General features: G+C 42.6%; 3 protein-coding genes across 4 annotated transcripts in view; 2 read left to right on the top strand and 1 right to left on the bottom strand.

Moving 5' to 3' along the window:
• LOC139414268 (ubiquitin carboxyl-terminal hydrolase CYLD-like) overlaps positions 1–92 on the top strand; it is an 8,287-nt gene extending 8,195 nt beyond the window's left edge. The window contains exon 13 of one of the 2 annotated variants that reach the window (XM_071162170.1): positions 1–92. This exon is cut by the window's left edge and continues 249 nt beyond it. The gene's annotated coding sequence lies outside the window, so the exon portion shown is untranslated. The other variant, XM_071162169.1, reaches the window with a different exon arrangement.
• A 22,639-nt stretch (positions 93–22,731) lies between these two features.
• On the top strand, positions 22,732–44,078 carry LOC139413372 (DNA topoisomerase 1-like). The gene is made up of 21 exons (XM_071160663.1): positions 22,732–22,903; positions 23,362–23,386; positions 30,223–30,310; positions 30,618–30,726; positions 30,896–30,933; positions 31,039–31,122; positions 31,386–31,464; positions 31,548–31,642; positions 31,830–31,945; positions 32,064–32,185; positions 32,305–32,427; positions 32,586–32,773; positions 32,934–33,078; positions 40,691–40,834; positions 40,924–41,109; positions 41,263–41,331; positions 41,528–41,642; positions 41,870–41,997; positions 42,236–42,330; positions 42,422–42,571; positions 42,776–44,078. Exons 1-21 carry the CDS (start codon positions 22,871–22,873, stop codon positions 42,876–42,878), a joined length of 2,235 nt encoding a protein of 744 aa, XP_071016764.1. The 5' UTR covers positions 22,732–22,870; the 3' UTR covers positions 42,879–44,078.
• A 1,385-nt stretch (positions 44,079–45,463) lies between these two features.
• Positions 45,464–62,372, bottom strand: LOC139413371 (zinc fingers and homeoboxes protein 3-like). The gene is made up of 3 exons (XM_071160662.1): positions 62,093–62,372; positions 50,726–53,623; positions 45,464–47,073 (listed from the first exon to the last, which is right to left on the bottom strand). The coding sequence occupies exons 2-3, from the start codon at positions 53,434–53,436 to the stop codon at positions 47,040–47,042; spliced, it is 2,745 nt and encodes a 914-aa protein (XP_071016763.1). The 5' UTR covers positions 53,437–53,623; positions 62,093–62,372; the 3' UTR covers positions 45,464–47,039.
• Positions 62,373–72,089: the final 9,717 nt, after the last annotated feature.

The raw sequence follows: 72,089 nt of genomic DNA, 5'->3' as shown, positions 1-72,089 counted from the left end.
GCATTCTCACAACAATGCTACAATAACCCTGGTTTCAGAGTCGCCATGGCGTCAATTCATTTTCACAGAAATAAAACTGATGATTAGCTGAAGACCTTGAACTTTATAGGCTTTCATGAGAACATAAATATTCACCAAGGTCTTCTCAAATATTTTTCTTTGTCAATGTAGAGGTACTTTGTTTCAATAAAGATTGATTGATGAGGTTGGGGTTAGGAAGGGCAAGTGAACTATATTATTTTTTCCCCCCTCATTGCCTACACCAACCATTTCCCACTCACTGCTTGTATTTTGGCAATGTTTTATTGCTGCCAATGTTATGTAAACATACAGTATCGTATACTCTAGATCAGTGGTTCCCAAACTTTTTATATTCCATACCCCTTCAAACATTCAACCTCTAGCTGTGTAACCCCTCTAGCACCAGGGTCAGCACACTCTCAAATGTTTGTTTTTTTGCCATCTTTGTAAGCCTGCCACACACATTATACAATACATTATTTAAACATAAGAATGAGTGTGAGTTTGTGTCACAACCCGGCTCGTGGGAAGTGACAAAGAGCTCTTATAGGACCAGGGCACAAATAATAATAAATCATTTTGCACTTTATTTATCCATCTTACATATAAAACTTGATTTGTTCATCGAAAATTGTGAATAACTTACCACAGGTTAATGAGAAGGGTGTGCTTGAAAGGATGCACATAACAATGCAATGGTGGGTTGCTTTGGAGAGAGTCTCAAGTCTTAAATAACTTTCCACAAACAGTCTGTGTCTGTATTTATTTTTCATGCTAGTGAGGGCCAAGACTCCACTCTCACATAGGTACGTGGTTGCAAAGAGCATCAGTGTCTTAACAGTGCGATTTGCTAAGGCAGGATACTCAGCGCAGCCCAATCCAGAAATCTGGCAGTGGCTTCTGATTAAATTAAATTTTCACATAACCGCTTGTTGCAATTTCGATGAGACCCTCTTGTTCAGATATTGGTAAGTGGACTGGAGGCATGAAAGGGATAACGAATCCAGTTGCTTGTGTCATCCGTTTTGAGGAAGTACCTGCATAATTGCGCACCCAACTCCGGTGCTTTGCTATATGACATTTTACTTTGTCCGTAAGCTTGAGTTCATTTCCACACAAAAAAAATCATACCTGTGTGTTGTCCTTGTTAATGCAGACATAGAAGAGCTCCAACTTCTTAATCATAGCCTCAATTTTGTCCCGCAAATTGAATATAGTTGAGGAGAGTCCCTGTAATCCTAGATTCAGATCATTCAGGCGAGATGGGTCAGTCGTGAGAGAAACTCGACATCATGCAAGCGGTCAGACAAGTGAAAATTATGGTCAGTAAAGAAAACTTTAAGCTCATCTCTCAATTCAAAAAAACGTGTTAATACTTTGCCCCTTGATAACCACAGCATTTCTGTATGTTGTAAAAGCGTTACATGGTCGCTGTCCATATCATTGCATAGAGCAGAAAATACACGAGAGTTCAGGGGCCTTGCTTTAACAAAGTTAACCATTTTCACTGTAGTGTCCAAAACGTCTTTCAAGCTGCCAGGCATTCCTTTGGCTCGGTGATTGCTGCAGTGTACCCAAGTGGCGTCAGGAGCAACTGCTTGCATGCGCGTTACCACTCCACTATGTCTCCCTGTCATGGCTTTTGCGCCATCAGTACAAATACCAACACATCTTGACCACCAAAGTCCATTTGATGTCACAAAGCTGTCCAGTACTTTACAAATATAATCTCCTGTTGTCCTGGTTTCCAGTGGTTTGCAGAAGAGGATGTCTTCTGTAATTGACCCCCCATAAATGTAACGGACAAATACCAGGAGCTGTGCCAGGCCCGCCATGTCTGTTGACTCATTCAGCTGTAATGCATAGAATTCACTGGCTTGTATGCGAAGTAGTAATTGTTTGAAAACATCTCCTGCCATGTCCATGATGTGTCGTGAAACAATGTTGATTGATGAAGTAATTGTCTGTATAGCTTTTTTGGCCTTTTCCCCCAGCGTTGTCCCAGCCATATCTGCGGCAGCTGTCCTAGCCACTCGGTAGCTCACCATATAAGACACTTCTAGTGCCTTCTTCTTAACCTCTCTAGGGTATGCGTCCCACCTGGCCAACATCCAGTGAGATTCCAGAGCGCCAAATTCAAATACAGAAATACTCATTAGAAAAATTCAGAAAAGATACAACTATTTTACATAGGTTTAAATATGAACTTCTTGTGAATCCAACCACGGTGTCAGATTTAAAAAATGCTTTAAGGCGAAAGCATACCTTACGATTATTTGAGAACATCGCTCAGCAGGCAAATCCTTACAAACAGTAACCAGCCAAGTAAAAGAGTTACACAAGTCAGAAATAGAGATAAAATGAATCACTTACCTTTGATGATCTTCATATGGTTCCCCCCGAAGACATTCATTTATTCAGTAAATGTTCCTTTTGTTCGATAAAGTCTCTCTTTATATCCAAAAACCTCTGTTTTGTTCGCACGTTTTCTTCAGTAATCCACAGGCTCAAACGCAGTCACAAACAGGCAGACGAAAAATCCAAATTGTATCCGTAAAGTTCATAAAAACATGTCAAACGATGTTTATATTCAATCCTCAGGTTGTTTTTAGCCTAAATAATCGTTAATATTTCAACCGGACAATAAAGTTGTCAATATAAAAGGCAAACAAGAAAGGCACTCTCTTGGTTGTGCAATTGAAAAAGCTCTGTGACACGGCAGGGTAAACTCATTCAGACTGCTCTTACTCCCTCATTTTTCAGAATACAAGCCTGAAACAATTTCTAAAGACTGTTGACATCTAGTGGAAGGCATAGGAACTGCAATTTGAGTCCTAAGTCAATGGATACTGTAATGGCATTGAATAGAAAAAAGGGGGAAAAAATCCTACTTCCTGAACGGATTTTTCTCAGGTTTTCACCTGCCAAATCAGTTCTGTTATACTCACAGACACTATTTTAACAGTTTTGGAAACGTTAGAGTGTTTTCTATTCAAATCTACCAAGTATATGCATATCCTATCTTCTGGGCCTGAGTATAAGGCAGTTTAATTTGGGCAGCTTTTCATCCAAAATTCCAAATGCTGCCCCCTACCTTAGAGAGGTTAATGGTATCTGTTGCTGTTATACATGTCTTACTACTCGAAAGTCCGCTTAATTCTCGTTCAAAAAACTACTGTGGCTTATTTTTTAAATTGGCATGTTTTGTTTCTAATTGTCTGCACAAAAGTGAAGGTTTCATCGAGTTGTGAGATATAACTTTTGCACATATAACACACTGTGGCTGAGGAAAAGCACGCGATGGACTCAATGGACGCGAGCCTTACTTTTTTAACCATTTGTCAATTTTCGAGCAAACGGAATGAGCAGCAGCTACATTTGGCTGCATACGGACCGTTAGTGGAATTCCCGTGAGAGAGTAACGGTGAATGTGATTGTATGTTAATTATTTGACTAGGCTACCTGTATTTGACATTGTGTTGTTATTTCGCTGAACACTAGATGGTTTAGTTTTATTTTTGGCAGTGAAACGTGGCTACTCAGGCAAGGAAAAAAAACTCACCCAAATGTATAGCCCCGTTGAAAATGTGAAGAAAATACTTTTAAATTAAAAGTGAATCACATTTTTATTTGGCGTACCCCGGATGGCATTCCCAGTTAGGGAATACCTGCTCTAGATTTATGGAATTGGATCTATGATTAGGACTTGTGGAATTCTATTAAATGTCAGTGTTTTTCAGCTTTTTTATATTGAAGGAATTAAATAATTAATGACATACTCTGGTACCTTTTCATGTTGTATTCACTGAACATGCTGTTGAAATGACAATGTTGAGTTATCCATGCCTAGTTAAACTTGATTGAAACGGCGCTCGAAATGATCAGAATTTGCATTTAAACTATTTTTAAAAATGATGGGATAATGAATTATCTGTGTTTTCTGATTTCCTCCCAATTGTGCTTTATATACACACCCAAGTTCTTAAATAACTGATGATAAATGTGTTTTGGGTATGGAAAGGAGATGGAGAGATGCATGCTGTAGGGGTCTCCAACAGGTCGATTGTGAGCTTGCAGCCCACCTATGAGCAGTAGCCATGTGTGGGTAAAATCACTGGGGAAGCCAAGCCAGGGAAAAAAAAGCCACATTACAACTTATGTGTTGTGATAATTGTGTTGTTTGCTCTATAACCTGTATGTCATATATATGCTTAAGGCCAAGACAATAAGAAGACAATATATTCAACCACACCTTTGTTTCATCACAAAACAGGAGAGCAACCTGTCAGGTGGAGTCCACTAAGCACATTGCATGTAACAAACAGTTACCTACAGCATGGTCAATCAAGTTAATGTTTCCGACATTTTTGAACTACTAAACAACTATTGATTTAGAACACCGGAGAGTTACTGCAAATCAAAAAGAAAACAGGAGCTGCCTCCACTATTCCAGAACCATTTCAACTTCAACATCATCAAATCACCTATTCTTAGTCTAAGACAGTGACAATAGATTCCAAAAACAATTTAGTCCAATCAATGTAAGCTAAATATAATTTGGCTGTCAATGCTACTCATTTCTCTGTCCATCTCTATGTGTGTATGTCTCTCTGTGTGTGTAAGTAGAAAAAGCATGTTGACTCACCTTAATTGTAGAGAAACGCCAATGTCAACCTCCAATATTTCCTGTTGCCAAAATGGTCTATGACTATCATACAGCACACGCTTTTAGTTTTTGTTGTCCTATACTACCTAGCTAAAATGCTTGCTCGCTAGCCAAACTTCCTTTCATGGGCAACAATTAGCCAGTTTGGTAACATTAGCCTACTGTTACTAAAAAAATAATCATCATCTTCAACATATAAATGCTACCAAAAGGGGCCTCCCGAGTGGCGCAGTGGTCTAAAGTACTGCATCGCAGTGCTAGCTGTGCCACTAGAGATTCTGGGTTTGAGTCCAAGCTCTGTGGCAGCCGGCCGCGAACTGGAGACTCAAGGGGTGGCGCACAATTGACCCAGCGTCGTCCGGTTTAGGAGAGAGTTTGGCCGGAGGGGTGTCTGCGCGCACTAGAGACTCCTGTGGCAGGCCGGGCGCAGTGCACGCTGACACAATTGGTAGGTGTACGGTGTTTCCTCCGAAACATGGTTGCGAGTGGCTTCCGGGTTAAGTGGGCATTGTGTCAACAAGCAGTGCGGCTTGGTTGGGTTGTGTTTCGGAGGACGCACGGCTCTCGACCTTCGCCTCTTCCGAGTCTGTACAGGAGTTGCAGCGATGAGACAAGACTGTAACATTGAGGAGAAAAAGTGGTTTTAAAAAAATCAATAAATAGAAATGCTACCAAAAATAATTTACTGAAACTTGTTGCAGATGAGGTGAACCATTATTCACCAAACAATATTTTGAAAGAGGAAGCAAAGTACTTTAAGCATATGTTTTCGTTTCAGTCTCCTCCATCTCCACTAACCGAAGATAATTGTAAGGATTTTTCCCCCTATTAATAATGTAAAATGAGCAAATGTACATAAAGACTCATGTGAAGGCCAAATTACAGAGGAGGAACTTCTTGATCCAATTAAAGCCTTTAAGTCTGGGATAACTCCAGGGATTGATGGCATACCAGTTTAGGTATATCAAACCTTTTTTAATGTACTCAAGAGGACCGTTATTAGCATGTTTTAACCACTTCTAAAAAAATGGTAGATACTCAACAAGAAGGTCTGATTTCATTATTACTGAAACAGGACCCAAGGGGTAAATATAAAGATCCAGTCCAATGAAAAAATTGGAGGCCCCTTACACTTCAGTGTTGTGATGAAAAATTGAAATCAAAGTGCATAGCATATAGAATTTAAAAGGTATTGTCGGATATTATTCATCCTATTCAGACAGGTTTTTTATATGGACAAAACATTGAAGATAATATAATATAGATAATATAAGACAAGTACTGGAAACAATAGAACACTTTGAAAAATCTGGAGTAGAATCTGTTAGACTTGGCGCTGCAGTACCGCTTCCCTTGCGGTAGCAGAGAGAACAGTCTATGACTAGGGTGGCTGGAGTCTTTAGAAATGTTTTGGGCCTTCCTTTGACACCGCCTGGTATAGAGGTCCTGGATGGCAGGAAGCTTGGCCCCAGTGATGTACTGGGCCATACGCATTACCCTCTGTAGTGCCTTGCGGTTGGAGGCTGAGCAGTTGCCATACCAGGCGGTGATGCAACCAGTCAGGATGCTCTCGATGGTGTAGCTGTAGAACTTTGAGGATGTGAGGACCCATGCCAAATCTATTCAGTCTCCTGAGGGGGATTAGGTGTTATCGTGCCCTCTTCACAACTGTCTTGATGTGTTTGGACCATGATAGTTTGTTGGGGATGTGGACACCAAGGAACTTGAAGCTCTCAACCTGTTCCACTACAGCCCTGTCGATGACAATGGGGGCGTGCTCGGTCCTCCTTTTCCTGTTGTTCACAATCATCTCCTTTGTCTTGGTTACGTTGAGGGAGAGGTTTTAATCCTGGTACCACACTGCCAGGTCTCTGACCTCCTCCCTATATGCTGTCTCATCATAGTTGGTGATAAGGCCTACCACTGTCGTGTCGTCGGCAAACTTGATGATGGTGTTGGAGTCATGCTTGGCCATGCAGTCATGGGTGAACAGGGAGTACAGGAGGGGACTGAGCACCCACCCCGGAGGGGCCCATGTGTTGAGGATCAGCGAAGCAGATGTGTTGTTACCTACCCTTACCACAAGCGGATGGCCCATCAGGAAGTCCAGGATCCAATTGCAGATGGAGGTGTTTAGTCCCAGGGTCCTTAGCTTAGTTAAGCGCTTTGAAGGCACGATGGTCATGAACGCTGAGCTGTAGTCAGTTAATAGCATTCTCACGTAGGTGTTCCTTTTGTCCAGGTGGAAAAGGGCAGTGTGGAGTGCAATAGAGATTGCATCATCTGTGGATTTGTTGGGGCGGTATGCAAATTGGAGTGGATCTAGGGTTTCTAGGATAATGGTATTGATGTGAGAGATGACCAGCCTTTCAAAGTAAATAATGGCAACTTTTAAAATAGTAAATAATGGCTACTTTTAAAATAGTAAATAATGGCTACTTCTCAGAAAGTATTACACTGTCAAGAGGAGTAAAACAAGGTAGTCCACTATCGGCATATCTATTTATTATGGCCATCGAAATGTTAGCTATTAAAATCAGATCCACCAATAATATCAAGGGCCTGGAAAACCAGGGCTTAAAAACAAACGTCTTCGTACACTGATGATTCATGTTTTCTTTTATTAATCCACAACTTGGTTCCCTCCACAGCCTCAGATGATCTAGATACTTTTTCTAACCTCTCTGGACTTCAACCAAATTATGATAAGTGAACTATATTACGCATTGGCTCACAAAAAAATATTTTTACATTACCGTGTAGTTTAACCAATAAACTAGTCTGACGGTGAAGTGGACATACTCGGTATTCATATCCCGAAAGAAAGAAATCATCTCACTACAATACATTTTAATAGAAAGTTGGCAAAAATAAACAGGATCTTGCTACCGTGGAAAGGAAAATACCTGTCTATTTGTGGAAAAAAATCACCCTGATTAACTCTTTAGTCATATCCCAGTTTACCTTTGCTTATGGCCTAGCCTAGATGTAGCAAATTATTTTTTAAATGATATAAGCAAAAAATAATACAATATTTTATTTGGAATGGCAAGCCAGAAAATTAAACGGGCCAATCCATATAATGAATATGAATTCGGAGTGCAGAAACTAAATATTAAAGTATTAGACCTCTCACTAAAGGCTTTAGTTATACAAAAGTTATTCTTAAATCCAAACTGGTTCTCTAGCAGATTAGTAAGAATGTCTGCTATGGGCGGTAACAATACCATGCTCTTTTTGACCAGACAGCATCAGATAGATGTGCTACACCTACAGAGAAAGAGGGGCGCTGTTTCGCTCGCTCGATGCTTTCTCCGGTGAGATACATTCAGGCTCTTGTGAATTGAAGTAAATTTATGAAATACAGAGAAACAAAAGACATTATTTTGTCTGTTGTTTAATTTTTTTCTAGGTAAAGTTTTTGAGGAAGCCTGGCTTCCCTTGGCATCCATGAATACACGCCACTGTTAGGACATGAATGTTACCTGGGCTAGTTGAAATCGTGGTATGCTGGCCATTGCCCAAAATCCTTATGTTCCATCCCTTCATGTCAGTGTCTTTCAGACAATCCCCCTATCAATGTTGGTCCTCCTCAGTGACCCCACAGCTAATGGTTTTAACTTTCCTCTTTAGAATTAGAATCAGATGTACAGTTGTATAGCTCATGGCTGCTTTGAGCAAAACATGTACAGTACCAGTAAAAAGTTTGGACACACCTACTCATTCCAGGGTTTTCATTTATTTGTACTATTTTCTACATTGCAGAATAATAGAGAAAACACATATGGAATCATGTAGGAATCTAAAAAGTGTTAAACAAATCAAAATATATTTTAGATTTTCCAAAGTAAAGTTTTTATTGCCTTGAGTACAGCTTTGCACACCCTTGACATTCTCTCAACCAGCTTCACCTGGAATGCATTTTTAACAGTCTTGAAGGAGTTCCCACCTATGCTGAGCACTTGTTGGCTACTTTCCCTTCACTCTGCGGTCCAACTCATCCTAAACCATCTCAATTGGGTTGAGATTGGGTGATTGTGGAGGCCAGGTAATCTGATGCAGTACTCCATCACTCTCCTTCTTGGTAAAATAGCCCTTACACTGCCTGAGGTGTGTTGGGTCATTGCCCTGTTGAAAAACAAATTATAGTCCCACTAAGCGCAAACCAGATGGGATGGTGTGTCACTGCAGAATGCTGTGGTAGCCATGCTGGTTAAGTGTGTCTTGAATCACTGACGGTGTCACCAGCAAAGCAACATCACACCTTCTCCTCCATGCTTCACGGTGGGAACCACAGATGTGGATATCATCCGTTCAACTACTCTGCGTCTCACAAAGACACGGCAGTTGGAACCAATAATCTCACATTTGGACAGATTTCCCCCAGTCTAATATCCATTGCTCGTGTTTCTTGTCCCAGGCAAGTCTCTTCTTCTTATTGGTGTCCTTTAGTAGTGGTTTCTTTGCAGCAATTCGACCAAGAAGGCCTGATTCATGCATTCTACTCTGAACAGTTGATGTTGAGATGTGTCTGTTCTTTGAACTCTATGAAGCATTTATTTGGGCTGCAATTTCTGAGGCTGGTGATTCTAATGAACTTCTCCTCTGCAGCAGAGGTAACTCTGGGTCTTCCTTTCTTGTGGTGGTCCACATGAGAGCCAGTTTCATCATAGCGATTGATGGTTTTTCTGACTGCACTTGAAGAAACTTTCAAAGTTCTTGAAATTTTACAGATTGACTGACCCATAATATGGACTTGGTGTTTTACCAAATAGGGCTGTCTTCTGCTTACTACCCCTACCTTGTCACAACACAACTGATTGACTCAAACGCATTAAGAAGGAAAGAAATTCCTCAAATTAACTTTTAACAAGGCACACCTGTTTATTGAAACGCTTTCCAGGTAACTAACTACCTCATGAAGCTTGTTTTGAGAATGCCTTGATGACAGCTTTGCACACTCTTGGCAAAGGGTGGCTACTTTGAAGAATCTCAGATATAAAATATATTTGGTTTTGTTTAACACTTGTTTGATGACTACATGATTCCCATATGTGTTATTTCATAGTTTTGATGTCTTCACTATTATTCTACAATGTAGAAAATAGTAAAAATAATGAACAACCCTTGAATGAGTAGGTGCGTCCAAACTTTAGACTGGTACTGTATGTAATATAACATATTCTGGGAGCCTAGTGTGTGTATGAACTATATATTTTGGACCATTGGCTTCCCTGAAAAGAGGTACTGGCAGGAGGAGCAATATGGGCCTGTCAGAGGTCGTCACGCTGGATGAGGATGGTGATGGAGGCTTTTGTGGTCTACACAATGAAGAAGCAGGTGTCCATTCCAGTGATGTGAAGCTGGCCTTGGACCTGGTGCCAGTAAGGATGGTCTTCACGGATGCGGTAAGACCATCCCTCCTTGATATAGATATCCTTCATCTTCAATGACTCTTCAATGGTAAAGTCCCTTGCACCATAGGGACACTTGACCTCCCCCACTGCTGTGGTTCCCACCAGACCATCTGGTGAGGCACCCAGGATCCCAGGATCCCAGACACTGTGACCCAAAGCCCTGACTCTTGTACATCCATTCCTGTAGCTATTTTGATGTCCTCCTCTTCGTTATCTGTGCCCCACTTTACATCCAACGACTGTGATCTGAGGACCCTTTTTAGCAGCACCACGGAGTAACGTGCTTGGCCCTAACTACTGCTCCATAATTGCCTACCATCAACCTCCCTCTCCTCATGGTGTGCCATTTGGGGTTGGTGCATTGTCCAACTATTGCCTGCCGTATATCCTCCTAGTCCTCCACAGACACCGCCATTCCAGCCAGGATGCTTGCATGCCCTAGCTGCCCGTGTTTTTTAACAATGTCTGGTACAGATAGGGATGACAAGGAGGATTGCGTTTGTTCTGGCTCAGGTTCAAGGAGACATGTCATTCCACTGAACCTGCCCAGAGACGGTTCCTTAGCCACTATAGATCCTCCTCTGTGGGCTCTCGGGACAGAAGGTTGTATTCTTCAACCGGGGACAGGTCCTCCACTGATTGCACCAGATTGGGCATGGCTGGCTTCCTCAACTCACATTCCACATCCATATGGCCAATATTGTGAACCGTCAAAATAGGCTGCATGGCTACACGTATGAGCTCCACAGAGGCATTCCCATGCGGTAGAGAGAATCCCCTGGTCACCTATAGAGACCTGCCAAGAGGATGTTACGTGCCAAATGTCAATATTATTCGCCAAAGTGCAATCATTGGACAATAAATTAGATGAGGTACGATCATGAATATCCTACCAACGGGACATCAAAAACTGTAATATCTTATGTTTCACGGAATGGTGGCTGAATGATGACATGGAGATTCAGCTTGCGGGAGATTCAGCTAGCGGGATATACACTGCACCGGCAAGAAGTAGAGTATCTTGTGATAAATTGCAGACCACACTATTTGCCTTCTCAGCTATACTTTTCGTGGCTGTTTATTTACCACCACAGACGGATGCTGGCACTAAGACCGCACTCAGTCAGCTGTATAAGGAAATAAGCAAACAGGAAACCTCTCACCCAGAGGCGGCGCTCCTAGTGGCCAGAGACTTTAATGCAGGGAAACTTAAAATCAGTTCTACTTAATTTCTATCAACATGTTAAATGTGCAACCAGAGGGAAAATCATTCTAGATCACCTGTACTCCACAAACAGAGATACGTACAAAGCTCTTGCTCACCCTCCATTTGGTAAATCCGACCACAATTCTATCCTCCTGATAAGTAAAAATTAAAGCAGGAAGCACCAGCGACTCGGTCTATAAAAAAGTAGTCAGATGAAGCAGATGCTAAACTACAGGACTGTTTTGCTATCACAGACTGGAACATGTTCTGGGATTCTGCCGATGGCATTGAGGAGTACACCACATCAGTCACTGGCATTATCAATAAGTGCATCGAGGACCGTCCTCCCAGTGACTGTACATACATGCCCCAACCAGAAGCCATGGATTACATGCAACATTCGCACTGTGCTAAAGGGTAGAGTGCCACTTTCAAGGAGCGGGACCCAGAAGCTTATAAGAAATCCTGCTATGCCCTCCGATGAACCATCAAACAGGCAAAGCGTCAATACAGGGCTAAGATTGAATCGTACTACCCCGGCACTGACGCTCGTCTTATGTGGCAGGGCTTGCAAACTATTACAGACTACAAAGTGAAGCACAGCCAAGAGCTGCCCAGTGACACGAGGTTACCAGACAAGCTAATCACTTCAATGCTCGCTTCGAGGCAAGCAACACTGAGGCATGCATGAGAGGTTCAGCTGTTCCGGATGACTGTGTCATCACGCTCTCCGTAGCCGACGTGAGTAAGACCTTTAAACAGGTCAACATTCACAAGGCTGCGGGGCCAGACGGATTACCAGGAGGTGTGCTCTGGGCATGTGCTGACCAATTGGTAGGTGTCTTCACTGACATTTTCAACATGGCCCTGATTGAGTCTGTAATACCAACATGTTTCAAGCAGACCACCATAGTCCCTGTGCCCAAGAACACAAAGGCCATCTGCCTAAATGACTACAGACCCGTAGCACTCACGCCCGTAGCCATGAAGTGCTTTGAAAGGCTGGTAATGGTTCACATCAACACCATTATCCCAGAAACCCTAGACCCACTCCAATTTGCATACCGCCCAAACAGATCCACATATGATGGAATCTCTATTGCACTCCACACTGCCCTTTCCCACCTGGACAAAAGGAACACCTACGTGAGAATGCTATTCATTGACTACAGGTCAGCGTTCAACACCATAGTACCCTCAAAGCTCATCGCTAAGGATCCTGGGACTAAACACCTCCCTCTGCAATTTGATCTTGGACTTCCTGACGGGTCGCCCAAAGGTGGTGAGGGTAGGTAGCAACACATCTGCCACGCTGATTCTCAACACTGGAGCCCCTCAGGGGTGCGTGCTCAGTCCCCTCCTGTACTCCCTGTTCACCCACGGCTGCATAGCCAGGCACGACTCCAACACCATCATTAAGTTTGCAGACGACACGACAGTGGTAGGCCTGATCACCGACAATTACAAGACAGCCTATAGGGAGGAGGTCAGAGACTTGGCCCGGGTGGTGCCAGAATAACAACCTATCCCTCAACGTAACCAAGACTAAGGAGATGATTGTGGACTACAGGAAAAGGAGGACCGAGCACGCCCCCATTCTCATCGACAGGGCTGTAGTGGAACAGGTTGAGAACTTCAAGTTCCTTGGTGTCCACATCACCAACAAACTATCATGGTCCAAACACACCAAGACAGTTGTGAAGAGGGCATGACAAAGCCTATTCCCCCTCAGGAAACTAAAAAGATTTGGCATGGGTCCTCAGATCCTCAAAAGGTTCTGCAGCTGCAACATCGAGAGCATCACCGCCTGGTACGGCAACTGCTCAGCCTCTGACCGCAAGGCACTACAGAGGGTAGTGCATACGGCCCAGTACATCACTGGGGCTAAGCTGCCTGCTATCCAGGACCTCTACAGAGGAAGGCCCTAAAAATTGTCAAAGACCCCAGTCACCCCAGTCAGACTGTTCTCTCTACTACCGCATGGCAAGCGGTACCGGAGTGCCAAGTCTAGGACAAAATGGCTTCTCAACAGTTTTTACCCCCAAGCCATAAGACTCCTAAACAGGTAATCAAATGGCTACCCGGACTATTTTTATTGTGTGCCTCCCCCTCCAACCCCTCTTTTACGCTGCTGCTACTCTCTGTTTATCATATATGCATAGTCACTTTAACTATACATTCATGTACATACTATCTCAATTAGCCCGACCAACCAGTGCCACCGCACATTGGCTAACCGGGCTATTTGCATTGTGTCCCGTCACCCCCTCTTTTACGCTACTGCTACTCTCTGTTCATCATATATGCATAGTCACTTTAACCATATCTACATGTACATACTACCTCAATCAGCCCGACAAACCGGTGCCTGTATATAGCCTCACTACTGTTATAGCCTCTTTACTATTATTTTTCACTGTTGTTTTAATTTCTCTACTTACCTATTGGTCACCTAGTACCTTTATTTTTTATTTTAATAAATTGCACTGATGGTTAGAGCCTGTAAGTAAGCATTTCACTGTAAGGTCTACCTACACCTGTTGTATTCAGCGCACGTGACAAATAAACTTTGATTTGATGACAGCTGTAGAATATTTAATGAACTGTAATTTTCAGGAGGACAAGTGCAGTTTTTCCCATAAACTTTTAATTGATATCTTGGGATTTTATCACTTGACATAACAGTCATATAGTGGGAAGGATCCTATAAATTAAGACTGTGTGAATGCATGTACCACTCTGAATAAAGAAATGCTGTGCCTTTTAAGATCTGTCACTGGTCATGCATCTACAATACTGGCTGAATGTCTAAACAAAGTCAATTCTGAATTTCAATAGATTTTTAGATTAATTCTCATCAATGACAACATTGTAGAACTGAGTTATCACACATCTACATCTGGTATCTGGGGAATCTGATCTATTGCTCTGCTAACTAGCTGCTAACTAGCTAGCTAAGACAGAGAAAGAGGATGGAAGAAGTTAAACACTATTCAATTCATTTCAATACAGCACATGGATTCATCATGGATTGGGCACAGGTCTTTGATCGCACTGGTGAATGGCAGCTGACAGTGTCGGCTAGAGATGACCTACGGGAGCTTCCTGCAGAAATTTGTAGTCTTGCTGAGGTCTTCTCTGTTGCTAATTAGCAAAAAAAAAAATAAGAGCAAATTGAGGTGAATATATTGATAAAACTCACCTTGTCTGAGAGAGAATTACACAGTTATCAAAACGTCATGCCAAGGTAAGCCTTGGTTTGTTAAATTCACTATGTGAAAAATGAATGGTGGAAAGACGATTGGAACCATTTCTGTGCTTGACCGCTAGGTTTTATGGGTATTATGAAGTGTCCGCTTTAATGGCGAGAAGGTGTAGAAAACAGGGAAAATATATGTGTACTTTATTCATGAAACACCATTGTCAACCCCCATTTTCGTATTTGGATGTTGCACACTGCGTTCAGGCAAGGCTACTATCCAATCAAATCCACATTGACATTATCCCACCCCTAGTTATCCACAATTGGCTCAAAAACTCATTTCCAGCAATATTGCCCCTGTATGTCTGTGTGGTGAGCACGTTTGTCTATCATTCATTCACTTTGTGTAGCCAGTTAGCGATTATGGCTGCAGTCCAAATTCAAAGTAGACATCCCTTCTCTCTAAACTCTCAGCCCTAGACTGACGATTTACACCGTCACATCCGAGTGTACCTTAAATGTCTCTTGCCCAAGTGAGGAAGAAATTGAACATTTCTTGAAATTGAGCTTTGGCAGCGATTAAAGACTCAAGTCTTCTTGGATATGACGCTAGAAGCTTGACACACCTGTATTTGGGGAGTTTCTCCCATTCTTCTCTACAGATCCTCTCAAGCCCTGTCAGGTTGGATGAGGAGCGTCGCTGCACAGCTATTATCAGGTCTCTCCAGAGATGTTCGATCGGTTCATGTCCGGGCTATGGCTGGGCCACTCAACTCCTTTGTTGTCTTGGCTATGTGCTTAGGGTCGTTGTCCTATTGGATGGTAAACCTTCGCCCCAGTCTGAGGTCCTGAGCCCTCTGGAGCAGGTATTCATCAAGGATGTCTCTGTACTTTGCTCCATTCATCTTTCCCTCAAACCTGACAGGTCTCCCACTCCCATCACCGTAGGGATGGTGCCAGGTTTCCTCCAGACGTGACGCTTGGCATTCAGGCCAAAGAGTTCAATCTTTGTTTCATCGGACCAGAGAATCTTGTCTCCTAGGGACGGTATGAAAGAGCCCTAATAAGTCAGTGACTCAGCCCCTGTAATAGGGTTAGAGGCAGAGAATCCCAGTGGAAAGAGGGGAACCGGCCAGGCAGGGCGGTTCGTTGCTCCAGAGCCTTTCCGTTCACCTTCACACTCCTGGGCCAGACTACACTCAATCATATGACCCACTGAAGAGATGAGTCTTCAGTAAAGACTTAAAGGTTGAGACCGAGTCTGAGTCTCTCAACTGGGTAGGCAGACCATTCCATAAAAATGGACCTCTATAGGAGAAAGCCCTGCCTCCAGCTGTTTGCTTAGAAATTCTAGGGACAATTAGGAGGCCTGTGTCTTGTGACCGTAGCGTACGTGTAGGTATGTACGGCAGGACCAAATCAGAGAGATAGGTAGGATCAAGCCCATGTAATGCTTTGTAGGTTAGCAGTAAAACCTTTAAATCAGCCCTTGCCTTGACAGGAAGCCAGTGTAGGAAGGCTAGCACCGGAAAAAAATTGGTTCTAGTCAGGATTCTAGCAGCCGTATTTAGCACTAACTGAAGTTTATTTAGTGCTTTATCCGGGTAGCCGGAAAGTAGAGCATTGCAGTAGTCTAAGCTAGAAGTGACAAAAGCATGGATACATTTTTCTGCATCATTTTTGGACAGAAAGTTTCTGATTTTTGCAATGTTACGTAGATGGAAAAAAGCTGTTCTTGAAACAGTCTTGATATGTTCTTCAAAAGAGAGATCGGGGTCCAGAGTAACGACGAGGTCCTTCACAGTTTTATTTGAGACTGTAAAACCATTAAGATTAATTGTCAGATTCAACAGAAGATCTCTTTGTTTCTTGGGACCTAGAACAAGCATCTCTGTTTAGTCCGAGTTTAAAAGTAGAACGTTTGCAGCCATCCACTTCCTTATGTCTGAAACACATGCTTCTAGCGAGGGCAATTTTGGGGCTTCACCATGTTTCATTGAAATGTACAGCTGTGTGTCATCTGTGTGTACAGCTGTGTGCCAACTCCCCACCAACTACCGGCTCTCACCCTAATTTTATGTTTCCCTCCTCAGGCCGGTGGTTCCTGGTGCCCTTGCTGATGCCTTCCCTCACGACATCCCTCCGCCTCCCCTGGACATTGATGGGTCCCCTGCCTATGCCGTCAGGAGTGGAGGAGTGCTGTTGGGTTCCAGCGGCCGACATCCTGGACCCCAACATTGGCCTGGATTTCCATCTCCGCCGTCCAGACCGGCCCGCTCCTCGCCCTCGTCGCCGTCCTCCTGACCGGTGTCATCCTGCGGCTGGAGCCGCGCATCGTGGTGGAGTAGTGTCACACCTACTCCAGTTCCCTCTCTCCAGCGCTGGACTTCGCTGGTCTACTAACCACCGGTCTACTAACCACCAGTCCTGGCAACCCACATTATGCACAGCTGGCAACAATCATTACGCACACTTGCTCCCCATCATTATGCACACCTGGACTTCATCATTTCCTTGATTACCTCCCCTTAATTTAGCCCTCGGTAGCCTCAGTCTTCAGGCAGTATTGGTTTAATTTACGCTCAGTACGCTACTCCTGTTTTGTTTATCTTCCTATTATTAAACTCACCTGCTTCTTGACTCCCTGCATATACGTCACAAATGTGTTGCCATCCCTACTGCTTCTGATCTGGCGGACTCACTAAACACAAATACTGTGTTTGTAAATGATGTCCGAGTGTTGGAGTGTGCCCCTGTCTGTCCATAAAAATAAAAGGAAATCGTGCAGTCTGGTTTGCTTAATATAAGGAATTTGATGTATAGCATTTTAGATTTTTATTTAGTCACATGCACAGGGTTGCAGGTGTAGTTGCAGTGTACATTTAAATATGTGAGCTCCAACAGTGAAGGTGTTAACTTTTAATTACAGTGGTGGAAAACATACTCAATTGTCAAACTTGAGTAAAAGCTAAGTACATTTAAAACCAGATACTTTTAATCAAGTAGCGTTTTACTGCGACTTTAACTGGTCATTTTCTATTAAGGTATCGTTACTTTTACTCAAGTATGACAATTGAGTACTTTTTCCACCACTGTTCATTTTTATCAATCAGGTGGGCTTTTGTTTGGCAAACTCTGTCATGATATATGCAGCTGCCAAAACATTACCAGACCATCACATTCCTCTCTCGCAAAATGCTCTATTAAAGGGGTATTACACTCATAAATGTGTTTCGTTTTTTTGCCCTAAAAAAAAGTATTCTGCTGTGATTTAATCATTGAAATGTGTTTATCTATGAATCATTGTAATTTTGAAAGTGACATTATTTTTGAAGTGCCTGTACTCAGCTCCTTGGTTATGCTTGAATTCTGGCATGGGCATAGCTAGTGATGAGGCCAGGGAAGTTGAAAGGGCTGAGGTGCCCTCTTGTGGAGAAAATGTATATCAAGAGAATTCAACTTCTCACACAGTACAAAAAGTAGTTATGTATGGAAGTGATTGTTCTTTCAAATGTACAATGACCTATGGACAGATAACTTCCAATCTTGATCTTAATGTTTGTGTGTGTGTTACTTTTTAAATAATTACATACCACCGAAACTGAATTAATTAAAACATGAGAGTAAGACATTCAGCATTTTAATTTTCACCTTGGTACAGCATGTCTGAAGATTTGAACAAGAATGTCCTCTCTAATGAGAGGAAGAGTTGCTGGTACCTCATGTTCCTCCATCAACCAACATAAGCCCCCACCTCATAATTGTTATTATTATCAACCTTGATAATCCTCTTAATGACATTTAGCCACACTGAACTGAGTGTAAAATGATCCACACACAGAGCAGAATGCTCTACTGGTCACTCTGAGAACTGAGGGGAAATATAGCAGAAACACCTATGTTTCACCCAAGTGTGAATGAGCCGCTGACGACTGGTCTCCACAAAAGTGTGTATGATCCATATTAAATGCATATGCACCACTAAAATGCCTCTTTTCACAATGTGCTCCAGTGCAGTATTGCCTCGACCAAAGTGCAAATACAGTAATACATTCCAATGTCCCACATTCATTTGGCCTTATCTTACAAGACATCCACAACTTTGCAAGCCAAATCTATGAGCCCTGGGAGAGGACTAAGTGGGATGTAAGCAGGGAGTTGGGCCTACTGCAATATTCCTGATGGACAATAGAGTGTAGTATATCAACACACTATGAAATATTCAATATAAAAATAGGCTTATATTATTGACAAACTAACTCAGTTGTGCACTTTGGATATGTGTTTTAGATGTACTACAGTTTCCAGCAGACCTACCAGTTTAATACTATTTGATTGCTCTTGATAACTGCATGCTCAGGTTTAGTGCACGCTGTCATGACAGTTATATCCTATGGACATTTTCTCAGATAGAGGTTGACTGCAGTATTTCCACTGGGGCCAGAACATAGAGAATGATAGAGGCCTCTACCGGCTAAAAGGCTGTTTGAGGGCTTCCACCATTTTACTACAGTCAACTGAGTGGGACTTCCAACTTCATTGGCTGATCCCTCCTGATGACCTGGTTGGATTCATGTTCCACCGGGTCATCAGGAGGGATCAGCTAATCAGGAAGAAGAAAATGTTGACACTCCAGATACTCAGCTAGTCTCAAGAAGATCAGTTTTATTGCTTCATTAATAAGGACAACAGTTTTCAGCTGTGCTAACATAATTGCAAAAGGGTTTTATAATGGTCAATTAGCCTTTTAAAATGATCAACTTGGATTAGCTAACACAATGTGCTATTGGAACACAGGAGTGATGGTTGCTGATAATGGGCCTCTGTACGTCTATGTAGATATTCCATTTAAAAAATCTGCCGTTTCCAGCTACAATAGTCATTTACAAAATTAACAATGTCTACACTGTATTTCTGATAAATTTTATGTTATTTTTTTATGAACAAAAAAAAGTGCTTTCTTTCAAAAACAATGACATTTCTAAGTGACCCCAAACTTTTGAACGGTAGTGTAGGTAATGCATTGATCTACCATGAAACTTCAATTAACTCTCAAATAGGCACCTGTCCCTTTTAATAGCCGGGCAAAGGCATGTATTTCAGCAAATAAACACTTGTTTCAAATAAATGGATAGTTTACAAGGTTAACATGGACACAGCTCTGATATTCCCAAAGTCATGTGCATGCAAAATATATGTTTTATTCTGTCATCGTTGCTATCCATGGCACCACCAAAAAGAAAACAGGACATCACCGACCGGTACCGCTCTCCATGGTGCTGAAGTGCAAAATCGGAGGTATTTGATTGACAGCCTAATCTTTGCAAGTCTGGTCTGCAATGGATGTGTTATTCTAATGTTTATACTGATCACAAACAGCATGGTAGTCTTTTCAACATTTTATTGAGAAATAGCTGAATGTGCGGGGGTACAGGTTAGTCGAGGTAATTTGTACATGTAGGTAGAGGTAAAGTGGGGGTACAGTGACTATACATAGATAATAAACAGCGAGTAGCAGCAGTGTCAAAACAAAGGGAGGGGATGGTCAATGAAAATAGTCCGGGTGGCCATTGATTCATTGTTCAGCAGTCTTATGGCTTGGGGATAGAAGCTGTTAAGGAGCCTTTTGGACGAAGACTTGGCGCTCCAGGTACCGCTTGTCGTATGGTAGGAAGGAGAACAGTCTATGGCCTGGGTGATTGGAGTCTTTGACCATTTTTTGTGCCTTCCTCTGACACCGCCTAGTATATAGGTCCTGGATGGCAGGAGGCTTGGCCCCAGTGATGTACTGGGCCGTACACATTACCCTCTGTAGAGCCTTACGGTCAGATGCCGAGCAATAGCCATACCAGGTGGTGATGCAACCAATGCTCTCAATGATGCAGCTGTAGAACTTTTTGAGGATATGGGGACCCCTGACAAGTATTTTTATTCTCCTGAGTGGGATAAGGGGTTGTTGTGCTCTCTTCACGACTGTCTTGGTGTTTTTGGACCATGATAGTTTGTTGGTGATGTGGACACCAAGGAACTTGAAACTCTTGACCCGCTCCACTACAGCCCCGTCGATGTGAATGGGGGCGTGTTCGGGCCTCCTTTTCCTGTAGTCCATGATCAGCTGTTTTGTCTTGCTCATGTTGAGGGAGAGGTTGTTGTCCTGGCACCACACTTCCAGGTCTCTGAACTCCTCCCAATAGGCTGTATCATTGTTGTCAGTGATCAGGCTACCACTGTTGTGTCTTCAGCAAACTTAATGATGGTGTTGGAGTTGTGCCTGGCCATGCAGTTGTGGGTGAACAGGGAGTACAGGAGGGGACTAAGCACGCACCCCTAAGGGGCCCCCGTGTTGAGAATCAGTGTGGCAGATGTGTTGTTACCTACCCTTACCACCTGGGGGCGTCCCTTAAGAAAGTCCAGGATCCAGTTGCAGAGGGAGGTGTTTAGTCCCAGTGCCCTTCGCTTAGTGATGAGCTTTGTGGGCACTTTGGTGTTAAACGCTGAGCTGTAGTCAATGAACAGCATTCTCACATAGGTGTTCCGTACAGGTGGGAACGGCAGTGTGGAGTGCAGTAGAGATTGCATCATCTATTGAGGCGGTATGCAAATTGCAGTGGGTCTAGGCTTTCAGGGATGATGGTGTTGATGTGAGCCATGACCTAATGATAGTGGCCTCTAGTGGCTTAAAGGCCAGAGCTTTCAAAATGTAACGTACTTTTTGGTGTCAGGGAAAATGTATGGGAGTAAAAAGTACATACTTTCTTTAGAACTGTAGTGGAGTAAAAGTAAAAGTTGTCAAAAATATAAAATGGTAAGTTAAAGTACAGATGCCCCAAAAAATTATTTTAGTAGTTTACACCACTGGATATTCTGTTTTAATGCACAAAGGAACCTGTATCTGATAACATGGCCCTTTGGTGTGTGCAGTGGCAATTTTAGCATGTAAATCTTGGTGAGGCAAACTCAACAACAACAAAAATGTAGATGCATTCATTAAAGACTGGGCTCCCGAGTGGCGCAGCTGTCTAAGGCACTGCATTTCAGTGCTAGGGGCATCATTACAGACCCTGGTTCAATTCCAGGCTGTATCACAACTGGCTGTGATTGGGAGTCCCATAGGGTGGCGCACAATTGGCCCAGCATAATCTGGGTTAGAGTTTGGCCGGGGTAAGCCAACATTGTAATGTGCTCACTTAAACATGAAGGTGGCGTGGCGGTTTTGTCATCGAAGTCTGGCATTCTCTGGATTTATGGTGGGAACTCGGAAAAGAAACACACAGCCACTCCATTGAATAGCAGTCTACTGATACTGATTGTTTTGCACTGCTTGCAGTTAGCCACTGATTCCTTCCAAACGACTCATTGTTGAATTTGCCATTTCCAACTTGTTGTGTAATCTTTATGTCCAATGGCCGATGAGCACCGATACGTTTCATCTATACATTTTCTTCATTATTTCTCTTCAAATGACAAGGATTAAAAAGGATTTGACAGTAGATTGTCGACTTGATTTATGATGATGACTGCTAGCTAAGACTTTGAAAGTAAGATGTTGACATGATCAGTCCAATCAAAGCTACTGTAGATATAACATGATTTGATGTCATTCTATCTGTGGCCAATGACATTGAGCCTTCTTGGATGGGCACTTCTAATATAACTCTATGGCAGAAAACAAGGGGCTAAAATGTTCGAGTTCTAACCTTAGACTTGGGGGTGACATACTGTCCCATGAACGACAGAAAACTGAGCCAATCATTACACAAAACTGAGCCAATCATGTGCAACGCTCTGTATTTTCTGCTGGCTTGCCCCACCACCACAGAAAGCACTGAGCTAGGCTGAAACACCTGCATTTTGGAGCTGCTTTACTCAAGAAAGCAAAACAGAGACCATGTTTTATTAACTCAATCCATTTTTTCTTGTTATATTGTTTGCAAACTGATATGTGACACGTATTAATGCCAAAATAACAAGCAAAACAGGCAAGCCCCCCAAAAATATAATTATTACTTTTTTAATTTACCTAAAAATGTGAGGTTCAAAACACCTTCCCTGAATGACGGGTCGCCACTGGGTGTGTGCTGTGTGGCACCTTACTTCTAGCTGGTTTACAGTAGTATGCATGTTCTGTGGAAACCAGAGGAAACGACATGGACCGAAGAACACTGTTAGAGGGAGGGGCTACAATTGGCCAACGCGTTTCCCCGCCCATTTAAAAGACATGAGCATGCGCACTTTCATAGAACTCGGACTTAAATCTTTTGCACAACTGTTCCTTTCTTCATACTGTCCGTGTCAATTCGCCGGCGTTTTCTTTCTGTAGGTTTCACACATTGTTTTTAACAGATCAAGAATTGGAAATGAGTGGAGATCATTCTCACAACGATAGCCAGGTAACATTTGGAATATTTTGCAGTGTCAGTTGTGTAGGATATTAAAACCGCTTGCTGTTTTATTTGCCTCAGCTACACTAACTTAGCTAGCTAACGTTAGCAAGTGACCTAGCTAGATAACTTGGCTAGCTAATCGCTGTGAACTGTATATAATTGGCTGCTACAAAGGTGACAGTAATATTTACGTGTTGTCGTACTTTTTAATCCTGTTATGTGATTTTCACAATGTCGTTAACGTTATGTCCACACAATTGTAAACTAACTTTAGCTAACTAAGCTAAGGCAGCTAATTGCTGTTGAAAGCCATATAAAGACCAGTCACTGGCCAGCCATCACATCAGGGTTGCTAGATAGCTGACGTTAGGCTAGCTAGCTGTTCGACAAAGTTCAAAGTTAAATATCTAGTTAGAAAGCCATCAACTAAGATACCTAATCAATCTTTGTTTTAAAATTTGCAGATCGACTCCGGCTCTCGGGTCAATGGTAAGTGTGATGTGTCAAACTGAAATGTCACAATGATTTTTCTCCTTCGAATTCTGACCTGTCTGCAGACTCCGCACAGTTAGCTAGCGATCCATTTTGCATTTTAATATGTGATCTTGCCTGTATGTACTTTGACTATTGCTAAATGAATGGCATTTTGAGGACATTTTTAAAGTTGTCTGAATCTATTTACTAGCTAGCTAGCATGTGCTAGTTCGCTAGCCAGACCGATAGTTTAGCAAAGGACAGAAATGGCGTCCAGAGACTAAGTCCTCTGCCTCACTCACAAGCGCCTATTGTTCAAATGGGTGGCTCTTTAATAGTTTTTAGACATTTTATAATCTCGATCTGAACATGGATTCATAAAGACCTGGATGTGTTTTATTGGTATGTCAAATTTTATTTTGTTGTTGGCCTTCGTAAAATGCCACATTCCGGGTCTGAAAGTAAGTGTTTGGGGGTTGAGGACTTAGTCTCTGCGCCATTTTCTTTTTTCTGACTGTAGAAAACATAGCTGAAGTGCAGATGGCGGTGATATGGAGGCGAAACACGCAGGAGCGTTTGGATCAGACATGATTCACAGTGCTGAAAGTAGTACAATCATCTGATAGCCCAATTTAGCTTAAACAGCATTCTGGTACAGTCTTACCTGAATTTATTATGGATAATTACTGTTTCTTCATAAAAAGGCATATTTACTTTAGCTAGTTGTAAACCTATGAAGTATTTAAGTAACACACTTGCCAGACTTCTTGTACAACATATTATAGCAGTACATATGTTACTACCATATGTCTATTATATATATTTTTTAGGACTGAATTCATTGATAGCTTTGTTGCCATGGCCTGACCCACATGGCTACTGAGATCTACCTAAGACAAGTAAAAACCCAGCAGTGGTATTTAACAAGTATGAATGACCTTTTGGCGGTTTCACAAGCTACATACTTCCCCTTGCCACTAAGTAAAAATTGCTTTTCTGAAAGGTTCTCTACCTGAACAATGCCAAACAAGTCATGTCAATATAGGATAATGTATTTCCTATGAACAAGGGTTCCACTACTAGGCCTTGGGACATCATGGTTGGCTGCCACAACATCCTACAGCTTTTGACCGACCAATAATCTTTCCCAAGGAGTCTTAAGTGTCAGCTTCTATGTCCAGATAGAGCAGGGGTGTCAAAGTCAAATGGACGGAGGGCCAAATAAAAAAATCAGCTACAAGACGAGGGCCGGACTGTTCGAATGTTCATTGAAAATTTTTTAAATGACGCATATAGTCTAGTGAACCTAATTGAACCTACTGAAAACCTAACAAATATATTACAATATGATCAGATAAATAAAGCAATATTTTCTTATGGCTCTGTCAGTAATCTTTAATTTTCAACAGACACAAAAGACAAATTTCCTTTATATAAATATCCCCATAACATGAACATTAAATGAAAGAAACCGGTATTCAAGGCACCATCAGTAGACTATATTTTCTATTTTAGCAAAAGTGGGCTAAATTTACTTCAAAGAAAAAACAATAATAGCAATTTTCTATCATCCACTCAACTGAAATATTTTTAAAATATAATTGGATTGAAATACAAAAAAATAAAGTGCAAAAATCTATTAATCAAAAACAACACTTTGTTTAAGGAGAAGTAACATGCAGTGAAAACAAATATTAAATTTTAACTTTTAAACTTGAACTGAGTAAAAACTCTAAATATGTGATTGCACAGTAATGTTCACTTGTTTGAGGTTGAGGGTGATACTTGGTGGTGTCCCATCTTTTCCACAAGTTCATCAATGTTCGGGGTAAGGCTCTGAGCTGAAGAAATCCTCAGAATTGAGTGGAGGTGTTCAGCAGTAAGTCGACTTCTGTGTGATGTTTTGTTCAGGTTCATCAAAGAAAACAGTTGTTCACACAGGTATGTGCTGCCAAACATAGACAACGTTTGAGCAGCCTGGATGCGCAGCTGGGGCATTGTGCCGGGGAGGAAACGGGCGAACTCCGCAGCACCCACTGCCGCATATTTTGCCCTCAGTGCATCATTGCATTGGAGGTCAATCAACTCCATTTGGAGGTTTGGTGGTGAGCTTTCCACGTCAACAGCAAATGGGTTACCGAGCAGTTCCAACCTGCTTTTTTGTGCTTCAAAGTCAGCAAATCGGCGTCGAAAGTCAGCGGCAAGCATACCTATTTTATCAGCCAACTGTGTGCTCGGGAACGCACTGGTAGAGAGCTTCTCTTTCATGGTCTGGCAGCTGGGAAAGTGGCTCAAATTTTCTTTCCGCATCTGCGTCTCCCACAGAGTCAGTTTGGTTTTAAATGCCTTCACTGTACTGTACATATCAGAGATGACACGATCCCGACCCTGCAGCTGCAAGTTTATTGCATTCAGATGACTCGTAATGTCACACAGAAAAGCCATTTCACACAGAAACATTTCGTCTCGGAGTTGTGTTGTGTCTTTCCCTTTGCTGTCCAAGAACAGACAAATCTCCTCACGAAGCTCGAAACATCTTTGAAGCACCTTTCCCTGGCTTAGCCATCGCACCTCTGTGTGATAAGGCAAATCACCATGCTCCGTTTCTAACTCCGTCAGAAATGCCTTGAACTGGCGGTGATTCAAACCTTTGGCTCTGATAAAGTTAACTGTGCGCGTGATGATGCTCATTACATGCTCCATTTTCAAGGCTTTACCGCACAACGCTTCCTGGTGTATGATACAATGATAAGCTGTCAGCTCACCTGTCGCGTTTTCCTCTTGCATCTTTTCCCGTATCTTCGCCACCAGTCCGCTCCTGTGTCCACACATCGCAGGTGCTCCGTCGGTTGTCAAACCCACGAGTTTTTCCCAAGGCAGCTCCATCTCATTTACACATCTTGACACCTCTTCATACAAATCATGCCCCGTAGTTGTGCCATGCATAGGACGTAAAGCCAAAAACTCCTCTGTCACGCTTAGGTTGGAGTCCACTCCGCGGATGAAAATTGACAACTGGGCAATGTCAGAAATGTCGGTGCTCTCATCCACAGCCAAGGAATATGCAATAAAATCTTTTCCCTTTTTCACAAGCTGCTCTTTTAGATTGATGGACAACTGGTCTACTCTCTCGGCAATGGTGTTTCTGCTCAGACTCACATTTAAAAAGAGTTGCCTTTTTTCTGGGCAAACTTCGTCACAAACTTTAATCATGCAGTTTTTGATGAAATCCCCCTCCGTAAATGGCCGGGCTGATTTAGCGATCTCTTCTGCCAAAATAAAACTGGCCTTGACAGCAGCCTGGCCTTGTGATTTGGCTTTTTTGAACAGAGCCTGTCGAGATTTGAGGCCTCGTTTTAATTCCTCTGCCTTTTGTAGCCTTTGTTCCATGTCCATATTCTTGTTTTTGTCCGCGTGTTTCGTTTCATAATGTCGTCTCAGATTATACTCTTTCAGTACCGCCACACTTTCTCCACACAGAAGACACACAGGTTTTCCAGCTACCTTCGTGAACATATACTCCGACTCCCACCTTGTTTGAAACCCCCGGTTCTCAGTATCCACCTTCCGTTTTGCCATTTTTGATGGGTATCTGAAAGTTAATTTTACTGTGATGCTGACGACTGCTGTGCCAATAAATATTGAAATGAAGCAGCCTACTGCTCGGTGCGTCACCTTTGCATTGTGGGAAATGTAGTATTGGTGCGTGTAAAAGATCTGCGGGCTGCCGGCTTGCTGCGGGCCGGTTCTAATAATAAATCAAGATCATCCCAGGGGCCGTAAAAAACCTTCTTGCGGGCCGGATGTGGCCCGCGGGCCTTGACTCTGACATATGTGAGATAGAGGGTGGGTTTTGACATGCAAAGAAGCCATCGCTCTCAATTCGGATGTAAAGTTGTTAGAACAGTGCATTGACCCCACTTTCTAATGTGGCATGTCGCATAACAGCCTTTTCTGTTACATTACAGCCATATATATATATATATATATATATTTTTTTTTTTTTAAATTGTGTTTCTCAATCTACACACTACCCAATAATGACAAAACGAAAACAGCTTTTTAGAAATTCTAGGGATGAGAAATTCAAAAAATTAGACATGATTTGGAAAGGCACGCCTGTCTAGATAAGGTCCCAGAGTTGACAGTGCATGTCAGAGCAAAAAACCATGCCATGAGGTCGAAGGAATTGTATGTAGAGCTCCGAGACAGGATTAGGTTGAGTCAGATCGAAAAGGCTACCAAAACATGTAGGCAGTATTGAAGGTCCCCAATAGCACAATGGCCTCCATTCTTAAATGGAAGGAGTTTGGAACCACCAAGACTCTTCCTAGAGCTTGCCACCTGGCCAAACTTAGCAATCGGGGAGAAAGGCCTTGGTCAGGGAGGTGACCAAGAATCTGATGGTCACTCTGAAAGAGGTCCTCTGTGGAGATGGTTGTCCTTCTGGAAGGTTCTCCCATCTCTGCAGTACCCCACCAATCAGGCCTTTGTGGCCAAATGGAAGCCACTCCTCAGTAAAAGGCACATGACAGCCTGCTTTGAGTTTTTTTAGGGGCAGGGACTAGGAGACTAGTCAGGATCATGGCAAAGACGAATAGAGCAAAGTACAGAGCTCCTTGATGAATACCTGCTCAAGACCTCAGACTTGGGCAAAGGTTCACCTTCCAACAGGACAACCACCCTAAGCACACAGCCAAGACAACACAGGAGTGGCTTCGGGACAAGTCTCTGAATGTCCTTGGGTGGCCCAGCCAGAGCCCGGACTTGAACCCGATCGAATATCTCTGGAGAGCCCTAGAATTAGCTGTGCAGCAACGTGACAGCTTGAGAGAATGGGAGAAACTCTCCAAATACAGGTGTGCCATACTTGTGGCATCATACCCAGCAAGACTCGAGGCTATAATCGCTGCCAAAGGTGCCTCAAAGTACTGGGTAAAAGGTCTGACTACTTACGTAAATGTGATATTTTTTTAATACATTTACAAACCTGTTTTTGCTTTGTTTATTATGTATTGTGTGTAGATTATTTGGGGGGGGGGGGGGATTAAATCAGTTAAAATACGGTTGTAATGTAACAAAATGTGGAGGAAGTCCAGGTCTAAATACTTTCCAAATGCACGGTATAAGATGGATTCATTCCTTGATTTGCACTGATGTCTTGCATTTAAGATCTACATGAAAAGCTGTAATGTACCCTCATCCTATTACTAGATATTTGTAAACAGTGCAAGCCACTGCAAGTGCTTGCCCCAATACTGTGATAGAATTTGATCATTTTATAGCTTGTAAGAACTATAGCCTACATTCATTCTGCAATCCCTAACTGTTTTTGCCTCTAGGGTAACTTTGTATCCTATTTGGTTGTAAATACAATATTGTTCTCATGATCTGACGATCAGAGATGTTTCGTTTATTGGTGTCTGAACCAGGAGCTTGCTGTAGGGTATAGAACCTTTTTTTTACTGAGTCACTTATTTTTAAGCCTCACACCTTTTCAAAACATGCCTTGATGGCAATACATGAAAGTAATTTAATGTATTAAGTTTCTTTGGCTGTCAGCTCGTTTGACTCAAGTGCCTGTGTCTGTCAACTAGAGAAGATTGGAATTAAGGATAATAAAATATGGACGAGCAATATCAGAGCGGCATAGACTAAGATACAGTAGAAGAGTATAGAGTGCAGTATACACATGAGATGAGTATTGAAGCTAGACGAGGCCTGTTAACTTGTCTTGCTCCCCTTTTTCTTCCATGTTGATACTGTGTCCCAGTAAAAATGTACCTTAGCTGTCACTGCGCACTAGGAGGAGCTGTCTTACCATGTAAGGCATATCCTCTCCCACAGCACAAATTCATAACTTCCTCTGCCCACAGTACTCCCAATCCTCAGTCTGACCTGAATTTGTGAACTTTATTTGTGAAGGGTGTTTTATTGATAGTGTTTGGTCTGTCATAAACAAGGGCCCGCAAATGTACCTCAAGTTAATGGGATAATACCTCAAGTTAACGGGATAAGATGGCCCTGATCCAAATGCTACCAGTACAAACCAGTCATTTTATTCCGGTTGACACATGCCCACACAATCTGACAGGCAGTATTCAGATTCCCACCTAGGTGGTGGATGAGGGCTCTGAGCTTAGAGCGGGATCGTGCCTATCTAGTCATGCATTCAGACATTACAACACTAGTATCTTCCCATGTCGTTTTATGCACTTGTGTATTTATTTTCTCACTCCGCCTGTTGGGGACTTTATTTTGAACTACCTGTTTAGTTTTCACCATGGAAATCTTGTCTGAACTTGTTTTGAGTGGTATCGTTTACCCGTTGTTCCTGGTGCGGTAGATGTCTTTTTGTTCTTTAGTTTTGGCCTGTTTTCACCTGCTGGGTTTAGAGATGGGTTGGAGAAGGTGGGTATTTTTCCTTTGGCAATAGAAATCACCAGCTCGTAGTCCTAAAACCCGGAAATTACTTACCTCTGGTTTGTTCAGCCATTCCTTTGGGGGAAATTAATGGGGGAAGGATATGGTTTGGGATAACCTCTGATCTTATTTCAGGGTTTAACCTGGGCTAGAGAGACCTTAGTCAAAGACCTTTATGAATTATGAAGCCTTTGTTGTTTTTTAATTATACAAATGCTTCTAAAATTCAGTGACATTTGGGGATTCTCGTAAAACAAAACTAAGGTCTCCTAAGCCTGTGTGGATTTTATCCCAAAACTCCATTTTTTTTCTCCATATGCTTTATGTAATGAACCATAGTGGAGTTGGTGCCTACAAAAAGACACCATTGCTATTGCTCTCTATGGTCATCATTATTTTGCTATTTTTCTCTTGTTTATATTTTGCAGATTCTCACAAGCATAAAGATAAGTACAAGGATAAAGAACACAAACACAAGGACCATAAGGAGCGTGAGAATTCAAAATATGGAAACAGGTATGAGTCACCACTCTTAAGCAGGGTTGCATAGGTAAATGAGTGTCTAGTAATGGAAGGGGAAACCTAGTGTGCTGGGGCAGTAATTTGACACCCAAACATTTGCTTTGACGTGCTCTTTAACGTTGGTGTTTGTATGGTCATGTGTCTAAGCAGGTTGTGCATGAATGAGCATAGGGCAAGAGTCACTTTTTGTTGCTCTAGTCTAGTAAATCCTAAACGTTCTCTAGTTAGTTGATTTCCCTATTGGTATTTAGGTCTAGTAACTGATCCTGATGGAATGTTTTTGTAATCTGTCAAATTCCAGTGACCATAAGGAATTCTCTGAAAAGAAGCACGGGGAAAAGGAAAAGGAGAGAATTAAGCACAAAGATGGCAGCACAGACAGACATAGGGAAAAAGACAAGCGGAAGGAGGTGAGGGTGCTAATTGTCCCATAGAGATGGCTGCATTGCTACCATTTTGGTTTAGATGTGCCAATCAGTATGTCCATTTTTTTATTTGTCCCGTCTCGCCTTCAGTGCAAACCGTAATTTATAGTGATTAACAATATGCATGTTTTAATTCTTCGTTGTCATCTTGCAGATCAAGCCGAAGAAGGAAAAAGAGAATGGCTTTTCCAGGTAAGTTTTTAGTTTGTATTGTGCATTTCTGCTGTATACAATTGCTGGTTATGTATCTGACTTCAAAATGCACAATGAAACTAAATGTTTGATTTCGATCACCAGCCCTCCTCGCATTAAGTCTGAGCCGAACAATGATGACGTCTACCACTCTCCCAAGTCCCTGAAGAGAGAGCGTGACCATGATGAGTAAGTAGATCTGGACTGACTTCTGTCAGCTGGCCCATTTTATTCCTTTGGCCCTGTTGTATTTGTACAATGAAGATTTGTAGTTTTAGTTGCCATGTTTTGACCAACCACATCTGGTTTGTCCTAATTGTGTTGGGAAATCTAATGTTTGGTCATTGTTGGCTTTGCAAGAACTCCCCAGCTTCCTTTTGGTGTAGAGAAGACCAAGATCGTTGTTGAATCTACCATTGCATTCCAGGCTCATCAGGTTATTTTTTTTCCAGAACTGAATTCAAACCCAAAAAAATTAAACTTGAAAATGACAAAGTGGACAAGAAGGCAAAGAAGAGGAAACAAGATGAGGTATGGGAAATCTTCAGATTAATATGGGCTCTATTTCAATGATCCCTTGAAAGACTCAAGTGTTTCTTCTGTTTATTGTAAAGGACATCAAGCCCAAAAAGACACAGAAAAACAAGAAAGGGGAAGTTGCTGATGGGAAAAAGAAAGCAAAGAAGGAGCCTGAGGAGAAGTGGAAGTGGTGAGTTTCATAGTTGCCCGCCAGCTGTGTTGCTACAGACTTGCTGTGAAGGCACACTGACTGAGTAGTGCTTTGTTATGGAATGCTCAAATATGGATGTTCTGTGTATCTTTGTTGGACAAAGTAATTTGTGCATCAATCATTTCCTTCTCACCAATCTACATTATTGTACCTGGTTGGACTACAGGTGGGAAGAGGAGAGGGCAACAGATGGTTCCAAATGGAGTTTTCTGGAACATAAAGGCCCAGTCATGGCTGCACCTTATGAACCTCTTCCCAGCAATGTCAGATTTTTCTATGATGGTAAGATTAATACTCAAGTGCTGCTAATTTAATGACACTTGGTCTATCTATGTGGTTAAGTTGCTCAGTGGAAATTGTGGGATTGGCTGATTTAACAAGTCTGTTGAAATCTATATAGGGAAGCAGATGAAGCTCAGCCCTGAAGCTGAGGAGGTAGCCACCTTCTTTGCCAAAATGCTGGACCATGAATACACTACCAAGGACACCTTCCAGAAAAACTTCTTCAAAGATTGGAGAAAGGTAGGGGATGTTCAAGGCTGTATACTTTGGGTTTGCAAATTACCTGCTTATTAAAAATCTCATTGGTTTTAATTGTATAGTAATTCATGACTTGTCTAACTTCGTCCCCTCTCCTACAGGAAATGGCCTCTGAGGAGAAGTCTAAGATTACAGACCTGAAGAAGTGTAACTTCAATGAGATGGGGGAATACTTCAAGGCTCAGTCTGAGGCCAGAAAGGCCATGACTAAAGATGATAAACTGGTGAGCTAGAACAATACTTTATTTTTTAAACGCGACTGTCTAATAGTTCTACCCGAGGCGGCAGAGAATGGTAATACATAGTATCTTCAGGCTGGTCCTGGGTGCTACTGACTGTACCAGATCTAACTGGTTTGACTCTGGTTCTCTGCTTATTGTAGAAAATCAAAGTGGAGAACGAGCGCCTCCTCCAGGAGTATGGCTTCTGCATCATGGATAACCACAAGGAGCGCATCGCTAACTTTCGCATTGAGCCCCCGGGTCTATTCCGTGGCCGAGGAGACCACCCCAAGATGGGCATGCTGAAGCGCCGCATCCGCCCTGAGGACATCATCATCAACTGCAGCAAGTGAGTGAGAGGGTCCTGGTTGCGGGTGGCCATATGAACAAGGCTTTGTTTTCTACAAGCGTTTTCTGGATTACTTTGACACATGGACTGCTTGTTTGGACCTGATTTGTGCATCTGAAGACTTGCTCTCACTCACCCACTTTGTCTGTCTCTTCCACAGGGGCTCCAAGCACCCCAAGCCTCCCCCTGGCACCAAATGGAAGGAGGTGCGTCATGACAACAAGGTGACCTGGCTGGTGTCGTGGACAGAGAACATCCAAGGCGCTATAAAGTACATCATGCTGAACCCCAGCTCCAGAATCAAGGTAGGTTGACTAGTAGTGGCATCTTCATTGTGGCTCATAGTGGATGCAGAGATATCGGGGTACTTTAGTCGTTTAATATACTCTCACTTGAGATGCCAATGGCCAGGGCTTGACTGCAACCAAAACACTTGCATTTGCGTCTAGGGATGTGACAAATGGAAACATTTTAACATTTAACCCTTTAGACCAAATAATTCTAGAATGCTGCTGTAGATTACTGAGAATTTAAGAACAAATTTTCTCACATTTCAAACAGGCATAACTTGTAAACTAGAGGTCGACCGATTTAATCGGCATGGCTGATTAGACTTAACAGGCTGACCACCTGTTACGCGAGTGCAGCAAGGAGCCAAAGTAGGTTGCTAGCTAGCATTGTTTTTTTATAAGTCTAATCTTAACATAGTCACTAGTTAACTACACATGGTTGATATTACTAGATTATCTAGCTTGTCCTGCGGTGCATATCAATGCGGTGCCTGTTAATTTATCGTCGAATCACAGCCTACTTTGCCAAACGGGTGACGATTTAACAAAAGCGCAATCGTAGCACCAATGTACCTAAACATCAATGCCTTTCTTAAAATCAATACACAAGTATATATTAACCTGCATATTTAGTTAAAAGAAATTCATGTTAGCGGGCAATATTAACTAGGGAAATTGTGTCACTTCTCTTGCGTTCAGTGTAAGCCGAGTCAGGGTATATGCAGCAGTTTGGCCAGCCTGGCTCGTTGTGAACTGTGACGACTATTTCTTCCTAACAAAAACAGTAATTAATTTGCCAGAATTTTACATAATTATGACATTGGAGGTTGTGCAATGTAACAGTAATATTTAGACTTGGGGTTGCCACCCATTCAATAAAATATGTAACGGTTCTGTATTTCACTGAAAGAATAAACGTTTTGTCATTATTGCAAATATATAAATCGGCCACTTAATTGATATGGGCTTTTTTTGGTCCTCCAATCGGTATCGGTGTTAAAATGATAATTGTAAAGTCATGTTTTTTTTTAGCTAACTTTTAAAGAGTACATCTTTAATGACGCCACATGTCAATACGAATAACACTGTCATCCATTGTATAGACACTCACAAAACCACTGAGTATTTAAATTGTACATTTGACTAAATGACTCACTCAATGTACCAAGTATAATATTATACTTAAATATTATTTACATAAAATACAATTATCCAATGTGACCAAAGAACAATATTCAGAAAGTATTTCAAAACCCACACAAAGTAGGCTGATTGACAACGATTCTTACTTCTGTAACAATGCAAACTACTTCAATGTAGGTAACCTTTTCCAGATTTAGTACAGACCAGGCCTGACGATGCTGAAATAGTGGCCTACTTAACAATTCAGTGAAATGTAACAAGTATTAGATGGAGGCAGATGACGATACAAAACAACTGTTCAGAGACACAAGATTTTGCAGTCCCAATTTCATATTTCACAGTCACTTTTAGTGTTTGCATTTAGCCTACATGTCATGGAACTTCTGGAAGCACGCCCCCATCCTGCAACGTGGCACAGAACACCTAGAGCACCCAAAGGAGGTTTCTACACATCTCACTCTTTGCCCTGTGTTCACTCTGGATTAGAGGTCGACCGAGTATGATTTTTCATCTCGGGAGTTGATAGGCTTGAAGTCATAAACAGCGCAATGCTTGGCGCACAATGAAGAGCTGCTGGCAAAGCGCACACAAGTGCTGTTTGAATGAATGTTTATGCGCCTGCTTCTGGTCCATGCTGTATAGTAAGTGGGTGAATGGGGAGACTTAGGGCAGGCGCACGTGTGTGCAGTCCCTCTGCTTCATCCTCTTGTTCCTCCCTCTTCCTTGCTTCACTTCTCCCTCCTTGCGCCACATCTCTATCCCTCCCTCCAGTCATCTCTAACTCTTCCTCCCTGCCTTTTGCTGTTGAGCCCTGACTCTCCACATCACTTCCCTCACTTTCACTTAACTTGAGGAGCAACAAATAGGATACAATTGTGGTCAGGAAGGTAATCTCTTGTCACACTCGCTCTTTCTTCCTTCCTTTTTCTCAACCATACTGTCCTTCCTAATAAGGGGTTTCCATAATAAATTGTGATAGTGACACTCCTCCCATTCTCCTCTCTCGCACACATCAACTCTTGCCTGACAGACTAACTACAGAGTTGACCAATGTTAGCTGATTAGTTATGAAACTGGGACCGTTTCCTAATGACTTGCATCAGTAGAAACAACACACTCAAACTGGACAATTCTCAATCTCTTCAAAGACCCAATCATGTACACAGTTGTGGCTGCTTTGCGTGATTGTCGTTACCTTCTTGCCCTTTGTGCTGTTGTCTTTGCCCAATGTTTGTACCATGTTTTGGTCTGCTACCATGTTGTGTTGCTGCCTTGCTAGGTTGTCTTAAGTCTCTATGTAGTGTTGTCTCGTAATGTGTCCTATATTTAATTTTTTAATCCCAGCCCTGTCCCCGCAGGAGGTCTTTTGGTAGGCCGTCGTTGTAAATAAGTATTTGTTCTTAACTGACTTGCCTAGTTAAAAAAAATAAAAGACCAAACAAGCAACTTGTTAGCTGGCTAATGTAAACAAAACCAACTCATGAGCTTCACTGTGCTGACATCTACTACCCTAACATGACAGCTAAACTGTCAAATAATAGGAAAACGAGGCAAAGTACAGCCTATGAATATCTGCACCAAGCAAACATGACAAATCATAACCTAAACCCAACTGATAACTGACTCTAGCCTTCATTTCGGTGGCTAGTTAGCTGGTTGTCTGTATGGCTAGCTCGAAAGTGACAGCTGAGGTTGATGCTTTGAGTGCAGCCCTAATTTACTGCTACTCCAATTTATTGCCTGACAGATTAGCTAGTCAAACAACCAACTAGTTAGTTGCAGTGTTTAGCTGTGTATATAGTCAGCTATTTCCACGACCGAGCGCAATCAGTCGAGCTCAATGGCTGATGTGCTCGCCTGTATCAACCAAATTATCATGACATGATTTGCTAATATGAGAGCTAATTCCAAGTTTCACAGCATCAAACATCGACAACACAACATATCTGCTGTTTTAAATATTTCACTCACCTCGACAACGCTTTTCAAAGTGCAAGGACGAGTCGAATCCGTATCACCAACCAACATACACAGCCTCTTTCACAGTGAAAAAGTAGTGTCCGTTTTCAGCGCCGTCATTTTTGCTTAATCAATTAAAAGAATGTTAGTCAAATGACAGTGTACCTGTTTCTGGTTGACAACAACGCGACTACGACAGCAGGTTGTTAGCAATTTCATTGTGCGATAGACAGATTCCTACAAACAAGGATGTTCGTGGACGCTATATAGTAATTTTAAAGGTCGACTGCCTCTGGTTTCTAATTATTACACGGAACCCAAACCGGCTGCGCGCTTGCGTCGGCGTGCATACAGTGGGGCAAAAAAGTATTTAGTCAGCCATCAATTGTGCAAGTTTTCCCACTTAAAAAGATGAGAGGCCTGTAATTTTCATCGTAGGTACAATTCAACTACGACAGACAAAATGAGAAAAAATCCAGAAAATCACTGTAGGATTTTTTAAATGAATTTATTTGCAAATTATGGTGGAAAATAAGTATTTGGTCAATAACAAACAAGCAAGATTTCTGGCTCTCACAGACCTGTAACTTCTCCTTTAAGAGGCTCCTCTGTCCTCCACTCATTACCTGTATTAATGGCACCTGTTTGAACTTGTTATCAGTATAAAAGACACCTGTCCACAACCTCAAACAGTCACACTCCAAATTCCACTATGGCCAAGACCAAAGAGCTGTCAAGGGACACCAGAAACAAAATTGTAGACATGCACCAGGCTGGGAAGATTGAATCTGCAATAGGTAAGCAGCTTGGTTTGAAGAAATCAACTGTGGGAGCAATTATTAGGAAATGGAAGACATACAAGACCACTGATAATTTCTCTCGATCTGGGGCTCCACGCAAGATCTCACCCCGTGGGGTCAAAATGATCACAAGAACAGTGAGCAAAAATCCCAGAACCACACGGGGGGGACCTAGTGAATGACCTGCAGAGAGCTGGGACCAAAGTAACAAAGCCTACCATCAGTAGCACACTACGCCGCCAAGGACTCAAATCCTGCAGTGCCAGACGTGTCCCCCTGCTTAAGCCAGTACATGTCCAGGCCCGTCTGAAGTTTGCTAGAGAGCATTTGGATGATCCAGAAGATTGGGAGAATGTCCATAAGGTCAGATGAAACCAAAATAGAACTTTTTGGTAAAAACTCAACTCTTCGTGTTTGGAGGACAAAGAATGCTGAGTTGCATCCAAAGAACACCATACCTACTGTGAAGCATGGGGGTGGAAACATCATGCTTTGGGGCTGTTTTTCTGCAAAGGGACCAGGACGACTGATCTGTGTAAAGGAAAGAATGAATGGGGCCATGTATCGTGACATTTTGAGTGAAAACCTCCTTCCATCAGCAAGGGCATTGAAGATGAAACGTGGCTGGGTCTTTCAGCATGACAATGATCCCAAACACACCGCCCGGGCAACGTAGTGGCTTCGTAAAAAGCATTTCAAGTTCCTGGAGTGGCCTAGCCAGTCTCCAGATCTCAACCCCATAGAAAATCTTTGGAGTTGAAAGTCTGTGTTGCCCAGCAACAGCCCCAAAACATCACTGCTCTAGAGGAGATCTGCATGGAGGAATGGGCCAAAATACCAGCAACAGTGTGTGTGAACCTTGTGAAGACTTACAGAAAACGTTTGACCTCTGTCATTGCCAACAAAGGGTATATAACAAAGTATTGAGAAACTTTAGTTATTGACCAAATACTTATTTTCCACCATAATTTGCAAATAAATTCATTAAAAATCCTACGATGTGATTTTCTGGATTTGTTTCTCATTTTGTCTGTCATAGTTGAAGTGTACCTATGATGAAAATTACAGGCCTCATCTTTTTAAGTGGGAGAACTTGCACAATTGGTGGCTGACTACTTTTTTTGCCCCACGACACATAGGTTAGAATATCAAAACAAACTGAACCAATTATATTAATTTGGGGACAGGTCAAAAAGCATTAAACATTTTTGGCAATTTAGCTAGTTTTAGCTTGCACTTGCTAGCTAATTTGTCCTATTTAGCTAGCTTTCTGTTGCTAGCTAATTTGTCCTGGGATATAAACAGAGTTATTTTACCTGCAATGCCCTCTACTCCGACAATTAATCCACACAAACGGCCAACCGAATCATTTCTAGTCATCTCTCCTCCTTCCAGGCATTTATCTTTGAACTTATATGGTGATCCATCTACACTTTCATAGCATTACCACGACAACCGACAAAACAGTTTGTCTTTCAATCACCCATGTGGGTACCTGCTTCTATAAACCAATGAGGAGAGGCAGGACTTGCAGCGCAATCTGGGTCAGAAATTGAAATGAGTTCTATCTTCGCCTTTGGCATCGCAGACGCTCGTTGGGTGCAATAATTGAATAACATGGATTTTGAAATTTATTTTGTGATGCTCGCTGACCAGACTGGACACGTTGCGGGAGCATGTTAGGGAGTTAATGAAAACCGATAAACAAAATGGTAGTCTAATAGGCTGACCACACCGCTCACGTCTCGTGCGCTGCAAAATAAATGTAGGAATATGTTATTCCATTATAAATAGGACAAATGTTATTCATGTGTTTATGGGCTAATAGTTGTAAGGCCAAACACATTTTCATCAAATCATGTTTTTATATATTTTATTCTTCTAGGTGCCTTAATTCCAAATCAAATAGCCAAATTGTCCTTGGTAGGACTTTCCATGGTTTTGGGTTTCACGGTGTCCCTAACCAGATGGTTAAGCATCATCTCTACCACCATTACTGTACCTCAATTCCAAAGTTTTAATTTCCTTCTCTTAACTTTCTACAAGTATTGCCATACAGGACTTTACTGCTATCGCTTACCTTTCTCTGCCACTTTTCCGAAGTTAAAGACGATGACGTAATTGGTCTACTCCAAAATAATTGATTCCTCGGCTCCTTGCAAGTCGACTCCCTTTCCTGAGTGTCAAGAGTGTGCGCGTGTAAACTCAGCAAAAAAAGAAACGCCCCTTTTTCAGGACCCCGTCTTTCAAAGATAATTTGTAAAAATCCAAATAACTTCCCAGATCTTCATTGTAAAGGGTTCAATGAACCATAACCTTTCCACAGGTGCATGTTCATTAAGACACTAACAGCTTACAGACAGTAGGCAATTAAGGTCACAGTTATGAAAACTTAGGACACTAAAGAGGCCATTCTACTGCCTCTGAAAAACACCAAAAGAAAGATGCCCAGGGTCCCTGCTCATCTGCGTGAAAGTGCCTTAGGAATGCTGCAAGGAGGCATGAGGACTGCAGATGTGGCTAGGGCAATAAATTGCAATGTCCGTACTGTGAAACGCCTAAGCCAGCGCTACAGGGAGACCGGGCGGATAGCTGATCATCCTCGGTGGCAGACCACGTGTAACAACTGCACAGGATCGGTACATCCGAACGTCACACCTGCGGGACAGGTACGGGATGGGAACAATTGCCAGAGTTACACCAGGAATGCACAATCCCTCCATCAGTGTTCAGAATGTCCCCAATAGGCTGAGAGAGGCTGCACTGGGGGCTTGTAGGCCTGTTGTAAGGTCCTCACCAGACATCACCGGCAACAACGTTGCCGATATCGGCACACACCCACCCACCCTTGCTGGACCAGACAGGACTGGCAAAAAGTTATCTTCACTGTCGAGTCGCGGTTTTGTCTCACCGGGGTGAAGGTCGGATTCGTGTTTATTGTCGAAGGAATGAGCGTTACACCGAGGCCTGTACTTTGGAGGTGGAGGGTCCGTCATGGTCTGGGGTAGTGTGTCGCATCTGCCTGCAATGACATCAAGCTCAGTCCATCTCAACGCTGTGCGTTACAGGGAAGACATCCTCCTCCCTCATGTGGTACCCTTCCTGCAGGCTCATCTTGACATGACCCTCCAGCATGACAATGCCGCCACACACAGAACGAGCAGTATGGCTGATTTCCTGCAAGACCGAAATATCAGTGTTCTGCCATGGCCAGCGACGAGCCCAGATCTCAATCCCATTGAGCACGTCTGGGACCTGTTGGATCGGCAGGTGATGGCTAGCCCCCCTCCCCAAGAAATGTCCGGGAACTTGCAGGTGCCTTTGTGGAAGAGTGGGGTAACATTTCACAGCAAGAACTGGAGAATCTGGTGCAGTCAATGAGGAGATGCACTGCAGTACTTAATGCAGCTGGTGGCCACAGCAAATACTGACTTTTGATGTTGATCTTATGTTCATACAAATATTTACACATTTGCTGAAAATAAAGTCAGTTGACAGTGAGGACGTTATTTGTTTTAGCTGAGTTTAATATATAGTTCTGGTGCGCCCGCGGAGCCATTTGCGGTGAATAGATCTACAACAAGTAGCCTGTATAGGCCTAGCGCTGGAATTTTTTTAAATTTTTTTTTTTTTTTTTTTGTAGGACATTGCATTTACTGATGGCCATGTAGGCCAATTTGATTAATCAATCTAGCAACAATTAATGGTGGTTTGTTGGTTCGCAGGGAGAAAAGGACTGGCAGAAGTATGAGACGGCCCGAAATCTGAAGAAGTGTGTGGAACGGCTGAGGAACCAGTACCGTGAGGACTGGAAGTCCAAGGAGATGAGAATCCGACAGAGAGCCGTGGCACTCTATTTCATCGACAAGGTTAGACTGCTGCTCTACTCACTCACTCACACAGAGAGGGAGAGTTCTAAGTTTGGTTGTAACATGTTCCCTGTGGTGCTGTGCCCCAGTTGGCTCTGAGAGCAGGTAACGAGAAGGAGGAAGGGGAGTCGGCGGACACAGTGGGCTGCTGCTCCCTCAGGGTGGAACACATCAACCTGTACCCCGAGAAGGATGGCCAGGATTTTGTGGTAGAGTTTGACTTCCTGGGTAAAGACTCCATCCGCTACTACAACAAAGTCCCAGTGGAGAAGCGGGTAAGGACTTCAAGAATTTGCTTTTGGTTCAGAGCATTTTCTGTCTTTTTTTCCCCTGTAGTTGAACTACAATGGTTTCCAGATTCCTGTCCAGAGAATGCTTGCTCCCTGTTATTGTTACGAGTTGTAAATATTCTGTCCTTTTTTTATTAGGTTTTCAAGAACCTGCAGCTGTTCATGGAGAACAAGCAGCCAGAGGACGACCTCTTTGACCGGCTCAATGTAAGAACGAAACAAGAATTTCGTGAGGAAGGGCTTTTAATACACATTATTTGTGAATTGCAGTATATTTTATTTGTGACGTCGCTGGAGTGTGACTGCACTAAGACGCGTGTGGGAATCGGCTGTTGTCTCGTAATTCTGCCCCTCTTGTAATCTGTCATATTTTCTCATGGTGGCGTTCTCTTCATCTCTCCAGACCTCCATTCTGAACAAGCACCTCCAGGAGCTGATGGATGACCTGACGGCTAAAGTGTTCCGTACCTACAACGCCTCCATCACCCTTCAGCAGCAGCTGAAGGAGCTCACCAGCCGTAAGTCATCAAGGCCGTGAGCATACCCGTGGCAGAGGGTCTGAGAATGCACAACCTGCCCAAAACACACTTTTGAATTGGTATGACCCGAGGTGGGACCTGCGAGCTTCATGGAAGACATGAGAGCTCCGGAATGTTGTAGATATGTGTGCAGCTGGTCACTTGTAATACGGTGTAAAGTTTTAATCAACTGTTGTAACAATGTCAATTTTCTCCTCTACTTGTAGCTGATGAGAACCTTCCAGCCAAGATCCTATCGTACAACCGGGCCAACAGAGCCGTGGCCATTCTGTGTAACCATCAGAGGGCTCAACCCAAGACCTTTGAGAAGTCTATGCAGAACCTCCAGACTAAAGTGAGGCACTGGGGGGGGGCCACACGGCTATTCTAATGGCGCTTTGCCAAAGACTGTGGCTTTTGTTTAGGATGTTTGATTTGTTTTTAGGTGTTTGTCAGCTGGATGCATACTCTTCCCTTGGTTATTTTGGGAGTACTTGTCTCTGGAATATCAGTATTTTATAGGCACATAATAATAATCCAGCTGTACATGGCGTTTACTTCAAGATTATTAACGTTGATAACAATTCTATCAGATTGATGCAAAGAAGGACCAACTCTCGGACGCAAAGAGGGACGTGAAGAGCGCCAAGGCTGACCTCAAAGTACGGCGAGATGAGAAGTTCAAAAAGTAAGTATGAAGATATGATTGGCCTCAAGCACCCACGGGTACCTTTGCGCTGGAATGGAGATGTAGCCGGTTTCCTCCCTTGCTCCCCCAGAGCCGTGGAGACCAAGAAGAAGGCTGTGGAGAGGCTAGAGGAGCAGCTGATGAAGTTAGAGGTGCAGGCGACGGACCGCGAGGAGAACAAGCAGATCGCTCTAGGCACCTCCAAACTCAACTACTTGGACCCGCGCATCTCTGTGGCCTGGTGAGACACGACCGCAACGTTGTTGACAAACATGCACAACGTCTTACACCCGCCGTTGCTTGCCCCTTGATCCGCACCCACTGTTCTGCGAGTAAATGTTGACGCATGTGGCTGTGTCTTTAGATTAGTTAAAAGTAGTGAGTTGAGGGAGTGAACTCCTGCAGTGTTGATCGCTCTAATATCCTTCTGCCATCTCCTTCCTAGGTGTAAGAAGTGGGGTATCCCTATCGAGAAGATCTACAACAAAACTCAGCGTGAGAAGTTTGCCTGGGCTATCGACATGGCGGAGGATGACTATGAATTTTAAATCCTGTTTGCGGTTTTAATTATCCGATTTTTATTTTATTTTATTGGATACTTGTTTTTATCGTAACTGATTACACCCGATGGCCAGCCTGACAAGGGAAAGGGTGTGGACTCAACAAGCATGGTGAGGAAGGACAGAGCAGGGGTCAGGATGTATAGGCCATTACAGATGGGAGGACGAGGTGGGATTGTCTTTGGAGGTCTGAGGTCCGAGTCGATGGCTGAACTATACCCACACCCAAAGGTGAAACGGTAATCCCAATGATTGGATGAGAACCAGTAGATGAGCTTTTTTGCCTTTTTGGTTCTCTTCGTCTTCAGCCACATGCACGACCTGAAGATGTCTGAACTTTGAACTCTGGGGTCCTATATCTACTGTATTCAACAAAAAAACGACTGCTTCGTGTATTCCATTGTTTTTTTCTTTTTCATTTGGTCTGTATTTTTAGCCCTCCCATATTAATGGATTCTATATTTTAATAGAGGAAAGTAAAATCATGAAATGAATTCCTTATGTACACCCATGCGCCTTTTGAGAAAATGAAATGTGAGCTCTAGGTATGAGAGTTGTGGGGGGGGGGGACCATGAAAGTGTTTGGGTGAGTGTGATGTTTTAAACTGGACTATGTCGATTGTACCATGAATGAGAATGCTTTGACAAGCAAGGGGGGAAATGCTAAACCCATGTCAATATTTACCTAAGCAAGCTGAATGTGAATCATTTGTTTTACAGTGTCTATCAGGGACTTATTTTCAATGTGAACCGATTTTTATTTTTCTCCCCTTGCGTTGCCAGCATTCTCTGAATCTTTCTGCATAGCCCTGTCTCGCTCTGGTTTTAATTTAATAATTTCTGATTGTTTCCGAGAGGGGGAACAAAACTCCCTTATCTGTTACTTGAAAAAAATATTTTAATGTATTTTAAGTTAATGGAAAATGTTTTTTATTTTGTTAAAGGGTGTGAGGGATATCAACTTTGCCAAAAATGTTGTTACAATTTTAGGCAGTCATTTTTGTTTTGTTTAAAGACTGAGAACAAAGAAAGTTAACAGGAGTTTCAATGTGAATTATCCATTTATTTTATTCCACTCATGTCTCAGAGGAAAGTTGGTGTTTGTAGCGGGTAACTTCCTTTTCTGTCATAGCCTCCAATCATGTTTTATGCTCATTGTATATTGAAAATAAAACTCAACTCTACACACTGGGTCTATTTTGTGTTATTGTGACACTTGTTATTCTTGTGGCTTTGCACCAAGGGCTTTTGGTGGTTTTGTTTTTTTGTCTCAAACGTCCTTGACTTAAGTTGTATCCGTCACTATGTTCACCCTGCTGACAGTCACTTTTCAACATACATTTCTCATTTAGGTGTACTGTGGTAATGTTTCAAGAGGCTTCCTGTGTTCCCAGAACCCAGTGTAATAACAAGCTCTGTCTACCCTGAGAACAGGAGGCCCCAGGAAGCACCCCCACTGCCTGTTGATTTTGGACAAGTCGCTATAGGAGGGATCAGGCAGGGTTTGGCACAAGCCTGGCTCTCATGTTTGGATTTAACGCCATGAATCTATCAATTCTTGACATCTTTAATTTGTAATGAATAGATTTAGCTTGCAAACTGAGCCTCTGACAGACTGTGCAGTGACCACGTTCTTGTGCGAGACCAGTTAAGTGCAGATGTCAAGCACCGTACAAGTGCCGTACGTACGTAAGCTTTAGTATAGCATAACATGAGTGCAGGTGTCTAAGATGGTCCATTTCCGATAGAGTGCTTCCCAGCTGGGATCTGTTCAACATGAGCAGTAACTGGCTGACTGGACTGACGATGAACTTGGAAATCCTTTGTAGCCATTCTGACGCATGCTGTTCTTTGCATTATTCAATAAATGTCAAATCAGTGAGGCAAACCTCTGCAGATATTAGGATTGTGTTATTAATCGCAACAGGAAAGGTATCTAAATGTGTCAATCTTTAAACACACATTTCATGTCCCTAGCCTTGAGTATGGAAAATGATTCAAAGGTGAAATGCTATATCGAGAGTAAGCTAGTGATTATCATTAGATCAAGCTGTTCATGTTGACATAGGCATACACAAGCATTTTTGTACATAATGGCTCCGATTACAACTTGCCAATACAGTACACTGGAAAGAATGATTTAAAAAAAAAATGCCATCGAAGCAAGAGCTCAGTTTCTGACACCAATTGATATTTCTTGTAAAGGCGTTGGTGTCTTTAACTTTGAGAGTGTATCAACTGTCCTCTACCAGTAGATGACACTGTTTAAAAGGAAAACTTGCCAATTCTTACTTGATCTAGATGAATACGCCCCTACAAATATCGAATTAACTCTTTAATTCAATCCCATTTTGACACCAGTGTAATGAAACCGGCAAGGAGCGCATCTCGAACCCTGAACCCGGCCCCGTAGCCCAGCATGTCATGGACTGTGCCACAAGAGCATGCTCGAGTGGCAGAGTCGATTTCCGCGCTCATAAACACGGGGTCGCTACAAACATGTCATGTTTGTTCTATAATCAATCTACAGGTGTGACAGCTTTTCATGTGGCAGTAAAAACAAGTAAGCAGTCTTCCTCAGTGAGAATTTATTCTGGAAAGTGTAGAAAGGATGATACAACAGTGCTTTATGATCAAACTATTTCATAAAAGTTAAAGTGATCATAACACCGTAAGTCCAGATTTCTTTTCATCTTTATTTTTCAAACCAAAATAAATTGGTAACATTCAACACAAGTGCATACACTGCTGGTAGGAGATCACCTCCAATTTCACTTTGGATGGTATAGCACCGTTCTTAGCTATTTAGCAGCTTATCAGACGCATGTAGTGACCATGTTTGTTAATATGAAAAATTCAGAAGAATGAAAAGATCTCCTCATTTGGCTCTCTAGCTAGGACAAGATCTACCTCTGTGTCCTCCAAGGCATTTGATCAAATTGACATTTATTTTATAGCATTTGCCAGTATATTTCATATTACAGCTGAATGTTAAGCTTTTACAAGAATACAGAAGCAGCATCTTTTTTTAAAAATGTATTCACAGATATAAACCAGCACAGCAGTAACTTTAATGCACTGGCACCTTTTTTTGATCTCAACATCACAGTAGCTGGAAAGCTACAGGTGATGGGCGGACCGGTCATATCAATGCATCGGGACAGACTTAGTAAGGCAACGTTCGCGTGACAGGCTTCTCTTATGATTGAATTTGTAGATTCAGCCAGGGCAGTATTGATTTTGACAGAGCTCTGTCAATATCTTTATTCTGGGGCAGTGTGGGTTTAGCATTGCTGTCTGCTAGTGCATTGTATTGTCTCTTGCGTGTAGCTCAGGGTTTCTCAAACGCAGTCCTCAGGACCCCAAGGGGTGCACGTTTAGGATTTTTGCCCGAACACTACACAGCTGATTCAAATAATCAACTAATCATCAAGCTTAGATCATTTGAATCAGCTGTGTAGTGTTTGGGCAAAAAAATAAATGTGCTCCCGAGGACCAAGTTTGGGAAACGCTGCTATAGCTGAACTGTTGAGTGATCACCAACATTTATACAGAGATAAATAAAACTAGAGGCTCAATTATTTCTGGACTTACAGTGACTATAGAAGAAGAGTAAGTAAAATTGAAAAACCAATTAACGGAGGAAAGTAAAATTCAAGGCAGTGCTGAAGTACTGGTTGCTAAAAAAAAAAAGTTACAAATATCAAAGCCAACAATAACATCTCCTAGACACTGCTCATTTTGTCCAGTCAACAAAACCCCTCTTTAGTGCAGTTTCAATCATATACATCTCCCTTTCCCTAAACAGTATCTCTTTATCCCGCTCCCATCTTCCCTCATTCAAGTCAGTTGTCCAGTCAGTGTTAGTCTTCTCTCTGTCTCATCCGGCTTACCACCCTCTATGCGCACCATCCCATTCCCCACACGACCACAAAGAAGAATGAAGAAAGGCTTGAACATCACAGGACTCAAAAGGTGAGAAGTTCTTTCTTTAGAGGATGGCAGGAAGTGATGGGGGTATTCACAGTTACAGTCCAACGGTCCAGCTACAATCACATCTGCTGTCATAATGAACACACCAGACCATGGCCATCTGTAAAGCCAGCCAGCCAACCCATCCTTTACCCCCGGTAGGTTTGGGCCACTCCGTCACACTTCAAGCAGCTCGATTATCAGACGGTCCCTGAAAACACACACAGGACTCACATTAGTGCAATACTGTTCTGATGAAAAGAAATGTTCCATGAATAAATGTTATATATGTATTTTTTTGAATAAGCACTGTTAAAAGATATAGAAGTTAGTCTCTGATTTCCTCGTAACAGCCAACTCACAAAAGACAATAGACATGATTTATTCACATATATTAGCACGCTCTCTTAATCTATAATTCAATGGCCCAGACTCCAACTCTTCTAAAAATAGCTTCTTAAAACACAGACCTTTGATTGTCTGAACAAGCCACTCTGCATGAATACCCACACTCTCTCCCCCGGTTAATTTCTTTATTCTTCACACAGTAACAACTACAAACCCATAACTGACATTTTTTCTTCAACTTCAATTTGACAGTTTACAAAGCCATAAATAAATAATATCCAATATCAGAGCAATATATAGCTACTGTAAATATCAACAGTATAGTTTTTGACATTCTGTGATGACGAAGGAGCAATTATCTTCCTCATCGAGGCTGGCAGGTAAACAACTGACCTAACACATAGAAATTCCATGAAGGTATGCATATGCAGGGCAGAGACAACAATAATGCCACCGGCAAAACTAGAACAGTCCCTGTAAGCAAAATGACGTTGAAAAGATGTCAAAAATAAGTTAGGTTCAATTTAGGTTCTGAATGAAAGGTGAAAAGACTTATTTTCCGGACGTTGAAATCAGGTTCATTTTCAGTTCTGAATGAAAGTTGAAAATATAAATTTTTCGGACGTTAAAAAGATGTAAAACAGGCTGTTGCATTGGCGTTATTAGTCCCGATTCCTTTGACTAATCATTTTGGCTATTTAAGCTCTGAATTATTTTTATTTAACTAGGAAAGAACAAATTCTTATTTACAATGACGGCCTACCCTGGCCAAACCTGGACGACGCTGGGCCAATTGTGCGCCGCCCTATGGGACTCCCAATTACAGCCGAATGTGATGCAGCCTGTATACCCAACTTCATCAGGAGGAGTTATCCTGAGCATATTTGCAATGTGTTTACACTGCGGGAAATGCAGAAGTATTTTATTTTTCGCTATGATCAGCTCGTCAAATTTACGGATACAGACTTGAAACCACTGATCATGACACGTGGTGAAACTCCTGGACAGCAGCTGTGAGTAGCCAGATTATCCATTCCATATTGTCCATTTTACTTTGACCTGTCCTGTGTTAGGATACAGTTGAAGTCGGAAGTTTACATACACCTTACCAAATACATTTAAACTCTGTTTTCACAATTCCTAACATATAATCCTAGTAAAAAGTCCCTGTTTTAGGTCAGTTAGGATCACCACTTTATTTTAAGAATGTGAAATGTCAAAATAATAGTAGAGAGAATGATTTACTTCAGCTTTTATTTCTTTCATCACATTCCCAGTGGGTCAGAAGTTTATATACACTCAATTAGTATTTGGTAGCATTGCCTTTAAATTGTTTAACTTGGGTCAAACGTTTCGGGTAGCCTTCCACAAGCTTCCCATAAGTTGGTTGACTTTTGGCCCATTCCTCCTGACAGAGCTGGTGTAACTGAGTCAGGTTTGTAGGCCTCCTTGCTCGCACACGCTTTTTCAGTTCTGCCCACACATTTTCTATAGGATTGAGGTCAGGGCTTTGTGATGGCCACTCCAATACCTAGACTTTGTTGTCCTTAAGCCATTTTGCCACAACTTCGGAAATATGCTTGGAGTCATTGTTCATTTGGAAGACCAAGCTTTAACTTCCTGACTGATGTCTTCAGATGTTGCTTCAACATGTCCACATAATTTTCCTTCCTCATGTAGCCATCTATTTATTTTGTGAAGTGTGCCAGTCCCTCCTACAACAGAGCACCCCCACAACATGATGCTGCCACCCCCGTGCTTCACAGTTGGGATGGTGTTCTTCGGCTTGCAAGACTCCCTTTTTTCCCCTCCAAACATAACTATGGTCATTATGGTCACATCTTCATAAAAACCTTTGCTGTATTTATGGAATTGATTTGCACTTTTCGCACCAAAGTACTTTAATCTCTAGGAGACAGAACGCGTCTCCTTCCTGAGCGGTAAGACGGCTGCGTGGTTCCATGGTGTTTGTACTTGCGTACTATTGTTTATACAGATCCATGTGGTACCTTCAGGCATTTGGAAATTTCTCCCAAGGATGAACCAGACTTGTGGAGGTCCACAATTTTTTTTCTGAGGTCTTGGCTGATTTCTTTTGATTTTCCCATGATGTCAAGCAAAGAGACACTGAGTTTGAAGGTAGGCCTTGAAATACATCCACATGTACACCTCCAATTCACTCAAATTATGTCAATTAGCCTATCAGATGCTTCTAAAGCCATGATATAATTTTCTGGAATTTTCCAAGCTGTTTAAAGGCACAGTCAACTTAGTGTATCTAAACTTCTGACCCACTGGAATTGTGATACAGTGAATTATAAGTGAAATAATCTGTCTGTCAACTATTGTTGGAAAAATGACTTGTGTCATGCACAAAGTAGATATCCGAACAGACTTGGCAAAACTATAGTATGCTAACAAGAAATTTGTGGAGTGGTTGAAAAACGAGTTTTAATGATTCCAACATAAGTGTATGTAAACTTCAGACTTCAACTGTATATTGTTTCTTAACATATCAGCACATTTTGTATTTGATTGGGTGCCATTTAGATTAGGCTATTTGTTCGGAGAAAACTACATGATGTAAAAAGTGTCTGTCTCATTACATTGTCATACATTTTATCTCCAGCCTGTAGGCTACAGAAAAGGCCACCCGTATACTATGTCTGCTACATGATTTATGTTAGATCATTTTTGGGGGGCGGAGCGTTGGTGGAGAGCAGCAGCGATGCGTCTCTCCAACAGCACTCTGGAGAGGCATGCTGGGAAAGGACAAAGGAAATATTTTGCACCCCTGCATTTTGACAAAGTGGGCACTGATTATCACAGGGTGGCATCAGCGCTCACCTAAAAAGCCCATATATCACTGGTTGAGAGAAATAGTTATTGTTTTTGGGCAGAAATATACAAGGTTTGGCCTCCCAGTGGTCCAAGGCACAGCCGGCCGCGACCGAGAGACCCATGAGGCGGCGTACATTGGCCGTCTGGGTTTGGGGAGGATTTGGCCAGCCCAGGATAGCCTTGTCCCATTGCGCTCTAGCGAGTCCTTGTGGCGGGCCGGGTGCAGTGCACACTGACTTTGGTCGCCAGTTGTACAGTGTTTCCTCCGACACATTGGTGCAGCTGGCTTCTGGGTTAAGTGAGCATTGTGTCAAGAAGCAGTGTGGCTTGGCGGGGTCGTGTTTCAGAGGACGCATTGCTCTCGACCTTCGCCTCGCACGAGTCCGTAGGGGAGTTGCAGCGATGGGACAAGACTGTAGCTACGAATTGGATATCATGACAAAGGGGTATGTGTTTTTTGAAATTTCTATTTTTTTAAACATCAAAATAATTATGTGAGGTTTTATGTGTTGTTGGAGGTGCGTCTTGACCAGTTTAGCTCAAATGCCGCCCTCTTCAATCTGCCTCAATAGGCGGAGGCCTAATCCTGCCTAATGAGCCGTCCGGCCTTGGGTATATGAGGTGATCACAGATTCAGTACTTTTCATTAGACAACGGTAACTGATAGAACTCACCTGGGCTCTGTCTGCTGCTCACCAAAGGCCTGGCTGGTAACTGGCTGCTGGTGGTCATCCTCCCTCTCTGCCCAGTGACCATGTAGTCCTTCGGCATTCCCTGTATCCACAGCTCTTTCTCTCTCCCCAGTCTCCTCTGGCCCTGCTGGACTCAACAGCGGCCTCTGTGTGTCTGCACCCCACCAGAATCCCCGCTGCCCTGAGCTCAGCCCCTCAGGTCCTCCATCAAGCTGCTTGTTCACCTCCTGCTCCACCAGTTTCCTATGAACCTCCTGAGGGTTGATCAGTGCCCCTGCGTTTTGGTCTCTGTGGCCTTTTCCTTCCTCCCCCTCTGCTGGTAGGCACTGGTAGCCCTCCAGCCATTTCAGCTGGCTGTTCTTGTGAATATAGCGGCTGTCACTGAACCAGCGGACCACCTCTGTCTTGGGCAGACCCGTCATGATACTCAGCTCCTCGGACTGCTGGCTGCTGGGCCAGCGTGTGCTGGTGAATGCCTGTCTCAGAAGGTGCACCTGCCTGGGTGTTTTCCTGCCCCAGGGGGCAGAGAAGGACGGGTGTGACAGGTCTGAGATGTGCGTCTCAGACTTGAGCTCTGGAGGGAAGGCCTCTGAACCAGGTTTGATCTTTATGGGGTCAACTTTTAGTTCAGGGCAGGTCCTGTCATCCCCAAAATGGTCTTCCTCCTTGATAAGCTGCTGCAGGACTGACATAGCTTTCATAGGAACCTCCTTCGTGCATTTGCCATCCTCTACAATAGATATGCCGCTGCTTTTGGCAATGACACTGGTGCTGGTGTTTTCGTTTTGGGCTTTGCTGGCATGGTTCAGGTTGTTGACATTATCATTATTGCTAGTGCTGGAGTAGCCACTACTCATACTGCCGTTGTTGGACTTGTGGATATTGTTGTCGTTACGGTCATCATCACCCATTGTTGATGGGTAATGATCCTGATTAGCTGTGTTGCCGTTGCTATGGATGTTATAGGCGATAACGTTAGATTTGCCGGTATTACTCATGACCACTTTACTTTTGTTGCTGCTGCTGAAGCCTTCCAGGACAGATGGTATGCTATAGTGTCTGCTGCTTTGATTGTTTGGTTTGTCATGGCTGTCAGTGAGACAATCATCATTATTGCCAATGTTGGAGGTGCAACTGATGATGCTGATTGGTTTCCTAGTGCCATGGTCCCCGGCGTCAGTACTAATGGAGGAGTAACTACTGATGCTGCTGCTGCTACTGCAACTACTACTGCTACTGCTGCTTCTGCTGATGGTGCTAATGACACAACCGTTGTTTCCCACCAATCCCAACCTTTGCGCAACACTCTTGTCAGACTCCAGGCTGGGCACAGTAGTGGGGATAGTGTTCCTGGCTACTACCTGCGTTGTTCCGCTGACCACTGTCTGATATTTTGGGGGGATCATGGTTGGGGCGACATAAGAGACCCTAGTGGTGACCGGGTGACCAGAGGCTGAAATGCTAGCCGAAGTGGCTATGACTCCAGCATGCCTGCTCACTACACTACCATGGGACACCCTGGCAGCCTGGTGGCTGGGGCCCACTGGAGCAGGCTGGGCATGGACAGTGTGTTGGTTTACAACATGATTGTTGTGCCGTTGCTTAGGGGGCTGTTTTGGGGGTGCTGTTCCTTGGAAGACAGTGCTGAACATCTTCCTCCTGGCCTCCTCTATCTCCTCGGGGGACCAGCTGATGCCCTGTTTGAGTCTATGGGCGGTAAACCAGAGTTTGATCAGCTCCTCTGGCCAATCAGAGACCACGGTCAGGTAGCAAAGCTCAGCTTTGGTCGGGTAGGGGAACTTTCCAAAGGAAGTCTTGAGAAAACTGCTGGTGTCCATGGCAGCATCATAGGTGGGGATGCTGCTCAGGGGAATCATCACCTTTGGGAGGTTTTTAATGGAATCGGAGGATGAGGAGGAGAATGAGAAAGTGGGAGGGCTGTGCTGGTGATAGGCTTGATTGGGCACCGTTGTCGTTATCACATGAGTGTGAGGTTTCCTCAACATAGCAGGGCCACTGGTCCCACTGAGAGACCCATTCTGTAGTTTAGGCACATTCGTCAAAATGTTGGGGTCTGTCTGCTTCATCTCCTTCCCAGTGTCTATCCTCCGCACCTCTACTGTGTGGGAGACTACAATCTTCTTGTGCTGTCCCTTGGCCTTCATCATTCTCACTATAGGAGTTTTAGTGAAGGAGATTGCAGGATCGTTAGAGTCCTCCCCATTTGTTGTGTACAGGCTCTGCTCCACGATAGTCGCCCCATCGCTCTTCCTGACATGCAGGGACACAGTGACAGAGCCCCCCGACACCCCAGGGTGGGCTTTAGAGTTGTGCAGGGCTAGGGCCTCAAACCTGACCACTGACACACCACAGATCAGGCAGTAGAAACTGGGCTGGGCCCTGAAGTCTATGTGGCAGCTGTGCAGGTGGTCCAAAAAGTAGTTCAGATCTCTGGACTCAAAGTGGCAAGGTGGGCAGCTGTATGTGCCCCCTTTCTGCCATCTGTCACCCCCTTCAGGTCTGGAGGAATCCTGGAAGAAATGGCGTCCGTCTTCTCCAGATATGCTGAGGATGCTGTCCTCTGGGATTGTGGGTAGGAGCTCAGGGAGGCAGCCAAGTATGATCTCCTCACGCATGTGTTTGTTTTTGGATGGGATCATGCATGGCACTGTTGACTTTCTCTTGCTGGCCATTGTATTGTAGTGGTGTGTAGATGATGGGTGACTGACTGATTGTCCCTTATGGTAACGGAGGGCGAGTGGTATGTGGAGAGGACTGATGGGGTTTAAATGTCATGGGCCAGCCGCGATGACATTACAGTGTTGCTTCATGTTTGTCCTCTCACACGACAGCAGGCTGTTTTGGCAGCTCACTGGAAACCTATGGGAGAGAAAACAGAAAAAGATGTGATAAGTTAAATAATTCCTAATAAGAATGCATCCACACACAATCAGGGAAACTCCCAGTCATTTTTACATTGTCATGTGCCTCACTCTTCTGCCAACCTTGGATAAGAGCCACTGTCTACATTTTATAAGCAATAATGTTCCAACCCTTTACATTGGGGTGTACACAACTTTTGGGAGCCATCTGGTGACATCAGTGCTCCCCGATGTGCTCTCAACAATGATTTTAATGACACATGCAACATTAAATTATGTTAAGCAATCAAATCGACAGACTGCATCAAAGGGCTTCCAACTATTTGTCACCCTTTATTTAGGATGACGTACGCTATTCGTTTTGGTAAACACGCACATCCATGAATACACACACACACACATCCACTCTCTGTAAATATACCCCCTTCGTACTCTAACACACTCACACGTGGAGGTTCCTCACAATTGCTTCAAATTTCACATATGCATGCACGCACACACTTGCACACACCAGTGATTCCCTTATATTCATTTAGCTGCTAAATCGTTGCCATCACTCCAAAATGTATGATACAAAAATATATATATCATTTGGAAAATAATTTCCGGGATGGTAAAAATGTTTTCAGTGTAAACCAGATATAAAGCATGTAGAAAATAGATGGTGGAACTATATATATATATTTTTATATTTTCATCTTTGAGAACCAACAATCATCAAAATAAAAACTAGACAGAGAATCTAAAACTGTTATGTTTGAGTCACTCAGATAGCCTAAGAACACGGCATTAGCCATATCAAAATGTGTAGAATTGCAGGAAACTAGCTTTAAAACAGATTTTTTTTCTCTCAACCTCATGACAAAATGTGTAGAATTGCACGACACTAAGGCAAAATGTGTAGGATTTAAGAAAATTAGCTTTAGGACAGCAAAATGGTGTCTCTGCGGCCAAGAGGACGGTTTAAGACTGCACCATTAGCCACGCCCACTCCCCCCAACGCTAACTTTTACGCCGCTGCTGAAAAGAATCCTAGGGGAAACACTGCACACACCACTTAACTCAGTTTGAAGCCCTTTCAGGACAAAGGTCAACTCAGGTCAGTGTTTTCTGCTTATTCTGTTTTTACAGTTATGTAGCTAAATATATAGATAACATTCTTAGTACAACAACGTAGAATATGAAGCGAGGACACAATCTGCTTCAATTCCTCACTGCCCTCTCATTAAACACAACCCTCCCCACACATATTCTCTCTCTCTCCCTCCGCCTCTCTTGCTGTGAATTTGTTGATGTGTGACGGGGTGTTAAACTGCACTTGATCTTATCTAGTTCTCACTGAGATGTCATGATGCTTCGGCAGATAGCTGAGATATGTCTCTCTTTGGCAGATGTTCATCATCTTCATCATCAGTCCACATCTCAGTGTCAACCTCAGTACTTAAAACTATTTATTACAAGGTGTGTCAATATAGCACGCCGAATGAGCACACTATTACATTCTTGAAATATCTATAGCCAAATTCTTAAGAGTCAGGTCATTATTCTCTTGAACATGGCCATACTCCTGAAAAACCTGTACGTCTTCAGCCAGTCAGACTGAGTGAAGATATGTGTATGCATTCACCATGGCCTGCTGGTTGATAAATAAAAGATGAACCTGTTCCGGAATTTAAAATCCCAAATGACTACCCACAGTACATGCTGATCCCGGATGGGCCGCGATGTCCTTTTTGTAACTGCCTCTTTTATTTCTAATGACGGCTCCCTTCCGACTAAAAAAAACAAAACACCAACAAAAAAAAAACTAGGTCACCAGCATCTTATGTATTAATCCCGGTTCGCTGCATCCAGACGTGGGCATTTGCTGTATGTTTAGCTGGCGGGGAGGTCATGATACTTTCTGACGGCACACAGTTAACCCCTGATGAGGACAGTGGGGTTTAGTGAGTGCATTCCATTGAGACGTTGGCTACAGCTCTCATGCCAGCGAGTCTGATCTTCTCATGCTCAACGAATAAAATGTGAAGGTATGGTTTTAGTACTGTGTGGTCAGGGGAAAGGCAGTGGACTTACTAGTTAGTTCCCAGCTACAGTACATTCGGAAAGTATTCAAACCCCTGGACTTTTTCCACATTTTGTTACGTTACAGTCTTATTAAAAAAAATGTATTCAATTAAATGTTTTCCCTCATCAATCTACACACAATACCACATAATGACAAAGTGAAAACAGGTTTTTAGATTTTTTTTGTTGCACATTTATTAAAAATTAAAAACAGAAATACCTTATACCTCAAAATTGAGCTCAGGTGCATCCTGTTCCCATTGATCATCCTTGTGATGTTTCTACAACTTGATTTGAGTCCACCTGTGGTAAATTCAATTGATAGGACTTGATTTGGAAAGGCACACACCTGTTTATATAAGGTCCCACAGTTGACAGTGCATGTCAGAGCAGAATCCAAGCCATGAGGTCAAAGAAATTGTCTGTAGAGCTCTGAGACAGGATTGTGTCGAGGCACAGATTTGGGGAAGGGTACCAAAACATTTCTTCAGCATTGAAGGTCCCCAAGAACAAGTTGAGTAAAAGCAGTAAAAGGCACATGACAGCACGCTTGGAGTTTGCCAAAAGGCACCTAAAGGACTCTCAGACCATGAGAAACAAGATTATCTGGTCTGATGAAACCAAGATTCAACTCTTTGGCCTGAATGCCAAGCGTCACATCTGGAGGAAATCTGGCACCATCCCGACGGTGAAGCATGGTGGTGGCAGCATCATGCCGTGGGGATGCTTTTCAGCGACAGGGACTGGGAGACTAGTCAGGAGTGAAGGAAAGATGAACGGTGCAAAGTACAGAGACCCTTGATGAAAACCTGCTCAGGACCTCAGACTGGGGCGAAGGTCCAGCTTCCAGCAGGACAACGACCCTAAGCACACAGCAAAGACAACGCAGGAGTGGCTTCGGGACAAGTCTTTGAGTGGCCCAGCCAGAGCCCGATTGAACATCTCTGGGGAGACCTGAAAGTAGCTGTGCAGCGGCGCTCTGCATCCAACCTGACAGCGCTTGAGAGGATCTGCAGAGAAGAATGGGGAAAAACTCCCAAAATACAGGTGTGTCAAGCTTGTAGCGTCATACCCAAGAAGAATCAAGGCTGTAATCGCTGTCAAAGGTGCTTCAACAAAGTACTGAGTAAAGGGTCTAAATACTTATGTAAATGTTATATTACATTTTATTTTATTTGCAAAAATGTCTAAACCTGTTTTTGCTTTGTCATTATGGGTTACTGTGTGTAGATTAATGATAAGATGTTTTATTTAATTCATTTTAGAATAAGGCTGTAACGTTAACAAAATGCGGAAAAAGTCAAGAGGTCTGAATACTTTCCGAATGCACCAGGAGGTGATGCAGTTAGTTGTAATGTATAACTATAATCATTACTGCCTCATCCTAACTGATAGTTTTTCACAAATGTGGCTCAAATTTTGTTTCCTGGTCTCAGAGCTCCCCAATCACATGTTGAAATACTAATGCATCAAAAAATGTGGCCTACAAAATGTGCATGTAAAAATGTTTTATCGGTCTTCATCACAATGATACAAAGGCCATGCCATTTAAAAAATACCATGTGATGGAAAATGTCATCTGAGCACTAATAGGTTGAAGTTATTTGTGTCCCGCGTACTGCGCTGAGATATAGCACAGTGTCGTTGCCCTGGTACCTCTCCCCCTAAAACATCCAATTCCATGCATGACAAACCCAAGACAGGCACAAAGTTGAGCAAGGGTACATGAAGAACCAGGTCACCATTCAAAAGAATGGGGTGCATTATCTCACGAGCGAGATGTGCGATCAGACAAGATTAGGGCTTCTCAGACAGGGAGCCATTGAATGGTGCACTCTGAAAAGAGGGGCCTCGTGTTTCAGCGCTAAAGTAGACGACTCAGACGGGAACTGTCTCCCGGTGTGTCGTATGTCCCGATACTGGCACTGGCTCTATGGCTGAGATGAAAAGAGTTTAATCTCCATAGACCTGGAGAATACTGATCTGAACTGAGGCAAAGTAACAGAGCTTTCAGACAAGCTCTCAGAACACCCCCGCTCACTCTTCATAAGCAAAGTCCTCATGTTACCTTGTGTGCTCAACTCAGTCGGAATGATTTAATTTCAAGTAACTATTTAATATTTGGTTTATCAGAATAAAACACTTGTTTAAAAAAAGGTGGTTTCATAGCTGAAGGGGTATAAATTGGTACATCTGCAATAAAATAGCCCACAGGCACGCGGAAATTGTAGGGTCACCAACAGTTGATATTTGCAAACAGAGATTGGCGTTTGCGATGCCATGTTGCTGGTCACATGACTGAGGAGTAAGAGGACAGAGAAGAAGGAATGACATAGGGAGAGCAGACCCAGACAGACAGCTGGAGTAAGAGGAGGCCATGGGTGAAGATGACAGAGAAAGCAATGAAGTACACATCCACATCGTTTTACACCAAAGCTTTCAGAAATATTTATCTTTTAACTCAACTGCCAGTAAACAGTTGGTGATGCTGCAGTCACACAAGGGCTGAAGAGATCTTGGCTGTTTTATGACAACATTTGTTTTCCATATATTAGCGTGTCAGTCATCCACAGCTGTCTTGAATGCCTGCTTAGCTGGTATTGAGTTGAAGATCAACAGAAAAAGAAACAGCTCCTGGCATAAGTGGGTGTGGGACAGACAGAACAACTCCTGACAGACACATCTAAACGACAGGAAAAATCTGTTTATGAGTACATCTTCCGCCAAATGTCCATTAAATAGATTCAAGTCATGTGAGTGGGTTAGCTGGAAACCCAAATATAAGTCAGAGACGGATAGCAATTACTGCCCTGAACAGGGAAGACGTTGAGAACAATGCCGCCTCATAAGAGAAACGTGATCCAGCGCTGGGAGCCTTATTCAGAAGACTGACCGTCGGCTTGTCATTGTTCCATTTCCTGCATGTCTGGATGTCTCCTGTGTCTATCATGCTTTCTGTGTCTGTTATTTACTGAATGGCTGGAATTTAGTGGGCACATAATAATTTAAGTGTATAGCTATGTAATGGATTAGTGATTGCATTCATAAAATCCACATTTACTGTAATGAAAAACACACCTGTAGCCAAGGATGTGAGTGGTTAACCTAGTGTTAATATAGTGGGATCTGTCTTCAGTATGTTCCCAATTGTATGCCCGTAAATTCTGTATCGGAGTGTGTCTTCAGGGTGTGTGTGTGTTATGTATTTCTACGTGTACCAGTATATGTGTGTGTGTGAACGTATGAATGTCTGCTGAGACGCAGGTGTTGTCAGACGTCAACCCCCCCCCCCCTACATCCGTGACTGCAGCCGGTCCGCTGAGAGACCAGTCGGCGATGCCACTCATGTGTTAACATTGTCATGGCAACCCCTCTCTTCTCCTTGCCCACCACACCCCACACAGAGGTGTCAATCGTCTACACCCATCACACATCCAGACAGACGCGCACGCACACACACACACACACACACACACACACACACACACACACACACACACACACACACACACACACACACACACACACACACACACACACACACACACACACACACACACACACACACACACACACACACACACACACAACAACCTTATATGGCAGGCAAAGGACAATGTTAATCCTCCTGCAGTGCCATCTCTGAAAATGCCAGCCTTGGCTTAGCTGTTCCGGACTATTGGGGTGGGGTCAGTTGTAAAGACACCTTCCCACAATGACAATACCTGCTCAACTACACAGTCCACCCTACTGATTAAGTGTTTGTGGCACCATCTAATAAAAAACAAATGAGGTCTACATACATTGCAAAGGATTAGGGTTAGGGCTAATGCCAAAGCATCTCTTGTTCTGTTCAAATAGATTTTCATGTCCTCCATCGCAATCTTATATTTTTCACCAGAGCCTTCCTCAACGGCCTGGCTGAATGACGGACTAAATTTGTGTGAAGAAATCCTGAGTCACGGGAGCCTATTTCTGCGTTTTTGATGAATAACTCCTTCAGTTCTGTATCTGGGACTCCAGGCCATTGATTTGGCAACTTAAAAAGAAAAAGGAAGAAAAATGGCGGCGTATTGCGCATTGTACTGTCCAACCTAAAATGGCTGACATCACAGCCTCTTGTAACTGCCAGAGTTTGGCAAATGCCAGCTCCTGCTGACCAAACCTTTCTTGCACGAGACAGAGAAAGTGGCAGGGGCTCTCTCCTCTCTAGACCCTAGTTTTTGTGCAGAGAAGTTTATTTTGGTTGGAACAGAGCAAACATGCTGTCTCAAGGAGGCTTTCGATCGCATTGTACCTCGATACTCCTAAGAAAAAAGCGATACCATACGATGAAAAGGAGAGAATAAGAGTGAACCCATACAGAGTGGTGTAGACTTTCAGACTAACAAAACAAAGCTCTCTAAGTAGTATGCTTATGGGACTGTTTTTGTGAGGAGGGGGAAGTATGCTGTTATCATGAATATGGTTGTTTGTACAGAACTGCTGGGAAATAGATCTGGTTGGCATTAGATAGCTGATTTTCCTCTCTGAACTTGAGGAATGTTATACACTCGATGTCAGCTAAAACTGCAAATCATGACCATATGACCTGCTTGAGTGTGCTCTGGCAATGGCTACACAGCACAGTGAAACCTAGGGCACAGAAATGAAAATATTGTTTGACTGGTGTCGATAGACATCAGAACATATAATCCACAAAGCGGTATATTTGTACAGTAACTAAGAAGTGTCATCCGAGGACGTTTCTTTTTTAGAGTGGGGTGGGCACTCTCGGTCCATTACGCTGTGTCTGTGTATACAAACACTCTCTGTTATGGCCATAGCCAAAACTGTGAGCCATCCCTAATTGCAGGGAATAAGGATAAAAGGCAATATGCCTGGCCTCATTAGAACAGTTCCGAGAACGAGCGATGGAAGAACGTTCCCAGGGATCCACAATGGGAATTGACATTCCCCCAGTGTAACCTCCTAGAAGAGTGCAACCCTCTACACATACACACTCACTGGACCAGGCTGAATCTAGCCAGGCTGTGGGAGCTAGCGTGTCTAGCTTTGTATTAGTCAGTAATGAGAGACGTCTGCCAAGCATTGGAGCAAGGGAATAATCCTATTTTACATATGTCAGGCATCTACGAATTTTGAGGGGGCGCTAATGGTAAAATTAGGTGTCTGCATATTTATTCTAATTGAATAACCTTACATTATATTTCATATACCTTGGTAGCATGACATGCTTCTTCCGTTCCAATTGGTATGATGCCTCTGACTCATTGCATGTGCATGAATCACTCACACATTTCCCTGATTACAGGGTTGAATATTTAACTGATAGTTACCGGATGAATATTTTCTGCTGCTCCTTCAAGAGGTAGGATACCATCTTATTGTCCTATATAATGTGTATGAACATCAGACACACACAGAGCAGTGGATAAGGTAATATTAGTCAGCACTGGGATCCATGCTGAATGCCTGCTGTGTCACAGGCATGTTGGACAGCTAACAGAAAACGCAGTGATTATACAGGGTCACTTCATTGGCTAGACATCTAAAGAAATGTGGGTGTCCTGTTTGTTTTAGAGATGGGAGTCATGAGGAAGACCTTACAGCTTGCAATATTCTGACAGTTTGACACACATGAAAAAAGGCAGATCAAAAGATGACAGCTCCCAAAATGCAGTTGATTGCTGAGCTATCAGCATCCGCAAGTCAGTATCGAGGACCGAGGGAAATTAAATGAAAACAATTGTGCAATGCATATAACCAATAATGTGTTCAATGAAACATTGAAACATTACTTAAGAGTTGAAAGGGACGATTACTGTCGCCATAAAATTCATAGATTAAAAAGGAATACATTTTTTGCAGAAGATCCAGCTGGACGTCTGGGTTGTCCAAGTTAGGCTACCAGTCATCAAATCCAATAAGATTATGTATTCGTTACATAAAAAGTCCTTAAAACTTAAATACGGGAATAGTCATCACTGACTCACTCAAAAAAGAAGAGGGAAATATTCAGCGTTGTGCAATAAATTCATCAGAAACGTCACATTGTAACGTGCGAGAGAGGGCAAGTAAACGTTGTAGGCTACATTCTTGAAACTAACAAACTGGCAAGTTAACTCGTTCACTCCAGTAGCCTGTTGGGAAACATTGGCTCTCTTCATACTTGCGACAATCTTCAGCACATTCTGTACAATTAAACATATTCCCCAAAATCCTAACTCGACACCCCCCACCTACTGTCGCCATTTTATATATTTGCGACTTCATATAAACTGCCTAGACTAGACTACAGCGCCAGATACAATTCTATAGCCAAAATTGGAGTAAACAATCTGGAATTATAACTCTAATAATACGAGTTATTCTATTGTACAAGGAAAAGTGCCATTACCTTGATAGTTGGTCCGGAGTAAAATGGAATCCGACATTAATATAGAAATGAATTATATTAGATTAGCTCCGTTCGTTGCGCTTTGAGAGGAGGGGGTGGGTCCTCGCCTCAGATGAACCCGGTGAACTGGCGTGAACCCGTCAGTCTGTGAACACAGCAAGGTAGGCTACATTACCTCTCCTCGCACACTGTATGGACAGAAAACAACTATGGTCGGCGGCTGGACGACGCAGACAAAAATTATACGTAGTGTAGCCTATTGCCTATGAACACGTGATTCAAAGCGTCACCCAAAATCCTAAACCCTTTCATCTAAATGTTGGAGAGGGGCGGGGGTCGGACGGTGAATGTATACGCGAGAGATGAGCTCTGAACAAAGCAAAAGTATTGGAAACGAACAACGATCGGTCAGTTTTGAACAGTAGCCTACTGAAAATGTAAGAGTGTATTTGAGCATTTGCCAAATGTGTAGCTTAATAATTTTGACATAATTTCCAATCAGAAAATTTCTTACCTGCCACGTAAGCCTAATAAAAACAGTCATAGCCTAATGAATATACATAAGAATTAGGTCACACCGTTTTGCCAATATAACCCGTGTTAAGGTGTCTGTCTAACCATATAGGTACTTTGGAGAGTGGTTCATACAAGGGGAAAGTATTGAATAATTATTATACCTCAATGAATGAGACATTAGGCCTGAATATCAACAAGGCCAATTCGCCCTAATGAAAAGCGCGCGTAAAGGGGTAAACAGCTAATTTCACAAATGTGTCGCGGCGATGCGCCATGTCCTATTTCTATTTGCATTTTCCAGTTCTACCGACTAGGTTCACAGAGCGACAATAAACGAACTTTACTGGTCCGTTAAATAAGGTACCTATATAACAAGGACTGGGCTCTTATAGTCTTTGGTTATACTAGTGCGTAAAAAAGAAGGCACATTATGTGGCAATATGGGGACATTGCGTCCATCATTTGCATTTCGAGGTGATTGCCAAAACCACTGTTTCACATTTTGAATTCAATTCAGGAATACATAGACCTTGTCAGTCACTTTAAAACATAAATGCTAGGTGTTATTTTAAATATTAAGAATCAATGTCATGATAAGTAAGCCAATTGGACGTGTTCTTGTAGTTTATCATCATATAGCGTAGCCTGGCCTACAGTGTCACTCATAGACCACTTGTGTGTGTAAAAAAAAAAAGAAGACTCCATCCAGTATGTGGCATTGAGAGGCATATGAGGCACATTGCCTTTATCATTTGAGTTTCATCTTTTGAATTTTCAGGCATAACCTATACTAATCTCGGTTAACCCATTTGTTCCCACATTTTTCCCAGACATGCCACTGAAAATCTTATACCATTAGTAACCTTAACATGTATTTTCTTATATATATACATATATATATTAAAAAGTATGTTTAAAAAATATATGTTTTATTCTTGATGGGAACATAAAAAAAGAAGGCAGGTAGCCTAGTGATTAGAGCGTTGGACTAGTAACCAAAAGGTTGCAAGATCGAATCCCCGAGCTGACAAGGTAAAAATCTGTCGTTCTGCCCCTGAACAAGGCAGCTAACCCACTGTTCCTAGGCTGTCGTTGAAAATAAGAATTTCTTCTTAACTGACTTTCCTAGTTAAATAAAGGTAAAATTAAGTGCTCTGCTTATAATACCATTTACAGACTTGTTTTCCTATTCCTCAGCCCCGATATCTATATACCTCAGCCCACTTACCCACACACCTAAACCCAAATAATTACCTACACACCCCAGCCCTGTTACCCCCATGCCCTAACACCCACATTCCAATACCCTAATGTTGATACAATCAAGTAGCCTACCGATACACCCATCGCCTAGCCCTAAATGTAGCGTGTCCACCCGGTGAAAACTTTAGTGATGACATTTCCATATGTTATAAAATACATTTTACCAAGACAAATATGATTATTCATGTTCTGAATCGTTCAGTGGGGTCTTTCTCTGACATATCATTAACATTATATCCAAAAAGTCAGATTCCGTAACCTAATACATTTGATAATAGCCAAAGCACCAAACTTTGTTGACAGCGCTTAGAAGCTTTATCACAGAAACTTTTGAGGATTTTACATTTTGTGGTTGTCGCCTTCCAAGTTGTGTCAGGGGGTCGCAAATAGCAAAATTAGCATGGCACGAGCTGAATTAAATGTAAAAGACTTTGAAAATGTAAAGCTTGAGGTAAGCTCAGTGCTCCGTTGACATTTCACTGAGATACACTTGTTTTGGTGAGAAGTCTTCGAAAAAGAACAGGAACTTAGCATTAATATGAACAACGTATACTAAAATATGAAAATACTACAAGTCATGTCTCAAAATCAATATCTATCTTACCTCTATATTGTTTTATGTCCTCTGGATTTGAGAAGAAAAATTACAAGTTCAATAGTAAGTCTGTCAGGAAGCCTTAATTCTCGCTCAGCATCCAGCCTAGCTGACATGATGCTATTTTCCTGATTTATGACCACATTTTTTCCTCTGGCCTCCATTGATTTAGTCACCCTGATTTTGAATATGCTACACAGGTAACAATTCCAATAAATTTGGAACGTATTATGATAGAGACATGAGATTTTACCCATTGGTCAAAATATGCTTTTTTAATTGGATAACCTACCAAATGCCCTATTTGTTACTCCTAGACCCCAGTTCCTTTGCCAATATACATCATCCCTGTTACTTGCCTATCTCATCCATGTTACCCACTTTCCTTATGGCTGTATTCCCCAAGTCACCAACAGTAGCCTATATACACTGCACACCCCAACCCTGTTATTTACATATCTTAGTCGTGCAACCTCTGACTTGTATACAGTAATACTTTCATAGATAAACTCATAGTACAGTGCAATAACACATGTGCCCCTGCCCCATTCCATTTTTTAGTACCAGAGATTTGAATGGGCAATAGAGGTTCATCCAGACCCATTACCTGTATGAGCCTTGTGTATCCCCACACCCCATTACTCATGTAAACCAGGTAAATCCATGGGCATACTCACATTAAACAGGTCTACCCCAGTGTCCAAGTCTCAACATTCATACAAACCAGGTCTACTCTTGTGACTATTCTGCAAAACTCACTTAAACCGGGTCTATCATTGTGCAACAAACAAACCTATTGACATAAACTGTTTGTTAAGTTATTACACTAATTCAGTGTATGGGTCTATACATGGCCGATTCCCACTGAAATAACAAAATATGACGTTTAACAGTCAAAATCACTGATTTAAACAATAGTAAAGACTAATGAATAATGGTAAAATCCTCTAAGATGATATTGATCAAGTATATTCATAACCCAACTCAACTTCAATCTACTGAAAAAATAAATAATCTGCTGATTAAATATATATAATAAGTTAGAGCCAATGCATGTTCCCATTGGTCAAAAATGTGACCTCTAGGATATAGTCCTACCACAAGCATCATGAATTCAATGTATTGAAAATGAAAGGCACATACAGTACCAGTCAAATGTTTGGACACACCTACTTTCTTTATGTGTACTATTTTCTACATTGTATAATAATAATAAAGACATCAAAACTATGAAATAACGCATATGGAATCATGTAGTAACCATATATATACAAAATACTTATTTTCCACCATAATTTGCAAATAAATTCATAAAAAATCCTACAATGTGATTTTCTGGATTTTTTTTTTCATTTTGTCTGTCATAGTTGAAGTGTACCTATGATGAAAATTACAGGCCTCTCTCATCTTTTTAAGGGGGAGAACTTGCACAATTGGTGGCTGACTAAATACTTTTTTGCCCCAATGTATTTTATATTTGAGATTCTTCAAAATAGCCACCCTTTGCCTTGATGACAGATTTTCACACTCTTGGCATTCTCTCAACCAGCTTCATGAGGTAGTCACCTAGAATGCCTGGTAGCCTGGTTCCTCTCTAGGTTTCTTCCTAGGTTTTGGCCTTTCTAGGGAGTTTTTCCTAGCCACCGTGCTTCTACACCTGCATTGCTTGCTGTTTGGGGTTTTAGGCTGGGTTTCTGTACAGCACTTTGAAATATCAGCTGATGCACGAAGAGGTATATAAATAAATTTGATTTGAATGCATTTCAATTAACACGTGTGCCTTGTTAAAAGTTATTTTGTGGAATTTCTTTCCTTAATGCATTTGAACCAATCAGTTGTGTTGTGACAAGGTAGGCGTGGTATACAGAAGATATCCCTATTTGGTAAAATACCAAGTCCATATTATGGCATGAACAGCTCAAATAAACAAAGAGAAACGACAGTGCATCATTACTTTAAGACATGAAGGTTAGTCAATCCGGAAAAGTTTCTTCAAGTGCAGTAGCAAAAACCATCACGCGCTATGATGAAACTGTCTCTCATGAGGACCACCACAGGAAAGGAAGACCCAGAGTTACCTCTGCTGCAGAGGTTAAGTTCATTAGAGTTACCAGCCTCAGAAATTGCAGCCCAAAGAAATGCTTCACAGAGTTAAAGTAACAGACACATCTCAACATCAACTGTTCAGAGACTGCGTGAATCAGGCCATCATGGTCAAATTTCTGCAAAGAAACCACTACTAAAGGACACCAATAAGAAGAAGAGACTTGCTTGGGCCAAGAAACACGAGTAATGGACATTAGACCGGTGGAAATCTGTACTTTGGTCTGATGAGTCCAAATTAGAATTTTTGGTTCTAACCGCCGTGTCTTTGTGAGACGCAGAGTAGGTGAACGGATGATCTCTGCATGTGTGGTTCCCACCATTAATCATGGAGGAGGTGTGATGGTGTGGGGGTCCTTTGCTGGTGACACTGTCTGTGATTTATTTAGAATTCAAGGCACACTTAACCAGCATAGCTACCACAGCATTTTGCAGCGATATGCCATTCCATGTGGTTTGCGCTTAGTGGAACTATAATTTTTTTTCAATAGGACTTTGAACCTAAACACACCTCCGGGCTGTGTAAGGGCTATATGACCAAGGAGAGTGATGGAGTGCTGCATTAGATGACCTGGCCCCCACAATCCCCCAACCTCAACCCATTTGAGATGGTTGGGGATGAATTGGAGTGAAGGAAAAGCAGCCAACTAGTGCTCAGCATATGTGGGAACTCCTTCAAGACTATTGGAAAATAATTCCTCATGAAGCTGGTTGAGAGAATTTCAAGACTGTGCAAAACTGTAATCAAGGCAAAGGGTGGCTAATTTGAAGAATGTCAAATATAAAATATATTTGGATTTGTTTAAAACTTTTTGGGTTATTACATGATTCCATATGTGTTATTTCATAGGTTTGATGTCTTCACTATTATTCTACACATTTTTTAAAATAAAGAAAAACCCTTGAATGAGTAGGTGTGTCCAAACTTTTGACTGGTACTGTATGTTAACTAGACCCTTTAAACATTATATTTACAAAGAAAATATTTTAACATTTCAACAATGTGTTACGTTTTTTAATCTGTTCAATACAGACCTCTGGTGCCAAATTTGTCTGTAAAAGTACACCTTGGAGGATATGCTTGTGGCCTTGTGACCATTTTGAGAAATCATATGCAACTTCTCTGAAACATACTAGACACCTTAATAATGCATAATAAATTACTTATAAGTACAACTTAACTTCTCTAGAGCCTATAAAGTACAACAACAAAAATATTTCACTATTGTGACCGATGGGATTAAATGGGTAAACCCAAATCTCAAGTCACACGTTGGCCTAATTTGTCAGATGCTTTACGTATAGTCTGTCCACAAGAGATTAAGGCTACACAGTCATGATCAGGGTGACCACATGTCCCAGATTTTATTTTAATGGTTGATTTGCCCTGTATTTCAGTCAGACATTCCAACCTGTCTCGTTGCGCTTATGGAAAGAAATCATAAGGATGTGGTACCCTAAATTGACTGGTGATAAACACTTCTCCAATCATTGTGGAGATCTGATATTCTGCGCAATGCAAGACAAGATGTAGGCCAATGTCATAGGCCTATCATCGACCAATCATATTTCTGAAATCCTTTTGGGCTAAATTCCAGCTAAACTTGGAGAGGACAGTTAGGCCCCACTAACAAAATACATGCTTCTGACTAAGAGCTACAAAAGAAAGTAAATAGTGACTGAGGCTCTCCATGCTCATTACTTGCTTATTCAACATGTTTTCTGCTACTTCGCTCAATCCCATTTTAAGTCTCCCTTCCTAGCAGTGGTGTTATAAAGTAGGCTACTTAAGTAAAAAATATGTAGCCTGCTACACTGAACAAAAATATAAACGTAACATGTAAAGTATTGGTCCCATGTTTAATGAGTTAAAATAAAAAATAAAACAGAAATGTTCCAAAAAGCTTATTTCTCAAAAATGTTGTGCACACAAGTTTATATCCCTGTTAGTGAGCATTTCTCCATTGCCAAGATAATCCATCCACCTGTCAGGCGTGGCATATCATGAAGGGGATTAAACAGCATGATCATTACACAGGTGCACCTTATGCTGGGGACAATAAAAGGCCACTTTAAAATGTGTAGTTTTGTCACACAACACAATGCCACAGTTTTGGGGGAGTGTGCAATTGGCATAATGACTGCAGGAATGCCCACCAGAGCTGTTGCCAGGGAATTGAATGTTAATTTCTCTACCATAAGCTACCAATGTCATTTTAGAGAATTTGGCAGTACGTCCAACCGGCATCACAACCGCAGACAACGTGTTAACACGCCAGCCCTGGACCACCACATCTGGCTTCTTGACCTGTGGGATCCTCTGAGAGGGGAGTATGGGTGATGCTGAGGAGTATTTCTGTCTGTAAAAAACAAACACTTTTATGGGGAAAAACTCATTCTGATTGGGGGTTGAGTCTGGCTGCCAAATGGGTGTGCCTATGCCCTCCCAGCCCACCCATTGCTGCATCCCTGCCCAGTCATGTGAAATCTGTAGATTAGGACCTAATAAATTCATTTCAATTGGCTGACTTCCTTATATGAACTGTAACTCAGTCAAATCTTTGAAATTTTAAAGTTTACATTTTTGTTCAGTATATTTAATTTGTTTTGGGGGGTATCTGTACTTTACTTTACTACTTATATTTTTGATTACTTTTACTCCACTACATTCCTAAAGCGAATATTTACATTTTACTCCAAAATGGTCAGGCAGGACAGTAAATTGGTCCAATTCACACACCTAACAATATTCTGTATACATCTGGCCCTTCTTTGGACACTGTGTTAACAAACCTCCAAACAAGCTTCAATGCCATACAACACTCCTTCTGTGGCCTACAACTGCTTTTAAATGCTAGTAAAACTAAATGCATGCTCTTAAACCGATTGCTGCCCGCACGCGCCCGCCCGACTAGCATCACTACTCTGGACAGTTCTGACTTAGAATATGTGGACAACTACAAATACCTAGGTGTCTGGTTAGACTGTAAACCCACATTAAGCATCTCCAATCCAAAATTAAATCTAAAATTGGCTTCCTATTTTGCCTCCTTCACTCATACTGCCAAACATACCCTCGTAAAACTGACTATCCTACCGATCATTGACTTCGGCAATGTCATTTACAAAATAGCCTCCAACACTCTACTCAGCAAATTGGATGTAGTCTATAACAGTGCCATCCGTTTTGTCACCAAAGCCCCATATACAACCCACCACTGCGACCTGTATGCTCTTGTTGGCTGGCCCTCGCTTCATATCCGTTGCCAAACCCACTGGCTCCAGGTCATCTATAAGTCTTTGCTAGGAAAAGCCCTGCCTTATCTCAGCTCACTGTTCACCATAGCAACACCCACCTGTAGCACACGCTCCAGCAGGTATATTTCACTGGTCATCCCAAAGCCAAAACCTGCTTTGGCTGCCTTTCCTTCCAGTTCTCTGCTGCCAATGACTGGAACGGATTGCAATAGTCACTGAAGCTGGAGACTTATATCTCCCTCTCTAACTTTAAGCATCAGCTGTCAGAGCTGTCCCTGTACACAGCCCATCTTTAAATAGCACACCCAACATCCCCATATTGTTATTTTTTTGTTGTTGCTCTTTTGCACCCCAGTATCTCCACTTGCACATCTATCACTCCTGTAGAAAAGGCCCATGGAGTTGGTGGAATACTCCTTTAATTCATTGCCATTTACTCAGCTGGGCCAGGGGCGCTCTAATTAGGTCAGGTGGAAATGTCCGACAGATCTCAACTCCATAAAAGGAGGAAATTACCATCGCCTGATCTCGCTGCTTTCTCTACCTTAACTCCAACTGATCCAGAAGTTCTGTGCGTCCATGAATCCACGTAAGTCCACCGACTATGTTACCTTTCATCTGAATTATCTGTGGCGATCGGGAGAGTGGGCCATTCAGTTATTGTTTATAGGTTTTACCGCGGAGCGCGGCTTGGAGCGCACGCTTCAAACATATTGTGTAATGTGAATTGTCAATGATCACGGCCCTACGGATCCTCATAGGCCAATTATGCAATCGATATGGTTCATATGTATTGAAATGAATTATATGTACACATGAAGACAATTGAAAGAGTGAAATGAGAAACGTCATTGTTTGCTAACTGATTGACTTTGATGGGGATTATAGATTGTATAACCATTCACTGTTTGTATTCTTTCATGATTTATGATAAATAGTTACGAGCCTAAATGACTCGCGGATGATTACTATTGACTTAATGAACTGAACTGTTGACCTCCCTAACTTGTGTTAATAATGAATGATATGATTTGATCTTTGATTATGAATCTGATTGGATACATGTTATTTGTTTCCTTTGTGATGCAACACAGACTACTCAGTAAATATACCACTTTATGGTTAAAGGAATTCCTGCCTCAGTCTCATCCATTCCTCTGTCACCTGACACGTGACCACCTGTTCACCTTCACTGTCAGTCATCCTACCTGTCCAGCTACTCACACAGATTCCACTAATCTTTCAATGGTCCTTCGAACCGGATGATGACTGAACCAAAGACAGGTGAAAAGGAAATGGAGGCGGAGAGGGAAGAATTGTCTCCACTGGAAGGAAGAAGAGAGGAGGAGAGAGCAGCTGAGGGAAAGGTCTTGGAACAAAGGAAATATCCAGGAGCTAAGCCTAAAGCAACAAAGGCTTCATCCTCAATCACCAGCAGCACCAGAAGAACCAGGCAAGCACCTGGTTATCTTAAGGATTATGTGGTCAAGTTTCCGACATCAAAGGGCAAGCCCACCAGAGCTCAAAGTGTTGATGGATCAACTAAACGTTTCAGCCATCAACCATCCCCTCTGAGCCAAGGACTGGAAACTGCTTTGGAGCAGGAAAGTGGTCTACATGAAGAACCTATGGAGGAGGTAACTCCCACCGCACAGGTCGACCAGCTTCCTGAGGCAGGCTCCACTCACTCCTTAACTAATGGGAAATCGTCGAAGCACTCTAGACGGAGTGGGAGTTCGACCAGTGGATACCCCTTTGGAAGTGGCCATGGCAGCCGCCATTCACTAGCCCTCAGCGATTCACAGACCGCTGTCCTACAAGAGAGGATGAAACTATTAGCTTTGGAAGAAATTGAGCGTCAGATTGAGGAGGAACGACAGGCTGATGAACGATGTCACCAACTGGATGTGCAGACCCGTAGAGCTCTACAGGAACGGGAATTCATTGCCAAGGACCTGGCACAGCAGCGACGGCACCGTCAAGCCAGAAGGGAATTGGAGGAGGCACGGATGGTCTCATCCTTCCTGGAGAGGAACGAACAGGGAGTTGACCTGACCACACCTCCACATGGACCTGAACTGTCTGCCTTTCTTTCCCAATCTGCCCCTCTGGTACAGCATGGCACACAGTCCCCGGAGGCTCCGGGGTCAACAGCCAACACGGAGCACGGGAGACAGGCCGCTCCGCCAACGCCCTCTATGCCAGTGACACAAGTTAGCATTCCTCCATCTGGACAAAGCATCACTCCTTCGCCTTTCCGCC

This window comes from Oncorhynchus clarkii, chromosome 7, assembly GCF_045791955.1.
Source record: "Oncorhynchus clarkii lewisi isolate Uvic-CL-2024 chromosome 7, UVic_Ocla_1.0, whole genome shotgun sequence".
NCBI lineage: Eukaryota > Metazoa > Chordata > Actinopteri > Salmoniformes > Salmonidae > Oncorhynchus > Oncorhynchus clarkii.
The sequence above is the reverse complement of the archived record's forward strand: the minus strand, read 5'-3'. Positions and strand labels throughout refer to the sequence as shown.

What these genes read in the sequence shown, in the direction of transcription:
- LOC139413372 (XM_071160663.1), top strand. Translation starts at nt 22,871, where the DNA reads ATGAGTGGAGATCATTCTCACAACGATAGCCAG. An exon ending in ATCATCATCAACTGCAGCAA is followed by an intron (nt 32,774 to 32,933) that starts GTGAGTGAGAGG and finishes TCTCTTCCACAG; the next exon opens with GGGCTCCAAGCACCCCAAGC. An exon ending in AAGTCCCAGTGGAGAAGCGG is followed by an intron (nt 41,110 to 41,262) that starts GTAAGGACTTCA and finishes TTTTTTTATTAG; the next exon opens with GTTTTCAAGAACCTGCAGCT.
- LOC139413371 (XM_071160662.1), bottom strand. Translation starts at nt 53,436, where the DNA reads ATGGCCAGCAAGAGAAAGTCAACAGTGCCATGCATGATCCCATCCAAA. An exon ending in GAGCAGCAGACAGAGCCCAG is followed by an intron (nt 47,074 to 50,725) that starts GTGAGTTCTATC and finishes GTGTGTTTTCAG; the next exon opens with GGACCGTCTGATAATCGAGC.